Source organism: Haemorhous mexicanus, chromosome 5 (assembly GCF_027477595.1).
Source record: "Haemorhous mexicanus isolate bHaeMex1 chromosome 5, bHaeMex1.pri, whole genome shotgun sequence".
NCBI lineage: Eukaryota > Metazoa > Chordata > Aves > Passeriformes > Fringillidae > Haemorhous > Haemorhous mexicanus.
Window position 1 is genome coordinate 45,241,549 of NC_082345.1, and position 72,089 is coordinate 45,313,637.

Consider the following 72,089-nt stretch of genomic DNA (forward strand, 5'->3'; position numbering starts at 1 on the left):
CATCCTCTTTCCTATGCTATTAAAATCATCATCAAAAACTTCTGTTTCAACACAAAATTCAAAAGCACTTGCTCAAAATTTTACATCATTGGTATTACAAGTTATAACTTCAACCCAACTCCCAATTCGATGTTTTAAAGATCTTATGTGGACATGTATATTTATCTATCTGTGGATGATAGAATGTGCATGCCCATATGCCTGCATAGGACAGTTTAAAAACTGGTGACATTGTGCTACTTATTTGAAATAAAGTCTGAAATAAAGCCTGAAATAAAGTCTGGTGTATAAATATCTGTTTGATACCAGAGGAGTGCCAATATTTTATTCTGGACCAAAAATACACACAGGACAATACCAGTAGCAAGATGTTTAATTTCAATATTAAATATATTCCCTCTCTCCTCCAAGGAAGTTTGTTTTTGGAGTGTTTTTTGTTGGGTTTTATTTTGGGTTTTGTTTTTTTTTTTTTTGTAACAAAGTAAAATATTTGAAGGTAGTAGTAGAAACACAATTTCCAAATGCTGTTTTGGAAGAGTTTTGCACGGTGAGGTTGAAAGACATTAAAGACATTTATTATCCTCAGAATAAGATACGGATTTAGAGAGGATATAAAAATCAGTAAGTGTGGCTGTTGGATATGTGTCTTAAATTACTTCTTTTTTTGCTATTCTATGTATTACTCTAATATATGAGAGCTGTGATTATTTTCTGACATGAAATTGGTATACTGTTATTATTATTTAAATTTAATAATTGGATTTTGCTAAAGTCCTTGAGAATTTTTATTTCTAACTTGAATGAGGTCATCTCTTCATCTTTTACTATTCTATCTAAGATACATCTGATCTACAGAGCTATTGTGAGTAGTACCCTTTCTTCATATTCTGTTTATATAAACTGGAATCTACAGGTTCTTTACCTGAATATTAGGAATATTTTGCCATATTACACCAATTATATAAAACCTTAGTTCATTAAATTTTTTCCAAATAAAGTAACATTACCAAAGCCACTATCCAAGAAATCATTGACAAAGGTAAAAATCATGTTTTCTAATTTCATTAATTAAACTTCAGGTTTGGGAAAGACCCACTTTTAGAGGTATAACTTTCTTTTACTAACAATTAATACTTCCACAGTCTTTTTCATCTACAGTTTCATCTACAACTCATCCACAAAGCAGTACAGCCCAAGCTCACATCCTTACCCCTTCATCACTAAAGCATTCTGCCTCCCAAGAACCAACTGGCATATAAGAAGATAGCTTTTATTGATTTTTTTACTACATAATTTTGCTTTAAAGAAAAAAAAAAAGAAAAGAATAAGAAGAAGAAACAATTATAATGAGGGAATGGCCAGGCACTCTAAGGTAGGGAAGAACTCAGAAATAGTTCCAGTAAACTCAATGAATACTTATAATGCACTTTTATTAGGAGTATAAAAATGGATGTAAATATTGTGTCAGAAATGGGCTAAGCACAGACTAAAAACAATACAAATTGTGTTTTTATGTGTGTTGAGCTATGGGGTTTGGGATCAAGTAACACAGCTCAAATGAAATTATTTATACTCCGCCTTTATGTGTCTAAACCCCTGTACAAGGCAGATAATAGTACATTATTAAAATTATTCATCATTTATGCTAGTTATCTCAATAGTAAATTACTGGCAAATCTTCCAGATAATCTTTTAAAGATATTCTTGAAAGAAGAGATTTTAATATGTCTGAACAAATACACATTTGGCCCTAAGAGTATTTTTTTTATTTGTAACTTTCTTGATGCCGTGAAGAAATAAAAATCGGTGTGAGTATATAAACACTGGGGACAGGAAATTTACTCATCCAGTTACTTAATCAACAAAATATGATCAGAAAATACTACTAACAGGGACTAAGTCCTTGCCAGTTTATTGAGCTTTTATTTAATTAAAACACTATGTGCATAAACAAGGAAGCTTTAAGGTCTGTAAAGAAGGTAATTAATGTAAAGCAGACAGTGGATGAAGACTTGATTCCTAAGATTTTGTCATGTCATTTAGAATATACAAAAACATATCTCTCCACATTTTCTGTGAACCTCTCCTCTCCCTTCATCACAATGCTCATCTTCATCTTTTTCCATCAGCACCACTACAGCACCCTCAGTGCAATACCTTCAGTGCAATACCTGTCACCCATCCAAACTTAGGTACTTCTGGTATTCTCAGTTCTCTCCTCCTGCACATTTGGGGAGCATGGGAAATGGATAGGATGGATTCATGGACAGTCACACTGGCAGCATGGATCCCTAAGCCATATTCCAGAGTAAACCAGCTTGGATGGTGCTTCCCTCTCAATATTTTACCCTTATCCCTTACCACAGAACAGATGTTAACAGCTGTACCTCAGAGTTCTCTCAGATCATATTCCACCAGCAGCATCCTTAACATCCCCAGGCTCCCAGCTGAGCCACTCCTGAAAACTCAGGCCTCAAAGTTTGTTGTGTGCTTCTTGCAAACCTGATGGTGCAACCCTTTTCTTGTCCATTTAGACTCACAAATATCTTTCAAATAAGCATGTCACACTAAAATCTGGTGTTAACTGCAATACCCTGCTATTCAACATATTAACAAGGGAAAAGACTGGAGTAGAAAAGGGGATGAAATTGCATGACATCATAATGGCATTAATTTTTCCACTTTCTCACCAATTTGTTACACAACTTAAAGCTTGAATAAGCAGGGACATCCTGAGAGCTGTGTGGGTGCTCTGTGCAGCTATTCAGGGTATGTCTAAAAAATCTAGCTAAGGCCAGTTTTAGCAGATCCACAATGTGTGAGCAGACGGTCTCTGCAATACCTACACAGTGGTCAACATGTTCAGAAAGCAAATGCCTACCCAAGAGCAGTCAGTTGGACTAATTAAGCATGCAAAATATAGGTGACCTGGGCACAGACAGCTGTCATTTGTCCTGTTTCTGTTTGAGGGCACTCAGAAATCCCCAAGAAAAGGGCTAATGCTGATAGGAGACTAGGAGGTGAGACATAAAAGCAGTCAGCTACTGCCAAAATCAGCAACATTAGCAGATGTGTATTCTCTCATCTGCTTCTGAGGCAACCTGGGTAGGATCATTGTAAAGTTACAGGCAGGACACTATAAAATTGCACTGCAGTAATTACTGTACAGTACAAAGTTCTGTGACTGGTCATTGTCTCAAGCTACCAGGGCTCCTGCTTTAGAGGAAAAGTAGATACTAGAATCATTGCTATCAGTTCTGTTCTGTGGCAAAATTACTGCATAGCATCCAGCTAAAGATCTTCATGCCTGTCTAAGAGAGGAAATTATTACGTTTTTCAAAAGTATTTGTCTTACAATCTTCATCCTTATTATCCCTCTTTCTCAGATTGATTTTATCATTTGATTTGGTGTTCACTCCTAGACAGGTCTTAGTAGCAACTGCCTGGCACAATATGGCCATAAAATATTTCTCAGCATTTGCTCTTTTTAAGTTAAGCATTAAGATGATTATATTTTTTTTTTCAGGAGCAAAACCTGTATAGCAAACTCCAAAATAGTGGTATACATGGCATAGGTATTTATGTGCATGCATGTATGTCCTCCAAGCAAGTGACACATATTGAAATGTATTAGAGCTCACATAAAATAACATACTAAAATTATAATATCTATGTTTTAAAGCATGCAAACTGCATGCTTGTCTCAATAGTTTAGAAACAGATGGAGCGTTGTGTTTAGCACATTTCTTTAGAGTTTCTATATCTGCCTAATGGGAATTCCATTACCTGCACCAGCTGCACAGGTGACCTCTTTGACTTCCACTTGCTAGGCTCTGAATATATAAGACAGTGCTGGCATGTTTTTAACATAAAGTATATGCAAATATGGACATATTTGACATGTTGCTGTAGTGCCTATTTAAAATGTATGCCATCTGGTTTAACCCTTGCACCCATAATCACAAATTCTTTGTGCAATAAAATGTTTCTATGTCTTTCTCTTGATTAATCTACTTTACTTTTTTGCATAATCAGAATCAATTAAGATTCCTTTTCACCTATGAGTCTTTTTTGTTTCTTTTCACTGGGAAATGATATTTCTGTACTCCTAAAGGTGAATTTTTCAGGCACTGAATATCTAATTCTCTCTCTAGTTGCAAAAGCTCAGGAAGATCTTGAAAGCCTTCCACATTAGGAATCTTATTACACGAGAAATAAGATACATTTCTTGTTTTCATATAAATACAACACAGAACATTCCTTCTTCTGTTTCTGTCTCATTTATTTGAAAATGTTAAAGTGAATGTGTCCCCTTTACAGTGTTTCAAAGATATCTTAAGGCTCATATTGAAAAATTTCCTGCAGTTGTGTTAGTCTGTAGTCATTTTCTAGCTGAGAGCAAGTACACACTTGAGATATTTACTCTGTTACACAAAAGACAAATGCTTCTTTCCTAGGCGTATGAATAACCTGAGATCGTATACGAGGACTGATTTTAAGAAACATAAAGTCAGGCAATTTCCTTTGATTTCAGGTGTTGACATGAGTATGGTTTTGAAGGAAGATAGATGGCTCCAGTGAAGTTATGGTTGATTGATAAGAGTATAGGTGCATAAAAAGGTAGTGTTCCACAGCAAATCATAGAATCATGGAATGGCTTGGGTTGGAAAAGACCTTAGAGATTACCTAGTTCCAGCCCTCTGGCATAAGCAGGGACACCTTGCATTAAGTCAGGTTGCTCACAAAGTCCTATCCAGTCTGTCATTCAACACTTCCAGGGATGGTACATGACATCTTCAGGCAATCTGTTCCAGTGACCAGCCCACAGTAAAAAACCCTGTCCTTCCACTTGAAGCTGGTCTGTGGACTGGCTTCTGACAGTTTAGCAGGCTACAGAAATAAGGAGACAAACTTCTTTACTTCCTTGGATTGTGCCTGTGGTCTTTTTCCATTTCCAGCAATTACTCTGTTCCAGATTTTGTCAACAAGCAAAGGGAAAACATATCTTGTATGAAAGTCATGAATTTGCTAAAAACTACAACAGTGTAATCCAAGAAAAAATTTCCAGTCTAGATCTAATTATTGCTTTTTTAATGGGGAAAAATCTCTGTTGTAATAACAGTAACAAGATTAATAAATATTAGTAATCAAGTCATATGCTTGATTTCTTCCCCTTTTCCTAGTGTTACATATGCCCTCTCCTCACTCATGCAGATCCTGCAGTCGGTGGCTTCTGCCTGGTAGCAGTGATGGGTAATATGATTAGTGTCAGTATCTGGAGTATTTCACCAGTAGGAATATGATGTTAATATTGGTGGTATCTTCTTTCTCAGTAAGTGATGTACCTGAGAACATCTTTATATGTTTGCTAACATGCTTTTACCTTTTCTTTTTTTCTCCAATGATCTGAAGCTCCACATTAAAATCAAATTAACTATATACAGTGTCTTTTACCTAATGTACTATTTTATCTGTTTTCTTTGTTATCCCTAAAAAATGGGGATACCCCTCAAAGCAGTTCCAGATGTTGCTTCCTTTACTTGACCACTGGTGAGTTGCTCACAGCCCTGTGTCATAAGCAGCCCCAGTGTCAGCCTGTGCCCATTTATAGTCACATCTGCCCTCTTCTGTTCTGCATTCTGCGTTTCAAATTCTTGATGCCTTTGCTATCTTACCAGGCTGGTATTTCTGTATACTACATATTCATGGTAGCCATAAATGTATCATTCTACCTGGAACAACTGCTTATTGTTGATATCTTAATAAAACTATGATTTAATACTTTACAATGTTAAAGGAAAGTAGAATGAATTAGTGGCAACCATCAAGTCGATAGAAAAATTCAAAAGTGTTAAAGTCAACCCAAGTAAAACAACAACAGTTCAGAGGGGGGAGGCCTGATGCACCTCTGTTCTGGGCCTTGCAAACTCATTTCAAAGTCTGTAGCCAGACACAAACAATGCCAATACTGTATTGCAGGTCTACAAACCCACAAAGTGTATGTTTTGTAACTACACTGTATCTCATGAGAACCCCCCAGAACTTATTTTCACTTTGTGAGGTGGTGGTTGCTTCTGAGCACTCTGCATTGTATCAAATTCCCCTACTGAATTGTTTTCTGGCAAATTTTCAGAGTCTGGCTTTTTACAGAGCTCTTCTGATCAGTGTGCAGAACACATCCTGACCTAACACACCAGTTGCTGCCTGGAGTCCTCTTCTGTCTCAGATATGAGACAGCGAGAGACCTGCCTCCCTGCTGCTGCATCAACTGGGACTAGAAATTTGCACAGTAAAGGGAAGACACACAGTACAGGCAACCTTGGTAAAGAATTAAAAAGAAAGGCAGAAATAGGACAGAAAATGGAATTAAGCAGGTTTTAGGAACGGGATAGTGAGAAGAACAGGAGGTGTCAAAGAGCATGAGCTCTCAGGAGAGAAAGAGACATGATCAGCAAGAAAGCTCAGTGTCTATTCCATGTGAGGCAGAGAACTCACAAGTGTAAAATTAGCAACATGCTCACCTTCAGCTTCACAAACTGCATCACTGTGAGAAGTATAGAGATAATTCAAATACCAGATGAGTAACAATCTTCATTAAATTGCTAGATGACATGTAAGATATGTCACCTAAACTAAATGCAAAAAGCTCTACAGATCCACCCAACACCTGAAATGTGATAAATTTCTTCTGTCTAGCATTAAGCCACGCTCTATATTACTCAGCACTGGTTAATTATAAAAAAATATTTACTTTCAATCTTAAAACAGTTGGGCACTTAAAATTCTAATCTAAATTTACACAGATCAAGTAATTACTTATGAAAAGTGTTCTACAGGAGTTGCAAAAAACATTTACGGTTTACAATGGTCCAACAAATGCAAAAAGTGGCTATGCTTGCAGACCATGAAAAAGAAGCCCAAAACCTAAGATTGTTACGATGAATTTGAAATATTGAAAGAAAGTCAATCTTTAACCTAAAATCATCTAGACAGGTGATTGCACCATTTTTGTTAAAAGTCTAGATATAGGAAAAGGTTTCTAGATTCTGAAGTCTGATATCTAAAAATGAAACAATAATTATTTGATTTACTTTGAAAAATACTTTTTTATTTTCCATCAAAAACCAGTGAAACGTGCAAGAATTTATCTGCCTTTAAAAGTCACTTTGAGCAACAGCAGTGATCCCTTCTTAGATGGAGAACACTGAAGCTACCTGTAAATCAAATTGCATTTTCCACAGATGACAAGGCAGCTCAGTGTAATGGAACCCAGGTGTTAGACTAATTTCTAATTTAGCCATAAATGAAGAAAAGAAAAATATAATCCTCAATGCAAGTTGTTGTGATATTACAGAATCCATCATAATGAAGAAATGCCCCCACTTTGCACAAAGGTTAACTGTACAAATGGTATTGCATCAACAGAAATGTTAATGAGTTTGTGTGGCAGCGGGTAAGCGGGAGCTGGCAGAAGGAAGCTGTTGTGGTAGGCAGATAATTACAATGGAAGTCATGTCTTTGGTAATGACTGGGATTCACATCACATATCTTTTCAGTCACAAGACAATTTTGCTAGCTCTGTTTATGGTAATCTATGGGATTATTTGACAGCAAGGTGACACTTTGACTTTGGAACAAATTTCTTTCACAGACAGCACAATTACTAATATTGTGACATTCAATTAGACATATCACTGATGTATAATTTTGATTTTAGAAATTAGACAAACATAAGGTATATTTTTCATTAGTACATGGAGTTCTTTTAGTTCTCAATTTGTTTTTCATCATGCTATTGCTTTGATCTTACTAATGTGTAGGTGTTGGGGGAAATTCAAAAGCTGTGAGTTTTTAATCATTCAGATGCAGGACCAGTAAAGAAAAAGGAGAAATTATGCGAACGTACAATTGTCTTAAAGAGAAGGAAAACAGATTTCCAGGCAATGTTTATCTATTTATTATAAACTCTACTACATAACAGCAAATCTGTAATGTGCTTTTCAGGAGGGAATTCTGACAATAGCTACACATGCTTTATCATATTGTAGGCCAAATCCCCAGCTAAACTATTTACCTCAATCTCACAAAACAGTTAAAATAGGAAAATATTTAGGTGAAGAATCAAATCTCTGTGGTCCATTCTTCCCTTTATGGAAAGAATGTGAAATTACAGGGAAAGGGAAACACTGACAACAAATGTGGTGAGTATGTCCTGAAGTCTCACCCTGTCCTTGGTCTATGGCAGAAAGCAGGGTGTCACCCTGAGTATTTCATTGCAAGATCAGAGAATACAGTACCCCACCAATACTTGCACCTAAGTGTTCTATACTCACAAGTAATAAAATATGTACTTTGGTAAGCAGAAAGCAGTTTTCTGTTTGAAATTCTTCAATAAATGGTTTGTGCAAATGAAGTTTGGCTTCTGGGATGCAATGTCTAGTCACCTCAAGCACCTTTTATTGCTTCAGTTCTCTGAGTAGCTCACCTAATTTAACACAAGTGCCTCATCTAAAATCTCTCTTGCTTCATAAAATTCTACCTTCACAAATACAGCATTGTAAATATTAAATCTATGGGGAAAAAGAAAACAAGAAAGGAGGATACAATGAGGAGTATGAATATAACAGAAGCAAAACTTTGGTTAGAAGACAAAAGCATTTTGGTAAATACATTGCCTTACTATAAGCATGGCTCTTGCCCTACCAGCGATCTCCCTTCTGCCCTTGATGTAGGTTTTACATTTTAAAGTCATGATCTGCCTTCTTTGTAGCTCTGAATCTGTTTGAAATATTTGTTATCATAAGTTAGGGGATCTAAGTATTAATCAGAGAACAGTTATAAGGAACAATAGTCACTCTACATCATTCCTCTATTGAACTTAGGTGCAAACTTTTATGCAGAATTTGGATTAGAAGAGTTAGCTCAGGTAACATGATGTGGAAAAAACCAATTTGCCATCAGTATCCTATTATTTCCACTTCTGCTGAGAAATTTGTGACTTGAATGAACAAAACCTAGGACCTTAATAGGATGCTGCCAGAATTTTTTAGACTAGTCATGTTTTTCTCTCTCCATGGAGACAAGTCACAGTCATAATCATCTTACATTTGTAGTTTTCATGCCAAAGAATGCACAAATGCTTCAAAACTTGGCTAATTACACACATGAATCTTACCATTCACCACTGAATACCAGTAGCCTCTGTTGTGAAAGGTTTTTAACAATAAACTGTAAAGTTCACTTCAGTGCAAGATATGGCTGCTATAAAGTAGGAAGAGTCTCAGCAGGCAGACAATAACACTTTAAATGGAAATGCAAAGACACCACTGAAGTTAACGTACTACTTAGGAAGTGTGTCACATCGATTTAATGACCTTCCTTTTGTGTTCTGAGAGGACCATACATGCAATAGCTCACTGAGCAAGTTCAAGTGCACTTGATGCCCTTGGAGTACTGTTCTCCAAGGTGCTGAGTACTGTGGTTCACAAGGCAACAAATGCTAAGTCTGTAAAAATGACAGGATTAAATGTAAGTAAGTTCTTAAGTGCTTTACTGATTAGAACTTCCAGAGCTGCATAAAAGAGTCTGTGTCCCTGAGAGTCTGACATTCACATCTTGAAAGGAAGATTCCTGAAGGAGAGAAATAGAGGCAGTGAAAAGGTTTGGGTTTTTTCACTGGCACAGTTTACAAGGCCAGAAATAAGTAATTTAGTCCTTTCTCTCACCCATTCCTTTGGAGTTTTCTTTATAAGGCTACAGCTTAAGAGGACAAGGGTTCTGTTAAAAAAACAAACAAACCAAACAAAACCAAACAAACAAAACCCCATGAAACAAACAAACAGCAACAAACAAACATAACAAAAACAGAACAAACGAACAAAGAAAAACAGCACCAAAACTCCCACTTGAAACATATCAGAAGAAATTGAGACAAAACCTCGATCTCCAAAAGGCTTCTACATGGCTGTTAACATAACTATAGAGATGCTGGTTTCCACAGACATCTCCAGTGATGCTACAAAGATTGCACAAGAGGGAAGTTTACTCTAAGCACTACTTTATGAATTTCTCAGGTGGAAGCAAATATGCCTAAAGATGGATAGCTGCCACAGCCACTGCTGCTGAAGGAAATGGAAACAGCAGTTTGATGAGACTCTCAGGAGATAAGGAGCACGTCCAAGAATCTTGAAGAAGTAAGAAATAGGGTCATCACAGGTAAGGGTGATTTTGAATAGGAAAATCTGTTATCCTAGTGTTTTCCTAAAGTTCATCCACAGGTTCTTCAGTCACCCTCAGACGACATGGGATCACCTACTCTCAGACACCCAATCTCTGGGACCAGATCTTGCCTTTTCTGTCAGCATTCAGACTGGAGTTAGATTGCTTACATTAACCATGTCATGTGTCTCAAAAAATGTCTACAAAGGCCAATGTGCCAAGACAAAAAAGTAACTAAACTAATACTAATATTTCCTAAACATAATACTTTCCAAGACGAAATCTAAAAGAAATGTTAAAGAAAGTGTTAAAATTGATTTTTTTCCCCTCCATGTTAAGACTGAAGCACTGCACATCCAGTAGATACCTTACTTCATGGTGATATATGCAGTGTAGAAATTACATGCTCAGTCTTCACTGAATGGGGTTAGCAGATTTCTAGAAAATATCTTCAGAAAAGTGCATTTTCCATGAGATAGGCATTTGAAAAGGCCTGTGAACAGTAAGATTTCTAAAAGCCTAACTGCATCAAAGACTCAGCTATCCAAGGTTCATTGACTGAATTCAGGAAGGCTTCCTGATCCCATGTGTCTGAAACACAGAGCATCTCTTTGTTTCTGAGCAGAAATCTTAAAGGTTTGAATCTAGATTTGTCACCTCCTGGGGAATATTATGTCAGAGTATGGGTTTTGCAAAGAGAAGGAAGGGGATACCCTTGGTATCTTTTCTTTGCATGGAATAAGTAGAAATATGCAGGAACCAGAAAGAGTTGACATAATATCCAGTCCACTTCAGTTAGTGGCTGGCAGAAAAATTCACTCTACTGGAGGAATCCAAAGAGCAGGAAAGGACTGTTATATTAAAGTTGTCCTTTTAAGTCTGCTTTTACTCAGTAGTCAGAAAATACATCAAGATGGAAATATGTACCTGTGACCTTCTTTTCTTGTATTCCCAGTCCTACAGGTAATTAGTCTCCTACTCCTCGCACCAGAAGGTCTAAGGCAGAAGGCGTGAAACCTGAGGGTAATATATATTCTGTGATACCAAGGAATGCTCCAGTTCCCATGAATGAATATTCAGCCTTGACAGAAATTCAATTCAGTATCAGCATGAGGTCTGACAGGTAATCCCTATCCCCTGCCATGGTTCCTATGGTAAAGAAATATATTCCCCAATGGTTTCCCAAGTGCATTCCAGCAAAGTGTCAAATCAAGAGACTAAAATGTGGTGAGACACCAGCTGGCACCAACAACAGTTTGGCATGGATGCAGGAAGTGCGGGGGCAGCTGAGGAGCAGAGGAGGACAGTAGCAGGAGCTGGGGCACAGGAGGAGTGGGAGAGACACAGTCAAGATGCCTACAGGTATCCAGGTTTATTCATGGGCATATGACCAGAGGTGAGAAGGAAGCTCTGTAAAACAGGACCTGGGGAAGGAGATTCAACTACTCACTCACATTCTGATCCTGGGGGCTCCCTGGGAACTCTCAGCTGGCTCCCACCAGACCAGATTGAAGCTATCAGAGTAAAATCCAGTGCTGTGGCATTAGGAGCTAGAAATTAAAAGAGGATACTTGGAAAGAATACCCCTTTTTCTCACACATGTAACAGCAGATTCATTCCCCAGCTAAAATTTCACTTAACCTCTCCCTTGTGTAGGTTGGAGATGCACAGCAGGACAAGGAGGAGGTAACTAGTAATGAAAGGCAAAGAAGAAAAGCCATCCTTTACTCGCACATGCAAAGTGTGGTGGTGCATCTCCCCATCTCCAGGCCTCAATATGTTCTGAGAAATGCTTGCCAAGCCTCAGCCCTGACCAACAGCACCTGGGCTGGGCAACTGTTGAGCTTATTAAAAATACCATCTGCTCCCAGGAACTCGTGCTGCCTAATGAGCTCCTCCCCTCATTTTTTAACAACCTTGGAAGCTTTTTTTTGCCTGAATAACAACTCAAGTGGAACAATATTTTTGTTCTCATACACTCAAAGAAAGTTTCCGATCTGAAGTGCAGCCAATATGAAACATTGCTACGACTGAAGCAGATTGTCTTGCAGCCCTGTAAACAGTGGTTTAAAATGAGACCCTTTGAGCTGTCCTGTCACACCAGCCTGTGACCAGCAACCTCCCTCTGAGGAGAGCACCCCTCAGAGCCAGCAAACTCTCAGGTTTGCTGTACTGGCATCTGAAAAGGCATCTGAAGCGAGTATTCCACTACCTTCAAGGACAAATTTTCATAGTTACCTTGTACAGACTCTTTATGTCTGTGTGCATGCAAGCATGCATATCAAATGTGGGAGAAATGCTGCTCTCCTTGATTCTTAAGTACCTTAGATTTGTAAGGAAGTTAGGCCTGTAAGTAAATTACTGTTGTGATATAGTAAATCCTATATGAATTCTTTGCCAAATTGTTTAAATTATGAAATAAATTAGGTGAAATGTTGTTAAGTTTAAGTACTATCAAATTTAAATGCTGTTAAGTGCTATTGGGCCCTTAGGGTTTGGATTGATTGGCTCTGGATTTTTTTTGTTGCTTTTCCTCAGTGTGCCTTAACCATCTAGTAAGTAGTAGATTAAACCTTGCCAACAAATTTTGTCATGCTGCCACTTTTATATTAAACCTGTTCTTATTGATGCCTTTGTTGGCAATTCTTTAATCAATCTTTAAACACTCTTTCATGATACAGATGCATAGGAATAATTTGAGTAGGAAAGAGGAACAGGTGTAATGTGTTCATGGAGAAGTAATTCCCTCAAACAAGGAGAAAACAGCAGGACAAAAAATGGAGATGAAAGAAAATCGTTCATCCGTAAAACATTCTGGGAATGGGAAAGGTGCCCCTAAGGGCTCCACTTTGCACTTGGAAGGAGTGAGGAGAATTGACCAAAGTGCCTGGATAGTGGAGGCATCCTGTTGGCCCTGGAGCCAGCCTGCTGCCCCGCTGCTACACAGCCTGCCTTGTTTAAGGCTGTTTCCCCAGCGGATCTCTGTGAGTGGAGAACGTGTGTGTAAAACCAGCAAGCACTTCAGAACTTTTTGCTTAGAATGGGGGCTCAAACCAAGATGTCTCTTCATTATTGGTTCCTTACTCAGCAGCACAGAGTGCTTTGTGTGTGCCCTTCTTCTTTTCCCTACTTTCATCTTCTTCTCCTTTTTCCTCCTTTCATCTTTTTCTTGAGAAAAGGGAAAGTAATGGTTTAATTCTCTCCTAAATTCTGAATTATTTTCCCATTAAAGAGCTACAACTACAACAATACCAAAAAACCCTAAAAAAATAAACAAAAAAACCAACAAAAAACCAAAATCAAACAAACAAAAAACCCCACCCAAACTAACCAACCAACCAAACAACCAAAAAAAAACAAGTAAATCTTTGTTTTCTAGTTTTGTTTTTAATCAGGCATACAGGCAGGCTAAAGGATGAATGTTTATTAGGTAATTTGGGTGGATTTCCATACCACAATAACCCCTTGATGCTGAATTCTTCAAATCTATCAAGCAAGACTCCCTGACCATGCCCTGAGAATTTCTGAACTTTTCCGTATTTCAGAGTTGGATTTTTCTGTTTACTGTTGATTTTTGTTATTTTCACTTATAATTAAAAAACTACAATCAATATATGAAGGCTCCTGTGGTAACGACATACATCCATGCAATTAAGAGCTAGGTGCTACAGACTTTAAAAGAATTCTGCCAAGCAGCTATTCAGTGAGGTGTGTCACAGCTAGCACTTCCTCTCTAGCAGAAACAAAATAATTGAAGGCTCTTTATTAAACTACTCTTCTATGTAAAATTATGTGTCTTTACTATTTGGACAATGATGCTCTTCTCTTTTGGTCAAACTTGAAAATCTGCCAGATTTAAGAGAAAAAGTTATAATATTCTGAAAATTCAGGCATGAGAAATAAGGAATTAAGCTAATGTAATTTCATAATTGTGATTACCATTGATGGGTCTTCACAACTTAACATTCTGGCCTGCCAAATGCATCCCAGCATTTATCTAAGTGTCCCTGTGAACACAATCACACTCCAAAACAGCACAGATGGCAAAAGTATTTCCATACGTTTTGAAGTGTTCTTCTAAAGGAAGCAAATGTTCTTCAGAAACACAAAAAAAATAAAAAAGTAATTGAAATATGGTTTAATTTTGAACCTCTTTTAATATTAAAGCTATTCAAGTTTGATTAAAACAGAAATTTTAACCAAGAGTGAACTGCTCACTGAAGAACAGCTGTGTATAGTCTGCAGCTGATTTTCCACAGCAGCATGCTGTTCCACAGTCCTTCAGCTCCCTCTAGCTGCTTATTCGACTCACAAATTTTTCATATTTGCATGGAGTTTTTACTCGGTTTTTTTAACCTCTGTTTCGATGAGAATAAAGCATGCAGGTTAAAATTGCACCTGAAGCAATGAGATGATTGCTCAAATTGATAAACAGTGTGTGCAAAGTTCCATGTAATTATTGTCCCTCCTTTTTTTGGGGAATGAGAAGAAGCCCATTAGACCATCCTGATTTTGCTTTCTGGTGACTTGCTGTGCATATATTCTGCCATTATAATTTGACTTGGTATAACTGAAAAGCATCCATTGCTTAAACTGACTTTTAATGGATATGCAATTTTATTACATAGAATCAAAGAATCATTTGGGCTGGAAAGATCATGGAGTCTGACTGTTAACGCAACAATGCAAAGTCCACCACTAAACGTGTCTTCTAAATACTTTGAGGGATGGTGACTCAGCCATTGCCCTGGACAGCCTGTTCCAATGCTTGACAACCATTTCCATGAAGAAGTGTCTCCTAATATCCAATCCAAACCTCTCCTGGCACAACCTGAGGTTGTTTCCTCTTGTCCTGTCACTTGTTTGGAAAAAAAGACCAAGCCCCACCTGGCTACAACCTGCTTTCAGGTAGTCATAGAGAGAGATAAAGTTTCCCCAGGCCCCCTTTTCTTCAAGATAAAGAACCCAAATTTCTTTAACTGCTTTTTATATGACTTGTGCTCTAGATGCTTCATCAGCCCTATTTCCCTTTTCTGAACATGCTACAGCACTTGAAGTGAGTGGCTCAAAACTGAGCACAGGATTCAAGGTGTGGCCTCATGTCGCAGTGAGGGAAGCTCGGTGACACCTCAATGTGAGAATCAGCAAGCTTCGTTTATTGATTAGAGCATCAGACATTTAAGCACAACATGTAATAAGCTCATGCATATTCTGTAAGCTAAGCAGTCAATTGGTTATTCTTACTTCTTCATTCTTTACAACTTACATCTCCCTTTTCTCATGCTCTGCTCTCGGCTACATCATCTTGTTATCAGACTACAGCTATACCCAAGGCCACTGCGGCCTTGCAGGTGCAGGGCTTCAGATCAGCTGGGCCAGTACTTTTCCAATTCTCAGCTATCCAGAGCATGTCTATGTGACCTTTGTCATGTAACCAATTCCCAACAGCCTCACCAGTGCTGAGTATAAGGGGATGATCATCGCCCAGGGCCTGCTGGCCTATTTCTGATACACTCCAGGATGCCATTGACCTTCTTGGCCACCTGGGCACACACTGGCCCATGTTCAGACAGCTGTCAACCAACAGCCACAGGGGCATCTTTCCAGACACTCTCGTCCCAGCCTGTAGGGCTGCACAGGGTTGTTGTGACCCACGAACAGGACCAGGCTCTTCACCTTGATGAACCTCATACCATTAATCTCAACCCATCAATCCAGCCTGATCAGATCCCTCTGCAGAGCCTTCCAATCCTGGAGTAAATCAACACTGCCGCCCAGCTTGGTGTCATCTGCAAACTTGCTGAGGGTGCACTTGATCCCCTCATCCAGATCATCAAAAAAGATATTACACAGGACTGGCCCCAATACTGAACCTTGGAATGACCCACAGCCAACTGGATGCAGCACATTCACACAACTCTCTGGGTCCAGCCACCCAGCCAGTTTTTAACTCACTGAACAGTGCACCTATCCAAGCCAAGAGCCGCCAGTTTCTCCAGGAGAATGTTGTGAGACAGTGTCAAAGGCTTTACCAAAGACCAGATAGACTGCATCCACTAGGTCACCTTTTCACAGAAGATCAGGTTGGTCAAGAAGGACCCGCCTTTCACAAACCATGCTGGCTGGGCCTGACCCCTGTTTGTCCTGTATGTGCCACATTATGGCACTCAAGATTCCCCACCCCAAAGGCAAGGCCAACAGGCCTCTAGCTCCCTGGATCCTTTCGACCCTACTTGTAACTGGACATCACATTTGCTAACCTCCAGTCAACTGTGGCCCTCCCATTAGGCCATGACTGCTGATAAATGATGGAAGGTAGCTCAGTGAGCACTTCTGCCTGCTCCCTCAGTATCCATGGTTGGATTCCAATCAGTCCCAGGGACTTGTGGCTAAGTGGTATAGCAGGTCACTGACTGTTTCCCCTTGGATTCATTCTGTTCCCTGCCCCTGTCTCCCAGGTCAGAGGGCTGGATTCTCAGAGAACAACTGCTCTTACTACTAAAGACTGAGGCAAAAAAGGCATTGAGTACCTCAGCCTTTTTCTCACTGTTACTGTGTTTCCCTCCCATCCAATTAAGCATCAAGAATCTCCTGAGCCCTCCTTTTGTCACAAAGGTATCGACTGAAACACTTTTATTGGCTATTTTACGCAATAGCCAGATTAAGTTCTAGCTGGGCTTTGGCCCTTCTAATTTGCTCACTGCAAAACCTCATGATTTCCTTGTAGTCCTCCTGAGAGGTCTGGCCCTTCCTTCCAATTCTTCTGTTTTCCCTGAGTTCCAGCCAAAGCTCTCTGTTCAGTCAGTCTGGCCTGCTCCAGCCCCTTCACAATTTCCTTCTTGAAGATGTCCAGCATTCTTGGACTCCTTTGCCCTTCAGGACTTCCACCCAAGGTACCTTGCCAACCAAGCTCCTAAACAGGATGAAGTCTGCCCTCTGGAAGTCCAAGGTAGCAGTTCTGCTGAGTCCCCTCTTCTCCAAGAATTGCACAAAATCAAACATTTTGTGATTACCGTGACCAACATGGTCTCTAACTGTTTCACAGTGATATACTATGAAACATAGTACATGTTAAGAAACACTATGAAACATACTGTATGTTAAGAATTGTGTCTTTCTAAAGGTCAATGTCCTCTTTATTAGCAATATTTCCTGTATGTCTGGAATACTATCTTTCCAAGATTTTCATAATGTTCACCTATCAAAAATGTTAAAGAAAAAAAAAAGCAGCTTGTATACTTGCATTTTCTAGTTTTTATTGCTATATTTTTCATTTCTAAGTAGACTTCATAAAGCTTATCCCAGAGAGAAGACAAATGTATATACTCCAACTATGTATTGGTCAAAATACAATATAAATGCAAACACACACACATTCAGTAAAGCAGAACTTTGGTTAACAAGGTATAATGCAGGGAAGGCATTATCTGCCAGAATATATGTCAGAACTATAAAAAACCCAGCATCATATATCATACTGACTAAAACAGTGACTTGAAGAACAGTAAAGGTTAAGGGAGTATTAACACATACTATTATGCTGATTTCAAGGCATCTCTGATCCTCAGAGGATTTTGGAAACTGCAGGTTTATAGAGACTACATGGACAATGGGAAGCCCAGAATTCAATGTGTAATTTTCTCCATAGGTATCTAGGTTATTATACCCATTTTTTTCTATTCAGATATTCAGCCCTGAGGTTATGTCAGTCACTGATGAATTACCCCAGAAAAACAATATTATAAAATCTCCATTTGAAATTCTGTAAAACTACTGAAAGCACAGGTTTGAAGAATCTTAGTCAAGACCTAACTTCTTCCAGTACAAGAAGGATGACTTTTTGAGGGATCTACATCAATGCTTAGCTCCAGAAGCAATGGTTCCTGTAGGTATGAATTATGCTACACCTGGAAATAAATGCAACCCACACATAGTCCAACACAAACAGAATTCAGGCAATTCAGGCTTGATCATCTCTCTCAGGCACTTTGTGTGTGTTCTGCTTTGTCCTTTGTGAGAACTGTGCCTAGGTTTTAATCTTCTCTAAGTGATGCTGCTGATCAGGAAAAGGCAACACACTGCTGTCATCTTCAGGCACCTTGTTTCTGAGTGACACCTTAGAAGCAGGACCAGTGGGCTGGAGACTTATCACATGACTGAATACTTCCCAGGAGGAAACTACAGAATGATTGTCAGATCCAAAACGTTGTAAGCATGTGAAATAAATAGGTGGAGTGCAGGAGTCCAAGTCTGCAGTCAAATAAGGGCCCTGTCAAAGGCTGCCAGATTCTGGAGGTACTTGGGATTACCTCCCCCTTTCAGCTGCAGCATGTCAGGCTCTTGAAATTGGTGCATTTCCCTTCCTGAGAAGTTCAGTGCCTCACTGCAGCTCAAGTCTCACCAGTCTGCTGCCTCACTACAGTCAAATTATGTATTGCCTGAAAAAGCTTCATACATTGACAGTCCTGTTGTCACAAAACATTCTGGAACACAGAACAGGAGAAGGCAACACTGATCACCATATCTGGTCCTCCAATACCAAAGACAATGAGGACATGAGCAGCATGTTCAGGGCATAAAGGACTCAAGTCACAAAAGCTTTCCCACCACTGGAAATGATAACCACCCAAGAATTGCAAGAGGTGCTCAAAAGCAAACGTGGCAATCACTAAATTTTGGGTTTAGCTGTAGTTCAGGTGCCCATCTTTTAAAATAAAGTGATGAAGATTATCAAGTTCATTACTGTGTATTGAAGACAGGGAAAATGTAAAGATTTTATGGAAAGATTTATTCAGTGACAACAAAATTTTCAGAAATCAATCCTAGTCAGTCAGAATGAAAAAATTAAAAGCACATTGAATTGTATTTGACAAGTCATTTGGTATACTAAATTATCTTTCTGGAATAACAGGTGAGCAATCACCATTTTTAGTCTTGTTCATTTACCACGTTTACTTCCCTGGAAGTTGGCTCACAAAAAATGTCTAAAAAATTAATTGGTAAGTTTGATAGAGTTGCCCTTTCCACAAGCACTGTGGGCACAGACTATAACTCCAGATGTTACTGAACAATCAGGCATTAATGTGATTTCCTGCGTGGCTTTTCCCCGGCCCCGCTTACAAATTAGCAGTATAGCGATCTCTGTTCTGAAAGTCTCTGTAAGCACGTTTTGCATCTGCCTTGCTGTGTGGGATTCTTCCAAAAGGTTCCAGATCATTGAAGCAGGCATCAAAAACTTCATCCACAGCTTTTTCTGCTGTTTCTTTGCTAACTTTTCTAACAGCCAGAATGGAACGAATTGCTCTGTCTCGTACACAAGTCTAAAGTGAAAAAAAAAAAAACCAAACCTGTCATTATTAAGAGTAATTTTTTTCCAGATTTTGTCAAGTATTAACTCCTATTATACAGGCAACAATTTTGTATGAAAGAAGAGTCAAGGAGTGCCTGTAGTAAGCATTAAAGTACATTTTAATGTACGTAATTCCATCCTGTGCAAACAATGTGCTTGCTTAAGTTTTCCATGTACACATAAACCATTAAATAATTAAAAGACATTGCTTAGAACAGGAATTAAAATACAATTTGGCATTTTTTGTAGGTATTGTTTGTAAAACTTGACCTGGACACAAAAAAAAAGTCAGAAAAAAATAGACACAAATACCAGTTAGGTTCTTTACAAACTGAAATGCTGTAAAACAATGGAATGACTTCTCTACTGGCCTTAATTTTGATAGTTCTCTTCATGGCAACTTTTTCTTACAGTTTGTTTGCCAAAAGACCAAAAAAATATGTAAACATCATCTACAAGCTAACTGCCATTCTAAAATGAGCAACTACTTAGGTTTCAATCTGTAGACTTCATTACTATTCACAAAAATAATTCCTACAAGACTTAATACACATGATTACTTAGAAATCTTCTCATTTTGCTTCCTTCAGTTTTCAGTAACTTTTGAAGAGTGTCAACCACTTAAAGTGGATAAGGTATTTCCACTACATTTCCTGCAAGCCCTGCTTTTAGATTGGTTTTATTAGCCATCCATTGTCAGTGGTAATGCTTTAAAATATGACTAAATGTTCAGGGATTTCACTCCAATAAAAATAACAAGGTGGGAAAAAAAATTAACATGGATCATTAAGGGTTAGTTAAGAGGAAACAGCAACTCCATGGCATCTATTTCTTTTTCTAAAGTTTTCAGCTATGAAAACTCAGAAGGCAAAGACCAAGAAGGTAACATAACAAATTATTAGATTTTAATAGCCACAGTTTGTACCTGATGGTGCCCTTTCAATCCAAATTTAAACCTGGCTATTTCATTCATCAAAGTACAGTCTCCACTGAGATTAGCAGCTCGAATCTATTGAGAAAAATAAAAAATCACAAGATCAGAGAAACACATGAAAATAAAAGTCAAAGAAATTGCAGCAAACATTTTTCTTCAGTACATTTCTGGTGACTGTTGGTAGGGGATATTCCCGAGGCACTGCTCAGCCTCAATGAACTACCACAACCTTCAGGTTTCTCCAGGACCTACCTCTCACACATCCCTAAAATTTAAATAAATGAGCAGTAGAGATTATATGTATGTATGTAGATGAACTGCTAGAAGAACATGGAAAATAATATTCTCCTCAATCTATATCAGAATCTGTTACAGCAGTCAGGAAGAAAGGCAGATACCTTTCAAAGACTACAGATGCAATACCAGAAGAGCAGTAACTTTTTTGTTTTGCAAAAAGCTACATAAAGCATGTATGCTTTAGCTTAACTGTCTTTTCCTGTACACTAGAATTTCTTTTGTCTGCTAAATATTTTACACCCTACACAGTCTGTTAGGAAACGTAAATAAATCCTGATTTCCTATAATTAAGTACCAGAGTGAAAATAAATGCATGGAAAATATGAAAAAGAATTAAAAATGCCATCAACAAAATAAGCAAATACCATAAAATTAAGTAATCAAAAGACCTGAAGAGAACAAATAATCCTGACAAGAGCAAGAATATGCACAATCTTGAATAATTAGCATATAACAATTAATAAAGTATATTTTATATATATATATATATATATGTGTATATATATATATATATGAGAGATAAAATATATTACAGTTAATAATTAAGAGTTATTGCATTGAGTTTACAGGTCAAAATGCTGACAGTGAGGGGCCTCCCAGGGTGGCTTCTGTGAGACTGGAGAAGTGGCTGAGCCTATGTCAGAAAGAGACTGTTTTAACTGGTTTTAAAACAAATCCACCATTACTGGTGCTGGCTGTATCTCTGTGATGATGCATTCAAGAAAGAATTAAAAAACCTACAGGGCAGCTGTGAGACAGAGGAGTGATGAAATGTGAGGGAAACAGCCCCACAGTCACTGAGGAAGGATGGGGAGGAGGCGCTGCAGGCATCAGAGAAGATCATGGAGACAGAGGTTGTCTCCCTGCAGTCTGTGAAGGAACACAGTAACGCAGATATCTACACTGCAGTCCAAGGAAGACATCATGACATGAGATACAAACATGCCCTGAAGAAAGCAGCAACCCATAGAGAGCCCATGCAGGAGAACATTTTCTGTCAGGTACTGTGGGCCTTGGGGGACCAATGCTGGAGCAGTCCATTCTTGAAAGAGTGTATGCTGTGGAAAGAACTCAAGTTGGAGCAGGTCTTGAAGAAAAGCAGCCCAAGGGAAAGACTCATGTTGCAGCAGCTCATCAAGGACTGCATTTCATGAGAAGGGCCTCAAGCTGGACTAGGGAAAGAGTCCAGCAAGGATACAGGAGCAGCAGAGACAAAGTGTTATGAACTGACCATAGCTCACATTCCCTGGCTACCTGTGCCACTTGGCAGGGAAGGAGACAGAAGAATCAGAAATGAAAGAGTGAAGCTGAACCTGGGATAAACTTTTCTGTGACAAAATGATATGGATTACATCAGAAATCAAATAAAAGCATCCAGATTCATACACATAACACCTGTGTCACATTCACAAGAGGAATCCCTCCCAGCATGTGCTCCATTTAATTTCACCTCCAAAAGTGTCAAGTATTAAGGCCTTTAATACTCAAATGTCCTCTGAAACCACAGAATCATAGAATGGTTTGGGTTATAAGAGGCCTTAAAGATGATCAAGTTCTTATCTCCCTGCCATGGGCAGGGACACCTTCCATTACACCAGGTTGCTCAGAACCTCATCCAAAGGTGATGGATTCACAACTACAGTGTACTAGCAGCAATACCACAATTACTCAAAATATGAATGTTACAGGAAAAGACAACTCTGTTGTTAAACAAAAAAACCTCAGCAAAACCAAGGTTACTGGGATAACCACCCAACATACCATTACTTGCATGGAATAAAAAGAACTCTATAAGCAATTGATTAATGTGCAAATGTGTTTTCACTTCTAACAACTCTCTTATTTGTCAATAACCACTTCTTACACTCTCAGTGATCACATTCTACCTAGTATGACATTAATTTACTAGTATTTGTGAAAACTAAGTATTTGTTTTCCGAACAAAACTATTTAGGTTGACCTGACAGAAAGGACAAAATGTATTAACAGGATTAAAACAAATTAATTGTGTGTAACACAAAGTAACCCTAATATATGGCAATAATGAATAAAATTACAACATTAGAAGGATTTTAACTTACCTCTGAACATGCTAAGTGTTTGACATTTTTAAACCAATCAACATGTGCGCGGCAGTGATCAAATGCATGAATCAATTCATGTGTGACCACCCGGTTCATATGGGATTGTTGGCGAATGTTGTTCTGACACAGAACAATCTGCAGAAAAAGAGATATAGGTAATCTTTTTACTAAGTTTCAACACTTCCCTTACTTCTCAGAGACACCACTGACAGCATTTAGGGTCCTTAGATTGGTGTTTTTCAACATTAACAGCCTTATCATACTGAAGTGTACTAGTTCCAATGCCATGGAACATCTTTCATTTTCTTGTTTTCATGATTAACTTAGGTATCAGTATTGGTAGATTTAATCCTAGCAACAAAGCGCTAAAAAAAACCTGCAGTCATTTGAAAGGGTACCATGTGTAGCACCTACCTGAGATGTGGCAGCATCAAAACCTCCACTAACACAGCCATCACAGTTTTCACAAGAAAAGTGCCGGTCATTGAAGACAGTGCTGAAAGGTCCAAACAAACAAAGTCACAGAAAAGAATTTGAAAAACTTCAGTCACTACTTATCACAGTGACATTACTACACAGAACAAGACAAATTAGTTTACATACCAACCAGATTGCTTCAGAGCCTCAAGGAGAAGTCGAGCATGTGGATCTAGAAAAACATTGCTGCAATCAATTTCTCTAGACAAAAGTTTTGAAAATCATCTATAAACAAAATATAAAAACAGTCAAGGAAAAAATCAAATAAGAAAAACTCTATACATGCAAATTTATACTTTGCAGTATTTAATCTTATTGCAATACAACTGGACACAATTTATACTTTGCAGTATTTAATCTTATTGCAATACAATCAGACTATGTGATATAGAATGATAGAACAGTTTGAGCTGGAACGGAGCTTAAACTAGTCCCAATCCTCCTGCCTTGGGCAAGGACATGCTCCACTCGACCAGGCTCCTCAGAGCCCTAACTGAGCCTTGGAACACGCCCAGATGGTGCAACCACAGCTTCTCTGGGCAACTGTCCCAGTGCCTCACCACCCTCACAGTAAAAAAATTTCTTCTGTATATCTAGCCTAAATTTGCCCTGTTGCAGTTTGAACTCGTTATTTCTTTTCCTATCACTGCAATTCTGGATGAGGAGTCTCTGTCTGGTTTCCACATTTGCTCCTTCAGACACTGGAAAGGTTGCTCTGAGGTCTCCATGCAGCCTTCTCTTCTGCAGGCTGAACAGCCCCAACTTTCTCAGCCTGTCTTTGTAGGGGAGGTGCTCCAGCCCCCTTACCAACTTCATAGCCCTGTTCTAGACTCACTCCAACAACTTCATCTTCTTCTTATGTTGGGAGTGCTAGACCTGGCTGCAGTACTATGGGCAGGGTCCCAGGAGAGCAGAGCAGAGGGGGAGAATGACCTCCCTTGACCCATTTGCCATGGTCTTTTTGATGTAGCCCAGAATACAGAGTAAAAGCTGTTCAGGAATCAAGTCATTCTTGACACTACTTTATTACCAATAAACATAAATAGAGCGGCCTATAGTGACCATCGTTTGCTGTCAGCACTCACCATCCACATCAAAAAGCGCAAGGGCCACGAACGCACAGACACTGACAAATCATGTTAATTTCTCAGGAAAAAACAAAAAGTACAGGAGAACCTTTTTATAAGAAAAAAGCCTCTCTCAGCAACTTTCGAAATCGTATTTTGTCTTAACCAAAACCAGCGTGTTCCTAAATCAGCAGCCACCGGCTCGGGCCCAGTCCGGCCGCCGCGGGGGTGCCGCGGCAGGAGGGCAGGGCCCTGCCCGGGACCCGCGGCACAAGGTCACCGCCACAAGCGGCCGCGGACGGCCCGGGTTCCGCCCGGCCCCTCTCTGCGCCGCGACCGGCCCGCGGGAGGGCGGGGGAGCGCTTACTCGTTTCCAGGGTCAGCCTCAGCATCAGCTGGCACTTATTGTGAAAGGTGAAGAGGCTGCGGACCAGGAAGCTCTGCGGCTTCTTATTGCGGTCCGGGAACAGCCGGTAGCCGAAATCATCCTCCTCCTCCTCCGCCCCTTTCTTCTCTGCTGCCGGCGGCGAATCCGCCTCCCCGTGCCCCATGTCCGGCCGTGCCGTCCCGCGCCTGCCGGGCGCCGCGGAGCCCAGGGCCGCTCCAATCGCCGGCTGCGCTCCCGGCACGTGGGAGGGGGCCGCGCGCGCAGGCGCAGTTGGCTCCCGGCGCCCGGGGCCGCGCTGCAGCCTGGGAGCGGGCCGGGCAGCGCGGGCGGCGGCGCGGGAGGAGCCGCGGCACGGCGCAGGTGAGGCCGCGGCGGGACGGGGCGAGCGCGGTGCGCGATGCTCGGGCGGCGCCGTCGCGCAGCCGCATCCCCACCTCTGTGGTCCACGGGCGGCTTGGCTGCGTGGGGTGGCGAGGCGAGGGGGAGCACACCCTGATGGAGTCAAGGCCTCGCTTGTAGCTTGCGGGCGGTGCGGAGGCGGTGTTGGGGCTCGGAGGGGCTGCTCTGCCTCGGGGCCTCCTGTGGCGTGGCCTCGGGACCTGCTCCAGGGCGGGCCCGTGCTGCCGGCCAGGCCGCCGGCGTGATGCGGCCGCTCCAGGGCAATCGCTGGGCGCAGCAGCCTTCAGGTGTTGGGAGCGTTCGGCGTTGGGAGGCGAATAAAAGTGCCCTGAAGGGTGTAAGGGCTGCGCCGCAGAGGCTGCTGTCAGTGCGTGGATTAAAGTCGTTGCTAAGTTGTGTGCGGCTTGTGGGTAACGGAGCAATGTGACTTTATACACTTTAGCAGGATGCTTTAGAGTGGCAGAGAACAAACAGCCAGGTTTCATGTTAGATTTTCGCCTGCGTGAGAATACTGTTCTAGTCAGGTATAGGAAAAAGAAAAATTCATTAGATTACAAATTATTTTGTTCTACTTGCCTAGAAATGCTGGGCTATGTGGAATATTTGATGTGTCCATGCCCAAGTTGCACGAAATTAACAGACTGAATATTAAACTGGTAGTTCGGCATGAGACAACAATTGAAGGTGGAAAAAACATAGTAAGCTCCTTAAGTGGAAACGTGATGAAAGCTATGTATTGTTGGCTTCACTGAAAGTTTATTTCTGTTTTGTTTCAAATAGACCTAATACATTGATCAGAATGTCACCACCTGTGCATGAACTAGGGCGAAACAAACTGCTGCAGCAGGGCATCTACTCAGCTGCTTATTCCTGAGCATGTAAAAGCATCTCTGCTTTGGTAGCATTAGTTCAGTAGTAGTCACGCAGTGTGTTTTTCCATCTCTTTGCGACCCTTGTTTGCAATTATGGATGGCACATTGTACCACAGAAATCATTAGCTTTTTTTGGCTCATAAGTTTTTATGTTGTTGTCCTACTAGGTTGTTGCACAGGTGTGAAAAATAACATTAAATAAAGCATGTCAAATAGCCTAGACCTTTTTCTTCCTTAAAAGCTTTATGTGTAGTATCTCTTCAAAGACCTTATTTATATTTCCGGGAGGCTTGTAACAGATCCAGAAGCTTGCCATCAAGAGGTTGTAGTTAGCAACCATTCATAACTCTCTTTGTCTAAGTTTGTATTTAGCTTATCATGAGTTACTTAATCATGATTGTTTTCAAAACATGTTTGCTTCATCGTTTCCAATTTTTGTGCTACAAACTGTACACGTGTGGGGTTTCTTTTTTTTCTGAATTGTAACCAAAATTTTTTAAGGTTATTTTTTAATTGTGACTTGATATTTTTGTGATAATAAAACTTCTTTCACTTGAGACAACAAAATCTATGAAGAAAATCAAGCGTTAATAATTATTAAATAGTGTTTTAGGGACTTGATTGCAGTTTCAGGATTACCATTGACTAGTTAGGTGCATTACCTTATATTTAGTTAGGAAAACGTGAACTGCTTTTTGTTATTATATACTTTGTTTTTTCTGAATAGTATGGATTCCTTTCATTTTTTCAAAGACATTTAAACTGTATTTCTTCTTAGTCTCTTGGTGTTCAATGTTCCTACTATGCTATTGGGAAATCTGACTGGCATGTAAGTTAGACTTGTTAATTTTGAAGTAGATAGCTTCCTTCACTACATACTTCCAACTTCTTTTTAGAAGGCTTTTTTCCTTGAATTTTGGGAGATTATGATGAGTGCACCAAGTAAAGCGATAGAACTGCAGCTGCAAGTGAAGCAAAATGCTGAAGAGCTGCAAGATTTTATGAGAGAATTGGAGAGCTGGGAAAAAGATATTAAAGAAGTGGATTCTGAACTCAGGAGACAGAGTGGGGTCCCGGAAGAGGTAAGAAAACACAAGACCAGTGTCAGCTCAGCTATTCATACTGTGATAGTGTTTATGATAATTATGTTTTGCGTTAGCAAAATTACATTTTTTGACTTAAAATATCTTAATAGAAGGCATAAACTAATCCATGATGTGTTCTTCACCTGAAGTAAATGAGAGATTCCTCTGTAAACTGCACCACCAGCAGAGCTGTGGGCCAGGAGCCCCTGAAGGTGATGAGGCCAGTAAATTTTTATCGGTTCTGGGTAGAGCTATGAGAATATTTCTGTTTGCAGCATCAGAATTGGTAATTTGCTGCTGACATTTAGTATATTGAAGTGATTCTTCAGTGATACTCTGAAGAGAGTTGTCTTCTAAAACTCAGTTTTATATCATACATGTAATATTTACTATTAAGTGTTTAAAGATTTATGCTTGTAATTCTTAGTGGTTTTGTAGAGCTCATGAGAACAGCTTGCTGGATGGATTTCTAAAATAAAACTAGCCACTAGATAGATATTCTGTCTACATACAGATGCTCTAGATTCTTCAGGGCAAGTGATTTCCACACATCTGTTTTATAATAAGTTACTTAACTCTGTTTAGAATTTGCCACCAATTCGAAACAAGGCTTTTAAGAAAAAGAAGAAAAGCAAAAATAAAGTCCCTTCAAAGATAACCTCTGTGGAAAACAAGAAAAACAAGATCAAGTCTTATGATTATGAAGCATGGGGAAAACTTGATGTGGTGAGTCTTAAGTTTTGCTTTGTTGACAGAGTCTTGTCCCCAGCTGATTCTGTGTTAAATAAAATTTTGTTACAGTGCTGAGAATTCAGTCCACTAGTCAGTATCTTACTGTGCTGGTTACTGTATGAACATAGGGTAGCTTTCTCCCAAAAAGATTACAAATTTAATATTTGGAATATTGATAAATACTTGGTTTTTTTATTGACTATGCTTTCATCCAGCAGATTGAATTTTAGTTTAAGGGGGAAAGAAACCTGTTTTAACAATAAGCCTATTAAAGGTCATAATTATAGTAAAATATAAGAGTAAGCACAACTGTCAGTATTGGAGGACACATAAATAAAATCTTACTTGTATTATTTTGCACTGTTAAATTATAATAAAGACAACAATTTGGTTTTTTGTTTCTGATTTCAGGATAAAATACTTGAAGAACTTGATAAAGAAGATAGTACTCATGATTCTGTATCTCCAGAATCCGACTCTGAAGAAGATGGAATTCATGTAGATGCTGAAAAGGCTCTTGCAGAGAAGGAAAAGGTTATAGAATTATAGATGTTTATTATTGATAAAGAAGAAATATATGTATAGGAGTATTTGCAATTTTCTTTTAAAAGATCATCTACTGAGACCACACATCTGGTAAAAGAATTGCCTATTTGGAAGTCTTTCTGTCTGTTTCCTTGCCCATAACTTGAAAATAGAAAATTCTTACTGCATTTCTATTCCTTCTCATTGTCAGTAGCAGCAAGCTTGGCAGATTCTAATTAATGTATACCTGTGATGACAAATGATGGTGATGTTTTGCTTTGAGAAGTTGCATGGCTGTTTAGAATTGCTATATAGAGCAAACCGGTTTTTACCTTGACACAGCATCTGAATGCCCCAAACTAAATCTGCAAGACCTTAAAAATACTCCCTTTGTGAGGCCAGTACATCTGGGAATGGTGGATGAACATCGTTGCTTTAATATTGGCAAGTTCATACCACTTCAGTTTTACCTGATAGGGTAGGATATAGAAAGAGATCTATCTCAGGCTTCGTTGCCATAAGAAGGAGGCTAAGTTGTGTAGCAGGTTCTATTTTTGATAAACTTCTCTGTTTGTAAGCAATCACCTAACCCATCTGTCAGTCAATATTGACTTCAGTAGTTCTAGCTTTGGATTGGGTTTTTTTGGGGTGAGTTGTTTGTTTGTTTTAAATTTTCTGCGTGGGTGATATTTGTGTTGTATTCCTGGTGCTGTGAGAATTCCTTCATGTTTAATCTGCAGTCTGCACTGAGAAGCTGAGGTATCTTTGGCCATTATTATCTTGGCTGTAGTGAGTTCCTTGACAGTGTGTGAGGAAAAATTTGTGTCCTAGAGAAGGCAGAAATGAAAATGTTGACTTGGAAAGCAAAGATGCCAAACCTAGTTACTGAAGACTTAAAAACCCCTCATTTTGCAATTTAAGTAGCAATGTATATGCTTGTTGCATGTTTCTAGAAATTATCTAGAGATACTGAAAATGAATATTTTGTAGATCTCTGTTATAGAATATATAATTAAAATTATTTAATATGCTGCACTTCGAATATAATATTTAGCATATATCATAGTAAAGCAGTATTTCATGAGAAATGTTGAACAAAAATATTTAAGCATTTCTAGAATACTTTGATTTTTTTAGGGTTTTTAATTAGCAATGTAGCTGCAAATGTACACTAACTTGCTGAAAATGCTTTTTTCTATTCACAGGGTAATAGCTACTTTAAACAAGGAAACTTTGATGAAGCTATAAAGTGCTATACTAGAGGGATGCATTCTGATCCGTACAATCCAGTATTGCCCACAAACAGAGCATCAGCTTTTTATAGAATGAAAAAGTAAGACTTGCATTGTTAAATCTGTAAATTTTTGTACTTCACACACTACCTTCAATACCTTCAGATTTTTGGTCTAGTTTTAATTCTTGATTTATGCATCATGCTGTGTTGTTGCAACCTGCCTTCTGATTTCAAAGTAAAATAGGAATCACCAGGAGGAGTAATCTGGTCTCCTTCATCAGTTTTTCCTTGGCTTGCACACAGGCAGTTCACCATCTTCTGTGTTAACAGTGTAAGATTTGAAGAAAAAAGAGGAAGTTAAATTATCTTTCACATTCAGTGAGCTCTGTTTCTAAGGCTTTCATTTGTTTTGGGTGAAGAAAGGATACAGGGCGGTTGGTTATTCTTTCTGTGGCAGTAGAGTTTCTTTACTGCTGTTTTTCTTTCTTATTTTAACAATGTTCGGAATCAAGAAATCTGTAAGTACTTGGCTTGTGCCCCTTCTGAAGCATGTAAAATGCTCATGTTATCAAGAACCTGGTGAGGCTCAGAGTAAGATGAACTGCTGAAATTTTGGGATTTGTAACCTAGATGTGTCCAAACTACTCATTCTTTTTTTTGATAGGTTTTCTGTTGCGGAATCGGACTGCAATTTAGCACTTGCTTTAGATAAAAATTACTTAAAGGCTTATGCAAGAAGAGGGGCTGCTCGCTTTGCTTTGAAAAATCTTCAAGGTGCTAAGGAAGGTGAGTCTTTTAAAAATTCTTGTCTTAAAGTACAAACTTGTGTGATCTGCTTTTTTGGTGTAGGAATTTAATTTTCGTTTCCTATAAACAAAGAAATTACGTACCATGTTGCATAGTCTTCTGGCAAGGTAAAATTCATGTGGCAAATCCAGATTATAGTGGTAGATGTTAGTAGTTCTTGAATAATTCAGCTTTAACTGTTGCAGAATGATGTATTCCTTGAAATATGTCAGGCTTCTTGGGTAGTTACAAAAAAGGTTTATCTCAAAAATGCTCTGCTTACTGGTCTGTACTTCCTACCTGAAACATACTTTTCTGTTCTTCTTAAAGATTATGAAAAAGTTCTGGAGCTGGATGCAAACAATTTTGAAGCAAAAAATGAACTGAAGAAAATTGATCAGGTAAAAAGATTAATAGACCCTAACATAAATTAATACACCCTGTTCAGTTTATATCTGTGTCAATTTTTATAACAAGAGCTGATTCAATAAATTCTCACTTGGTTTTTCTGGCATCTGAAGTTCACCAAGGTCAAAATCTTTAATGGAGTTTCTTTTGGAGAAACTGACACATATGCAAATAGCAGCGTAATATTGGATCCCAGACTAAGACTGCATGTGTGCACCATCTGGTGTCTTTTGGACTTTTTGTTGTTGGTTGGTGTATTTTTCTAATTTTTCCCAATTTTCTACTTCCTATGTTAATATTTTTTTTAATCATGCTTAGTAGTTTGGTATAAGGAAGCACAGCACACGAGAGAACTTCTGTGTTCTCTTGGCCATAAAACTGCATTGCTAACCTGCTTGTAGTCCCTGTTTGCTGTGGTCAACCAAACCAGAAAGTTGTTCTAAGAACAGAATAAAACACTCTAGTGCAAGTTAGATCCTTTTCATGACAGGGAGAATATTAATTATGATGACCTTTGTAAATATAAGCTTGGCTGTCACTTCTGTATGAATTTACTTACACCTCTTCAATTGTGTTTTTGACAGTGCTTGAAAAATTTATTTTCAGAATGAAGATGCAAAGTCTCCAGTAATTGAAGAAATAAATTATATGTGAATTGGACTGTATAGAAAGGTTCCATGAGTCATTTCATGCTGTGCTTCAGAAGTTGCATACTTTTTATTTACCAAGCATTATTCTGACCTGCAGTCCCTCAAAGAAATACATTTTCAAGAAACAAATTATTTTTAAATTGTCTCTTCAGTTTGTATTAATGTACAACATAGGCACTTCTGTTTAAAAGCTTGGCAGATTTTCTTATCTTAAAAGTTTAGAAATTACTGTAATTTATGTTCTGAAAATTTTTAAGTGGGGAAATACTTACTGAAGGGAAAAATTATGTTTTTACAGGCTCTGTCATTAAAAGAAAAGTCAGAACCGAAAGAGTTTGAAGATGCAGTCAGAACAGGATTAACAGATGAAGAGAAGCAGCGCATTGAAGACCAGCAGCTCAAGCAGAAGGCAATTGCAGAAAAAGATCTGGTAGGTCACAGGTTCCAGTGGAACAGGAGAAACCTAGCAGAGAAAAAGGTGGTGTTGTGTTGTTAGTTATGCAGATGTATAAATTAAACCCAATACTGCCTTGAGCTTCATACATGGAACGGCCTTGATGTTACCTTAAGTGTTTCCCATTTTGCCTCTAGGAAGGTGAGTGGGACAGTGGGTTCTGTTTGGATTTGTCTGGAGGAATACTTACAGCCCAGATTGTATATGCAAAATTTCAAATACATGGTAAGACAAGTAGAAATTAAACTGCACTTAACAAAGATTCCATTTCTCCATTATTATAAGCATCTTGACGCTTACTTGTCCAAGGGGAGTTGTGGACTATTTCTTGTTTTCAAACCTCTGCTTACATGATGAATAGTAGTTATAAAAAGGACTTTGGGGGTGCAGGCAACAATGACAGTAAAAATGTATTTCTGGATGCATAATCTTGACTCACAGTTGGCTTATTGATTTCTCCCTCTCACCATTTTTCAATAAATAAATAGCATTACCAACTAATAATTTTTCTGCTCATTTACCTAGCTATGTATCTCCTAACTTGTTATCATTATTCAGGTTTGCTATACTGGTTGTAAGAAGTAATTAGTCAGATAAGAATGAAAGTATGCATTGAGGAACAAGAGTTTGACTAGATCTCAGAAGAGAAATTTCAGTCCAGTGCAATAGTTCATTGGCAATAGAGCTGACTCGCTGCAGGCTTGTTCCTGGTGACATGGATCAAGTCTGAACTGTGGCCTTTCTGGTTTTTTGTCAGTCAGTAGAGCAGTAGCAGAGATGTGCAGTTTCAAAGCAGTATTGAGAAGCAAAAGGTAATGTTAGCTCCCCAGAAACAAACAAAAATGTAATGTAATTTTCTTGTTATGGAGCATTAATTAGAAAACAGCAACAGCATTTGGACCCAAGCAATATTAGAGGATAAGTTTTATGGAGCAGGATAAATATGAATTTGTCAAGTGCATCTTGAAAGGGGAATTTTAAGCATTCAGCTTATGTTTAAATTCATGAGGTACAGGGTAGGTTATCCTGCACATCAAGCGTAAAGTTAAATAACAAGCTGTAGCCTTCAAGTCTGTGTTTGATCTATGCACGTAGCAAAGTTTTTTTTTATCCTTGAAGTGTTAGAAAGTATTAAGATAATTTTTGTGTTCTGCCTCCAAACTTAGATAGGAAGAAATACACTGTGACTGTCTGCTCTGATGTGGGTGTTCTTTGCAGTTCATCTTCATAATGTCGTCACCCTCTCTGCAAAAAAGGATGGGAAAACGTTAATTGCTGTGGATTTTCTCAATGCTGGTGGTTTTTGGTTTTTTTTTTGTTTGGACCTAAATATTCCAGGGTAACGGTTATTTCAAAGAAGGAAAGTATGAGGCTGCAATAGAATGTTACACCCGTGGTATCGCAGCAGATGGCACCAATGCACTACTGCCAGCTAACAGAGCCATGGCCTACCTAAAGATTGAGAAGTAAGTGGAATTGCACATGCTCTATTGTTTGTTGTAAATCAGGAGGAATAATGATCCAGCAGATTTTCAGTCAAGTTGAGTTATTGTCATTCCTTCTCATTTTTGTTAGAATTCAGTATAGAATAAATCACATTGGAAGCGGTGAAGGAGAGGGAACAAATCTCAATGTGGGATCTCAAAATGCAATTTGTAGGAAGCAAGTTTTGAGAGAATAAAATAGCACCAGTATGAAAGAATGGTTTTTGAAGTTGAATTTTCATTCTTTTATGTGTGCAAAATCCAGATATTCACCTTTCTGAAAGGAACTGCCCAAAGCTTTGTCTTTGACTATGAAACCCAGTCCACTATTAAACATTGCTCTGTAAAAAAGTGAATTAGAACTTCTGACTTTGGAGCGAATGAATAAAAGCTTTTTCTGGAAACTTTTACATTTTAAAATGTTTTTTAACTTCACTGATAGAGACATGTATGTATTGCGTGTTTATTTTTAATTAGGTTTTATCCAAATAACCCAGAAACTTTCCAGCAAATTAGATAAGTTCCATATGGCCAGTTTTTAGGTGTGAACTTCGTTTGACTCTGTGATGGTGTGGTAATTTAAAACTTGTAAGCCAGCAGCACAAGGAGCAGAGGGTTGTGTTGGTCATCTGTTTTAACATGACATGGCTGAGTATCTCTAGAGACAGATTGATCTCAAATTAGGATAAGATAGGTTGCATGGGTAGTATTTCTGACACAACACTTGTAATTTAAAGGACATCAGAATGCAAATAATCTTCTGTGAGATTCAGAGGAAGTGATACTTTAATTGAATGACCAAGCAAGCAAATTAATTCCCTATGATGAATCTTGTATCATGAGTCTTTACATTTGAAAGAGGACCAAACATAAAATGCAACAAAAGCCCATTGGTATTCTTACAAACTGCTAGTGCTGATGACAACAGCAAATAAAAACTAATTTGCATAAATTTAATGATAGTTTGAGCATGGAGAAGAGGAATGAATGAAAATATTTTATTAAGCACATAGTGGAATCGTGATCTAATGTAACAGTATAAATGGGATGAGGAAATTTAATCTTTAAATTAAGCAAATGACACTAATGCAAGGATATTCTGAGTCCTCATTCTGAAATAGTTAAGGACAAGTCACAGAATTCCAAATGTAGAAAAATTTATTCTCATGCATACTTGCTTCTCCTCTCTGGTACATTTTCTTTGTTTGTAATGGTATTTCTGGTTTTCAAAAGTACAGAGCCATGGTACTGCCATTGATTTTAAGGCTGTTGTTGAATTTTTAAAGTGGACTCTGCTCTTCAATGTCTCTGCAAGCTTTAATGTGGTTTCTTTTTCTTTACAGAGGATGTGAATTTTTGTAATGCTAAAAAGAGTCAGCATTCTGTTATGAGATACCAAAAGACACAGTTTAAATTTCAGGGTGCCGAGAAACCATATTTTATGGGAGTTTTTTAATTCACATTTTAGCTCAGTGATATGTTTATATATGTAGGTAATAAAGATCTGCCTTTATATTTTAATTTGTTTGGGCAGCTCTATCATTTCACTTGAAGCTACCTCTTGAAATTGATGATTAATTTTGTACTACACTTTTTCTGAGGTACAAAGAGGCAGAAGATGACTGCACACAAGCTCTGCTCCTAGATGCTTCCTATTCCAAAGCTTTTGCCAGAAGAGGAGCTGCCAGAGTTGCTCTTGGGAAGCTAAAAGAAGCTATTCAAGGTATGATTTTGAATTAGCCTAAATGTGGTAAGTAAGAGATCAATATAAGGACATCCTGATCTTTTTTTGTTCTGATTTACTGAGATTATCAATGCAGAAGTTAAGAATTAAGCAGTTTCTCTTGGATTTCACTGAATTTGTATAAAAACTCTTGTGTTGGTGCCCACATAATGGGAAGACAGTTTTGTGTGAAAGTACAGTTGTTGCTGTTTATGATAAGTGGTAAGAAACAGTTTGGAAAGTTCATTTAAAAGTAGGTCATGATATAGGCATTAGGATGACTTAAAAGGGGACATTGAGGTAGATTGGGAACTGACTGAACAACAGATCCTGGAGGGTCTTAATCAGTGACACAGGGTCTAGTTGGAGGCCTGTTGCTAGTGGTGTCTCTCAAGGTTCAGTACTGGGCCCATTGTGGTTTAACTTGTTCATCAGTGACTTGATGAAAGGGCAGATGGCTCCTCAGCAAGTTAAGTGATGATACATAGCTTGGAGGAGTGGCTGATACCCCAGGGTGCTGAAAGCCTTCCAGAAGGACCTTGAGAGATTGGAGAGATGGGCAGAGAGGTGTCTTCAGAAATCCAAAAGGCAAATTTAGCGTCCTGCACCTGGGGAAGAACAGCCTCTGCATCGGCACAGACTGAGGCTGACCTGCTGGGAGAAGGACCTGGTGGACAAAAAGCTGTCTTCTAAGCCAGCAGTGCCCTTGTGGCTAGAAGACCAACGGAATCCTGGGCTGCATTAGGAAGAGCACTGCCAGCAGGTCCAGGGAGGTGATCCTGCTCCTCCACTCAGCCCTGCTGAGGCACATCTGGAGCACTGTGCCCAGTTCTGGGCTCCTCAGTGCAAGAGAGACATGGAGCTCCTGGAGTGGGTCCCACAGAGGGTGACAAAGATGATCAGGGGAATGGAAGGAACATCTCTCTTATGAGGAAAGGCTGAGGGAGCTGCTCAGTCTTGCGAAGAGATGACTGAGGGATGGCCTCACCAATGTCTGTCAGTGTCTGAAGGGAAGGTGACAAAAGGATGGAGCCAGGCTCTGCTCGGTGGTTCCAAGCAATGGGACAAGAGGCAACAGGTGGAAACTGATGCACGGGGAGCTCTACCTGAATAGGAGGAAGAACTTCTTACTGTGCAGGTGATCAAGCACTGGAACAGATTGCCCAGAGAGGTTGTGGAGGCTCCCTCAGTGGAGATGCTCTTGTCTGGATGCCATCCTGTGCATTGCACTCCAGGATGTGTTTGTTTGAGTAGGGAGGTTGAACCATGTGACCCACTGGTGGGTGGTTGCTTCCTGCCTTGGCCATTCTGTCACTTACCTGCCTTTGATTATTTTTAGAGCTACGAAAGGAAAATAGAAGGTTAAAAATCTGCCACGTTTACATTGTAATTTGAAATATCTACAGTTTCTGTGTTGTTTTTCACTCAGATTTTGAAGCTGTTCTGAAGCTGGAACCTGGAAATAAACAAGCAATAAACGAACTCACAAAAATAAGGAATGTATGTATGCTTATTTGGGTATAGTGGGGTTTTGTTTGTTTAGGAGCTTTTTGTAAGGCTATAGTACTGGGAGGTTTTTGTTCTTTAGATGATTTTTAACATGCCTTGTATTTATTCATGAAACACCTGATCTTTTGGAACACTTGGCATTTTTTTCAGGAATTAGCTGAGAAAGAGCAGCAGACTCACCAAGAATATCCTGCAGTATTGATAAAAGAAGCAGAAATCAAAAATATAGTGAAAATGATTGATAATCCATTACAGATTAAATCAACAGTAAGTTGTTACATGAATTGCTTTCTATAATGGTGGGAGAAGTAGAGTTTGGAGTTAAAATCTGATTTCTATATTGTAGACTAACCCCTGATAGATAGCCTTGCCTGTGGAAAGCCAAAAATATATAAATTTTCTCTTGTGATATTTTTCAAGAACATAAGCATGCATGGAAATGCTAATGTTCCCAGCAGTGGTGGGGTAAGCATTCAGCCTGCAGTACCACCCTCAGCAAACATGGTGTATACATACATTTATAATGTGGAATAGGCAGGCAGCCCCAAAACCCTAGCTTGTGCCCATGGGTAACACTGCAGTTGAGAGTAAATAGAGGGAGTTGAGAACCTCTGGGTAAACTTTCCTTCATTTCTACTGCTGTTTACAGTTTTTACAGCAGCCATAGTGGTTAAAAGACAAGCTGCCTACTTGTGCCATATGCTGCTGTCACATAGGGCTGCTTTCCAGAGAGCTTTGAGCATGCATTTACATCCATGTAAACTGCAGGACAGCTGGATATTGGTTTTCAATAAGCAGTGTATTTGGACTATGAATTATCAGTGGTTATAGTCAGATGAATGAGTTATAGATGAAAAATGTAATACCAGGTTTCTGTATGTACTAGGCTTCCTCTTTTAGTACATTTAATCTTTATACATTCATCAGTGAGTTGTGTAAATACAAAGAGTGCTCATACTTTCTGTGTGTATGCACTCATGCTATTTGAAAACCTTTGTTTATCCTCATAAGTAATGTAATTCAGATGGATAGTTTTAATGGAAAACGTGTGATTATTTTGGTCCTTTGGGAGAGAGGAGTATTATGTCCTCTCTATAACTAGAAACATCATTTCTTTAAACCTAAATGAATATATTGTGAAGTAGCTGAAATACTGTAAACAGTTATATTTTTTAAGTGTTCATTTTGGCCGATAAATTAAGGGAAGATGCTTGGTTGGTTGTATTCCTCTTGTTATTTTAAGGTAGAATTAGTATAGATGAAACATCAGTGCTTTTAGTATTGCCATTTCCGAGAAGTCTGAAATGTTGAGTGTGTTTAAGCACGTGCATTTGCATCAGTATTTCTAGAGCAATATATACTATGTTCATGTTCAGGAAATGAACTTCTAAAGTAAGAAGTGATGAGAGGTTTTTTTCCTAAGACCTGTGGTGGTGGTACTAGGTGATGGTCAAAAATAATAGGGATCATACAGAGATTAAAGAAGCTGAAGCATTTTAGCATATGGTGGAGTTAATTACCTTAGGATGTATGTAGTTTGATCAGTCAGCAGGGTTGAGTTACAGATATTTATTATATCAAAATTTTAAGTTGCGGGCCAAGGCCTGAGTTACTGGATATTTTTTTGTTTTGCTAAATTACAAAGCTTTACCACATAATAGGACAAAGCATATGATAGATCTTGCCTATTCAACCTTAGTGTGAAAAAAGTATACATTTTCAATTATTACTGGGAAAACAGACTGCATATGGAGATCCTCTTGGGTAAGGATATACTGGTTTATGAGGGTAAAGCAATAAAATTATCATACCAGGCTTCATGTAGATTTTTATGGTTTCCTGGTTTTGCCATTTAACTTTATGTAAAGTGTCTTCTCTGTGCACCACTGCAGAGGTAACTGGTTATCATACAATTATTTGAAGTTACACACAGCTGTGTCTGGAGTCTGTTTAAACCCTTATGTTGAGTCCACTTGTGACCTGAGGTCTGTGCTCTGTTTAGAAGCCATTGCGAAGAATAGATATTGAGGAAGTTGATGATGATGCATCAGATGGTGACTTGCCCAGCACTACTTTAGTCAATAACTGGAGGAATTCAGTGAGTGTTAAAGCAGCAGAAGCTCTAGATCAGGATGATCTGTTGACTACAGTTGATATTCCAAAAGCAAAGCACTTGAAAATAGAAGAAATCAGTGATACATCAGTATTACAGTAAGTATAATCATTCTGATCCTCTTTTTAAAAGTAAATGTAATTGAAATATAACCTTTATTTCCAGATGTCTGCATGTGGTGAGGTATTGAAGATAATTTGGAGAATCCGAATTGAAAAAGAAGTGTTGAAAGAAATGTGCAGTTCTTGCACATGTGCCTTTTTGACCACTCAGTGGTTCAGACAAATATGGTCTATTTAGTGTCAGGTGGAAAACTCAGAATTACATTGCAAATATAAAGGCATTCATATTTTCCTGCATGCTGTACTCTTTTTTGCTTGGGCATTCCATCTTCCCTAGCTGTTTTTACAACTTTCATTTGTTGTTTTAGAAGACATTTTGAACAGAGTTCAAGCATTCTTTGTGCCCCACTTGTGTGAGAGGAGGAGATGAGTGTCACCACCCTTTCCTCTGCTGAGGCAGGTGGTAGCTTCAGATGTGCTCAGTTTCTAAGTCACACTGTTAGGCAAACTGAAGTCTGTCTTGCTGAAACTAGGCTGAAGTACAGAAGCTTTATCCTTGCTCAGTCTTAGAACTCGCTGTCTGCTGCATCGGCACTGCCTCGTTCTGTTGATATAAACAATCCTTATCAAAGAACTTCTGTGAGAAACACTGGCCCCACACACCTTTTCTAGCTCAGTTAGATGGATTTACTGTGAAGTGTTGAAGAAAAAAGTATATTCTTAGCCATTTCTTAATTTCTAAAAAATCAGTGTACTTAAATGACAAATTATAGGACAAAAAAAAGATACGCTGCTATCAGTGTTGTTGAAACTAGTTTATCCATTTGATGTTGTTACTGCTTTGCATTACGAAATTGCAGAAAATTTTTTTGTGTTTTGGCTGGTATGTATGGGAGAAACCTCCTATAACATGCAGTTATTTCCAGGAACAAAGTAGAAAGAGGCTGAGTAAATTTAAGTATTTGCAGATGTGGGTTTTTTTAGAAAATGTGAATCAAATATAAAGCTTGTATAATTTGAAGGAATTTTTAAATATCTGCTTAAACTAAAACACACTCTTTTTCTAAAAAGTTTTCAGTATTTTAGCTTTTAATGAATAGAGGGATCTCCAATTAGATCTCACTGTAGAACTTCCTTAAAAGTTTATTTGAGTATGTGTTTCAAAATACCTTTGCAGGCTGCCTGTAAATGCGAAAGGAGTTTCATCAACATTGCATCCATCTTTTCCTGTAAGCAAAGAGAGAGAAAAAGAAATCAGAAGGTCATTTATGTCTGCTTCTCCAGTTCCTCCCATTCCTGCAAATTCTTTTCAGCTTGAATCTGACTTCAGGAAGTTGAAAGACTGCCCTGAAAACATGTACTTGTACCTGAAGGTATGAAACATAAGAGTATCAACAGTGTTTGAACAGTTTCTCCAACATCAGTTGTATTTTTTTGTCTAAAATTAACTTTTAAAATTTTTCTATAGCAAATAGAGCCCTCTCTTTATGCAAAGCTGTTTCAGAAGTCCTTAGATCCAGACTTGTTTAACCAGATCCTGAAAATTCTACATGACTTCTATATTGAGTAAGTTTAACTCCTTCTTTGTTTTACATTGCTTATTGCTGTTTTGAAAGGTTTGGGGTTTTTGTAGTGGGGGAGGTTGTATTTTTAGTTTGTGTTTGGGGGTTTTTTATGTTCTCTCTAGTCCCAGCTTCGGGCTTACAAAATTGTTTCCAGCACACAGCATTACATGAGCATAATGAAATCATTGGAATTACTCAGTAGTTGCCTCTTAAGAAGTGAAACTCCTCATGAAAAAACGGGTAGAAAAGTGAAAACAAAAACTTTTACTGGGTGTTGTTGAACTGTGCTTTGCTAAAGAGCAGCAGAAACTTGCATTAATTTGTATGAAATAACTTTTGTTCCTATTATTGTGTGTGTATTCTGAGAGCACATAGAATTGCACAATTATCATCTGTTTTAACTTTCTAAAGCTGAGAAATGCAGAGGGTTTCGGTTTTATGCCACACTTACTGTGATGCATTCAGACTTAATTATCTGCTAGCATTTTACAGTTGCCTGTAGCAAATGTGTACTGGAGACTGAGGTTCTGATAAGACAGGACCTGACAAGTTATTTTTGAAATTTCTATCCATGCTACCATTTGAGTCCTAAAGTTCATTTTGTCTGTCAGAGGCACTGTACTGCTTTTCTGAATTACACTCTTTGAGAAGCACACACTCAATGTTTTTTGGTGTTGTTTTGTGGAGATAAGCAAGCATAAATCAATGTTTACCTTTCCCTTTTATTTGTTTAAAAAGTAAAATATCCATTAAATGGGTGAAAAATGCTGTCTTAGAGATACAGTCCTGCATTTGGTGATACAACATAAAAAGGCTAGGAAGCTGAAATTGTTTGCTGTAAGGTAAGAGTCCTGTCTCCCTCCAAAAGAAATGTGAAATTATGAAAGAAAAATACTATTTCTTAATATTTGTAAGGAAGGCAGTGCCTGTTTACTGTTGACCAAAAAATGCAAAATTAACACAATCTAGGAATTTTCTGTATGGATGAAAATTAAGGCAGCTGTAATTGGCTCAGCTTTTCAGTGAGCTTCCTATGGCCACAGGTGCTGCTTTCTTTCACACTACATGGTACATACAAAAATAGTGATATTATGACCAGGTGTAAGCTTTAAATCATGCAGTAGGTATTCTGTACATGACCAGCAGTCAGTTTACATCAGTCTGGGTTTTTGTATTTCTTCACTCTTGCTCAGTAGAACAATAATACCTACATAAAGGTTTCTGGATATTGACTTCTTGCTTTGTGAATGGACAAATGAAAAGACAAAGATAGCAAATATGAAAGAGCTGGGAATTTTATTTGTCCTTTTATTTCTTGTTCCCGAATTCTTCAATATTTCTTGCAGCTACTGAGTATTTCTAATCAACAGTGGTTATTTTTATGTTTGTAATAATCTTCTTCAGGAAAGAGGAGCCATCACTCATCCTTGAAATCCTCCAGAGGCTCTCTGAATTAAAAAGATTTGATATGGCAGTAATGTTTATGTCAGGTTCAGAAAAAAAAAGTAAGTAATTTGGAAGTGTCTTTGTAAGCATACTTTGTGTTACTGTAGAATCTGGCAAAAAATATGTAAAACTTAGCATTATTCTTGTAATAATCACTTTAGGTGTCTAGCTTTTTATTCTTTTAGAAGTTAATATGAATGTCATGTAATTTTTCTTAATCCTTTGACTCTTTATTTATTGTTTAGACTAGAAAACTACAGCTAAATCCTCTTATTTTTTTAATCAGTAATACCACTGCATTTTATTCTGATAAAATAAGCTTTGCCGGCTTGTCAGTTTGTAGCTGGTAATGTTATAAATTTATGAATTTGTATGAAATCCTACATCTGAGATCCAAGGTATCGAGATTATACAGTTTCCACAATTTACAACTATTTCTTGACAAATCCTGACTTTTCTGTTGGCAAAAGAATGAAAACAGAATCTCTAAAGCACTCAGCCTAGTTGTCTGTCCTCTTCTGGAGGCATGAGTCATTTTAGTTTGCAATTTGTGTTGACATTGGCTTGAATTCATGGTTTATAAAAGTGGGTTTTGTCTCAGATTTTTTCTTTATTTAGTGCACTAGACAGACTATGTAATAGTGAGACTCACATTTCTCTGGCTCGATGTAAATTTAAATTCACTATCTACAGCTGAATTTCACTAATTACCATTATGCTTAAAAAATTTTGAAATGTGAATCTCCTTAAAGTAACTTGAATTACTGAAGTGCAGTGCCTCTTATGAATGGCATCCATGCCTGTTCCTGATGCAAGCTTTATCTGCTATTGGCATTAATGTTTGTCTTTTGCATGTAGTGGCATAGTGTCAAGTTAGTAAAGAAACTAAAAGCTCTCTGTTGCCTGAATTATACATCTGCTTAAGTTATATATATATAGTTATAATATTAGGCAGCTCCTGGCCATTGAAACAAAGTGGGAGTTTTGCTTTGCTACTGGTTTTCATCCTCCCAGTAGTTCAGAAATGTTTTTGTATTTCAGCTGTATAATCTGTATGCCCCTTACTCTCACCAAGGAGAGAATTGGACTAATTTACTTAAAGAGTGTGTGTTACAAAAATAAGAATTCATGTTGGGATTTTTGTTTTCAGTTACACAGGTATTATTCAATCACGTGAACCACATGGGATTAAAAGATGCTTCTGTGGAAGAATTGGAGAAGAAATACGGCATTTTCTCTTAGCAAGATGGCTGATGTAAATGTCCAGATTTGCACTTTTTTCATGTGAAAATTAGCTAAGAAGGCTGTAAAGACCGTAATTTTGTTGCTTTTTATAAGTAATGAAACTCTTAACCTTGGGTTAGCCAAACGGCAAGTGCCTGAAGAGGTCATTATTTAGTTTTGGAGTACACTTGTTTTCCAGTACCTGAAACAATATGGATCTACATTTTCTTCAGTGGAATGTGTTTGCCTGAAAAACAGTTGGGCAGGTTGACATTCAGGATTTGGACTGTAGATAGAGATCTCTATTAAAAGGAAAAAAATATTTATAAACATGTCTTTGTTTATCAAACGCTGTATATTAGAATTATGCATGGGGTTTTTATTTTAGAAAATAAACTGAATGTTGAATTGAAGATATTATATTTTTAAGGATTTTTTTTTGTTAAGGTGTCTAAATCACTTTTGTAAAGAGCCATCACATCAGAACTTCTGCTGTGCAAAGTGAATCTGAAGTATGATGACAAGAAAATTCCAGAATTTTTACTTGAGTTTATCTAATAGTGAAGTTTTAGCATTGGTAGCTGAGAACCTCTGAAGCTGTTCCTGTGGACCTCAACTGTAATTGCAGAATAGAAGGAAGACAAATACTGTAGCATTAAACAAAAAGAATAAAGAAAAACTCTGTCTTCTTTCTAGAGTACTTTTAAAACAATCTGGTGAAAATTAATCCTTGTGGGTCAATTGTTCCTGACTGGGTAAACCCCTTAAGATGACTCTGGAGGCTAAGCAAAATACTTCAACAGTACAAGGCAAAAGCATGAAATTAACTGAAATTCTTAGATACGATTGAGCCTGAGGCATGATAAATTACTTGTACTGCTCTCATGACCAGGAGGAAATAGCAGCACTTGTCAAGTATACTGTAACTGTAGTATCCAAGTGGTGGTGTAAGCTTATCTGCTGCTTCTTCCATCCTGCCAGTTTGCTTTCATCCTGATTCAGCCCTTGTGCTGTGCTGGTGCTTTTCTGAAAGTTTTGGTTTGGTAGTTAGGCTTTTTTCAGAGAAATTATTAAAAAGATATAACATTCAAAAAGACTTCAAAGTCCCAACATGGATTAGTAGGAAAAGGTGTAAATGTTGTTTTCTATGCAGTCAGTATTAGAAAAATAATTTTAAAACATTTGCAGCTATGTTATGTCCTAGTTCAGATATAATCCAGTTAAAGAAAAAAAAAGAAAAAAAAAAAAAACCAAAAAACTGAGCTGCATCCTCAGGCCTGGTAGCTATTGGCAGAATTTACTTAAGTGCTGGACCCCTAAGGTAGCTTCAAATTAGCCGTGGACCTGAGCACTAGAGCAGACTGTGCTTACCTACAGTAAGAATTGTTACTGCTGGGTGTGTCCCAAGTTACTGATAACAGGCTATTTATTCCCCTTATTGTAAAGCACTTTGGTTAAGGTATTGGTGATACTGCTGTAACTAGTAAATGGTAGGGGATGGAGTAGTTTCCTGATAATTTTACAGGTACAGATTTTGTAGATACAGTGTACCTTCCTGTGGACTGTTACAAGTTGTTCAGTGTACAGCAGAGGTGTTTGCTTGACTACATTATACTAGTAAACCATTTGGTGCATTTTCAAAGGGTGGTTTTTGAAAACAGGTGATTGAAATAGGGACCTTCAAAAGTAAAAGCTAGATCATGCAGAAGGATTTGAAACTGTAAGCCAAGAGTCACCTATAACTCCACTGTGCTGTGCTCTTAAAGAAGATAAGCTGTCATTGTTGGGTTTTGTCCAAACTGCTGCTTTTACAGATTTCTGTTCATGATTTGTGCATGTTGAGGAGGGCTGATGAAGTTTTCCAATCACGTAGGACTTGGTGAGGTGGATGAGTAGAGCTGATTTTATGTTGCTGTTGAACTTAGGCTGCCAAGATTAATCTTGCAGATGATATACTACTGTAGATTTTGCTTTCATTTTTAAATGCAATGCCTGAAGTTACTTTTCAGGGCATAGAAGACAGTGCAAGATGGAGAGCAGAGTGCAGTTGTTCAGGGAACTGTCAGCTCCACCTTCTCCAGGAGATGGCAGTGTTTTTCCCTGTTAAATTGTTAAAGACTGCCAAATTTCTGAATGGTAGGATTTGATAAAACATGGAGAAGATTCACAGATGCAAAGCAAGTGAAAAATCCTTTTTGGGGAGAGAAGTGGATTTTTCTTTTTTTTTTTTTAGTCCAACACACTCTACAGTGGTTTTAACCCTATTGTGTTGGAGAAAAAAAAGGTTACATAGATTGTGTGAAGCAGTTAAACTGTGAAATCCTTCAGAGGCCTTGGCTGTGTTACAGCATTCAAGGTGTCAAAAATATGAGATTGTGTTTGCTGCAGTGATGAATTCAGGCTTGAGTTTTGAATTATTCTTTTACTTACCAGTATTAAATTATGTTTTTCTAGATAACTTTTTAGTTCATCAAGATAAGTTTTAAATTTGGATATTGTCCCTCAGATCTCCAAGACAGTCAAACTCCATATTGTCTTTTGATTCCATAACCCAAGTTGTTAGAATATTGAGGGAACTTATCCTAGGACTTACTTCTGTAGAACATCCTTACAGCTTTCCCTTTTGACAGTAGACTGTGATTTTATTTTCTTTTTTTGCTTTCCAGCAACACTGGGTAGCTCTGCATTCATAAAGTAATTTTTTAATCTGAGCTGTGTTTTTCTTGCTTATAAGGATGTCTGGTGACAATCACACATCAAGATAAAGATACTTGACTTACTGCTTTTTCATTACACTGCTCTCAAAAATAAGGTTTTAACATAACTTGTACATGGCAATACTTGTGTCAGTCACTGTGGAAAGCATAAGTGAATATAGTTTGAGTACTTGTTCCCAAAGATTTTTTAGGATTTTTTTCTAAAATTAATGATTGTGTCACTGCTCAAGAAGTTCTTGCTGCTTTTCTTCTTTCTTATCGTTTTATTTAAAAATAGTAATTTCAGCTTGCCAATTCTCATACCATCAACTACTGTTGCTTTTGAAGCTACTTTTAAAATAATTTTATTTATATAAATTTTTATATCATTTTAATAACTTTAATATTAGTATAAGGTTAACATACCAGTTTTTGATATTTAGAGTATAAGTCTTCGGTGTCCAGAGAACCTGTGAATATCACTTTCAGGAAACATAGGTTCTAGCTCATTATTCTCCTTTACTAGGCAGATTTCTTTCTTTGTCAGTGATATGAATGCAATTGCTTGTAGGTGCCATCCCTAGGGAATACTGAAATGGAAACAGATACTGAACAGCTCATTACCAGTGTCATCAGCTGTCACTTGTTTTCTTCCATCTTCCATGACTAACATTTCCATTGTTCAGGGTGGTTTTTTGTTTTATTGCTGGTACACTTGACAGTGCAGTCTCTTCTTACTCCTGTCAGCTACTGCTTATTTTGTTTTCCTCTCATGGTTCTATGTTTTCTAGTTACTGCTTCTTAATAATTATTAAACAATCTGTCCTCATTTCTATTACTTACATGCTTTTCTCTTTTGAGGTCATTGAAGAGCTCTTTGTTGTTCAGGATGATCCTTTTTCACACTTGCTGTCCTTTCTTTCCATTGTCATAATTTGAGCTTGTTATCTTGATATTATTTGGTAGCTGCCAACTCTGGTGTACCCTTTTCAGGCCTTTTCATTTTTCTCCCATTAAACCTTAATGGGTGATGTTACAGCAGAGGAAGTAGAGAGAAGATGAAGGAAATGAAGTTTTTTTTAAGTTGTGTTCAGGTGCTGTGGTATCTAGGCAGCTTGGGATTGCTCTGCTGTCAATGTTAGAATCCAAGAGTTTAGTGTTAAATATATATCCTTTTTTCTCTGTGTCCCATGTAGGGGCAGCTGTGAGGCACAAGTCTGTGCCAGTCTCTTCTGCCACTAGGTTTTGTTTGTTTGTTTTCAGTAAATCCACGCTTTTCTAGGAATAGCAAGAAGGACCTTAATGATAGCCTAGGGCTGCACATTTATTGTCTCTTACTTCTCCCCAGGTAAGATTCACCCTGTAGCTTTTCTTTTGGAGCAGCTGTCAAGCCACTCTTTCTCACGTCTTAGAGAGCAGTTAGTGTTTTGAATTGCATTTTATCTTTGCTATTTTTGCCATGATGCTTTTTTGACTTCCTTAAGGTATATTTCTAAGGGTTATGTTATTCAGAGGACACTATTGCCCTGCAAAATCCTTTGTTAGTGATTATCCTTCAGAGAGCAGAAACTAGCCTGACCTCTAAGGGATGCACTCTAAACTAGAATCTGGTCTTCATGCAAGTCTATCAAATGACCAGGAATTGCATTAGTGATTAATCTGACTTGATTTTCTTTGCTGGTTAGACTGAGGGAAGGTACAGCTTTTATTTTAAAAGGGGGAAGTGTATTTTTCACCGTTGTGTCTTCTCCTAAGCATGAAGTTCAGACTGATTGAAATAGTGAAGTTCATGGGTTTCATGCATCTGTCACTTTTTCTTTGTACCATTTCATTTAAATCATTTGTATCAGATCTTTCTTGTTACATCTGTCACTATCTGCTGATTCCCTGTCTGAATGTCTTCATTTTCACTGTGCCCTTTCTGTTCAAGACATTATATTCTTCACTGCCTCCCCTTTCCTATCATTAGTTGCAAGCAACTCAGCTTCTGAAAGTGTCATTAGAAGGCCCCTTCTAATTTTTAAATATTTCTGCTCAAATCTCTTTTTTTCTGAAGGCTTCTTCTAATAACCTTGCTTCTTCAGGCTCCATTTTGTAAAAGTATTCCACTCTAAAGTCTGACTTTATAAACTGAAGCAAATACAGCATAAAACCCAAACAAAAATTCCTTTTTTCTTTTGCTTTCTATTCAAGTGATTGCTGAGTTCAATTGTGGTTGAATACTTCAAAGTTTCTTGCTTTCTTAATAATAGCAGAAAGTAGTGCTTTCTTCAAGCACTACTTGTGAAGTTTAAGATTACAGCATAAAAGATAGACTTACTTGGGACAAGGAACCAAACCTATCTGGTTTTTAAAGCAAGAAATGTACCACGAAGCATGAATAGTGTTACATTAACCAACAACTGAATATACAAAAGTCTTCCTTGTCCTGATGCCTGATAAGATAGATTAATGCTCTGTATACACTATTTAAGTCCTGCTTTGTGGCCCCCTATTTAGACAGGTCTTCCACAATGAGCTGGGCATCAGATCAGTCTAAGTGAGGAGATCCACAGAAACCCCTGTGAGAGACTGAAATGTTACTGGTTCATGGCTCAAACAAGTGGCCAGTTGCAAGGGTGCTTAGCTGAGGCCAAGTTTGGATCCCCCAACCAAAGGGGAGGAGGAAAGGGTTTTGTGTGTGGTGGGGAAACCTGACCTACAACGGACCAAGAGGGTGCTACCCATCACCAGAGAATGGTGACCAGACAAACCAACTTCTGTTGAGCAGCAAGCTGGATTTTGAGCCAGATAAGGGAAACGACTGATGGGAAAAAGTGATGTGAGAGGCAGCTGTCACATCTTAATAAGTGTCATAAAACCATCAAAGACCCTTGAAGTGCCCCCAGACACGCTTCTGGGGCCTTCTACCAGAGGATGATCTACAGTGTTGAAACAGAAAGTGGTTTTTAATGAATTGCTATCACTTCAGGAAGAATCAGTAAACACCTTGCTGACTTGAGAAAAATGTCCTCCAGAGCCTTCACTGGAAAGTGAAAAAGCTGCTAACTCTTTCTAAAATAGCCCAAAGTTCAGATGTTTAGACTAAAAAGTAATGAGCTACTGCTGTACACTGGAGCCTGTGTATAGCACCATGTAGCATGTGAGGCTTGAGGAGTATTCAATTCTGTCCTTAATGTTCAAATTTCTTTGCTTTTTGTGATTGGATTCTGGTGGCTGTGAAAATTAGCCAGGCTATTACAGGTTACATCATACTAAATGCAGTATTTAAATGAAAGTGTGTGGGTTTTTTTTCAAAAGATGGGTAAAAACATTACACAGGACACCACCTGAGCTGAGAGGGGCAAGATGATGGACATCTCTCTGAGCTCTAATGGAGAGAGGTCCATCATCTGACACATCACATCATCTGGGACGCAGATGTAGACTCCCCCATGTAATCCAAGATCTCAGTGACTGGCAGCTAAAGGAGAAGTGAATTTCCCTTTCACAAGACTCAAGATCAGCATATTTTTTCAAGCTTTCAGAATTTCAGTCTCTACTTCAGTAAAATCTAAAAACTGATTAATGTTTTTAACATAGGATTTGCTGAAGCTATGAACAGGAGCAAAAACTCCACTAACCCTTTTTTAGTAACTTCCATTAGCTTTCCTCTCAGAATTACATTTTGTCCTAGTCTTTGTCCTTTTGTGCTTGTGCCTTCCACATACTGGGTTTATGTGAAGCCAGCTGTACTGAGGACAGATTCCTGCAGTCAGTGCTCCCATTACTGGACTTTATCAGGACAGCTCTGCTGCTTCAGACATAAAGAAATTTGGCTCAATAAGAATGCCCTCATGCTGCATATAAAACAGCCAGGCTCTGACTGTACTCCTACCTGGTTTGAGCTGGTAGAGACAAGAAGCCATGGTACCACACATCCAGAGCTCCAGTCTCAACTCCTTTCATAAGGCTCCTTCCTCCAACTGCAGTAATGCCAATGCAAAATATCACGGGGATCAGCTGCTCAGAGGCTGATGAGGGGGATTGTTTGTTCCTGTTCAGCTACCTGGGGTTACAATACATGGCACTTCATCTTCAGACCTCAGGCTTGGAAAGGTTGATAAAGGATGTTTGTTTATCATTCCCAGTTGCCTCATGCATAAAACAGAGTTTGTTCTGGCCTTCATTACTTTCCCCTGCTAATTCCCTGTGCTGATAATTTGCCATCCTTCAGCCTGCCTGTGCTCTCTTGTCACTGCCAGTTCCTGACTGAATACAATATGTGTTCATCAGAGCAAGGAGGATGTTTTGAATGGGTGAAATTAAATCAGAATAATAGACCAAAGAGTATTTTCCGGCACCTCAATGCATTCAATATCCTTGTGTACAAGATTCCCCCACGAACAGTAATGTACACTGACAAATCTCAGAACTTAACAAGACAGATATTTCCAAACTGATGAGCATCTGTTGGGACATTGCCAAAGACGTGACAATTAAATGTCTATGTGCCTCTAAAACTCAGGAAAAGGCAGCTGCATTATGGACCCTATGGGAGCAATGCTGTGTCCAGTTTTACAGTTTTATTACAGGCCACAGGCACACTTGGACTAATCAGTCCTTGGGAAAAGAAGGGAAAGTGAGCAGTGAAGTATGTGATGAGACCAAGCCACCCATCATTATATTCCATGATTTTAGGGAATTGCCTCATTTTGAGAATTGTCCCACTTTTGTGCATAGCCTCATGTCTTAGGCAAGTTCCTCCCTGGAAATCATTTGTCCTGTAAGTTCAAGACCTGGATTTTTTTTTTGTCACCATAGCTCTACTGTGTGCTATCACTGCTACATTAGAAGCAGATTTTCACCTGTGCAGTTTATCATAGAATCACAGTCTGAGTTGGAAAGATCAGAAGGATCATGAACTCAGCTCTTAAGCAGATTGCCAATAAGGGGATTGAGCCCAAGACCCTGGTGTTGTTAGCATCAAGCTCTGACCAGCTCAGGTGGAACATCTGAGGCTTTCAGAGATAATTAGGAGACTTGCCCAAGTACAGAGATTAAATTCTCCTCACTGGCAGGAGAAGGTAAAAATGTTTTCTTCTGATGTGGCAGGCAGCTCTGGGTCTGCAGGAGACTCAGGGAAAAGGGAGGTACACTGAACTTCTCAGTGGAGGAGGGTTCTGGCCTCTGAGAATCAGAAGGAAAAACCTTAGAGCAACTTTGGGCTCATGTTACAGCTAAGAAGACTACTCATTGCAGATTGTATTTAACAAAATTTGCATAATACACCCTTTTTCCTTCCTAATTATACAGCTGGCATAATGATTCAAGAAAATCTGTGGACTATTTGTGAAGTGAACTTTGTAAAGGGAAAGCTATATTTGATTTGTTTAATTTATTTGACAAGCTGAATCTGACCCATCTTGGGAGAAAGGAAATGCTATGAGAGAAAGAGAGCACAAGCCTTTATCTTATTCTTCAGAATTATTTCTGGCAGTGAAGAAAACCTTTGGCTCTTCAATTATTTCAGTCCCATACTGGCATTTCTTTCCTATCACCCAGTCCTGGATCATCTGACTTGTCATATAGGATCATGGTTCCTTTTTCCTCTTCCATCTAATGCTAAAAATTAGAATCTTGAGTCCCCTCCCTACTTAACAGCCTACCAGCAAAACAGTATTGTGACAGTAAATTTTGAAACTTCACAGAATTACCTAAAATCCAGACAAGGTACAAATCTTGGCTAGGGTACAAACTGGAAATTGTTTTTCCAGGGGTAACATGTCTTCGGGCATGGCTGTTGGTATTAAAGAGCAGCACAAGAGGGTTAGGCATGTAGGGAGGGTGTGAATGCCAGGATAAACAGATAGAAAGAGACAGGAGTGTCCAACTGTTGGCTCAAGGGAGGATTTTCTTCCCTGAAATGACTCACTGGCTCTATTCAAATTGAGAGAGCCTGAGCTTTCTGCTCTGACAGAAAGAGAAAAGTTTGCCACAGCTGCTTGTTCTTTCTGCCCTGATCTATCCCAGAATCTTTAAGAAGCCACATTAGCTGATGCAGATTTCTTCTGGTCACTGATTTGTTCTCTCAATGTAAAGTGTGTTGATTTATGGATAAATAGAATGTGTTGGCTGAACTGAGCCTACTGATCATGTTTGAACACAGTCATGGAAACAATGTTTCTTCTTAAAAGAATAGAAGTAGAATGGCAAAGTCAAGCACTTGGCCCAAATTCCCAGTAATGCCCAAAGTGATACTTGGCTCTATAACAGTCCATTTGTATGTTTTTCATATGATAGTATAATCTTTAATTACATGCTTCACCAAATTTCTTACCTTCTAGCAGCCACCTTTAGAATGTATTTATCTTACAAACATGGATGGTTTGTTTAAAACACTAGCTTTTTTCCAGGGAGATTTTTGGTGCCAGAACTTAACCATCAAGAGGTCAGCTCTCTGCAGCACAGTTGTTCAAAAACATCTAGCTGAGCTGTAGCCACAGGGAGCAAAATAAAATGAAACTAGTGGTCCTTCCTCAGCTGGATTTTATAAGTTTCTTGATAGCATAGGTGACATACTATCAAGAAACTTCTAAAACCCAGCCATGCACAGTTGCCCTGTTCTCCCCATTTAAGTACTCCTCTGTTTCCTGGCACCAGAGAATCACTGTTCTGACAGACAGACAGACAGACAGACAGACAGATATGCACACAGTTATGTGTGTGTGTGCCAGTTCAGCTGGACCACATGCCAATGTGTATTTGCTTTATGTTAGACTGGAAATGAAAAATCATTTTAAAATCTACAACATCAATATATTTTTTTATTAATTTTTGAGTGCCTTGCTCCAATAGACCTTCACTGTTTTTTGGTTATTTTAATTTAATTTTTGTTGTTCTTACTGGTCTAATCTTCCTTCCTACTTTTCTTTTATTCATAAGTACTAATTAACTGTGCCTATGAGCCGTAGCGCTTTTCTAATGAACAAGCCATGAGCTTTGTGAAAGCACCTTAAAAGACATGGGAAAAAAACACTTCCAGCTGGGCCAAATGCAGCACATCTCCTTGTGTCAGCCAGGTGGAGAGCAGCTCCATTGAGTAGCCCTTTGGAGAGTTGCCAGAGCCGTGCAATTAAAATCAAGCCTGGAAGCAGCCAGAGCAGTGATGCTCAGACACGGCAGCCACGGGTGAGCCCCTGCTAGGAAAACACAGGGGAGACTGTGCCAGGAGGAGAGGGGCTTCCTGGGGGCCTCCTGAGGCTGTGCCTACTCTGACTTGTGACATGGCCCTCCAAACTCCCCTAAAAATTCACCACATTTAAGAAAAAAGAAAAACGTCTGAGGACAGAGTAGAGGGAAAATGTTTCAGGGAAGAGCCAGCTCAGCAGGAAGATGTGCAGCTAGTGTAATTGGAGGTACATGAGAGGTTCATGCAGCTTCACAGGAAAGGCACTGTAAATGGAGAGGAAGGATCAGTCCTTTCTGGAAAAAGGCAAAATGGGAGAAAAGGGTTGATTTGATGCCTCTACGATAACAGAAAAGGAGATGTATCTGTATCTCCATCCCTTCTTTTTCAGGCAGATACAAAAACAAAATAGTTCTTCAGTGCTTTTATGTTCTGCAACGTAATGGGCAAAAGAGAGCACTGCGAAAAAATAATCTAATTCACATAATTTCCTTATTTTTTATGCATTTTCAGTGAAAGATCCCACACTGAACTCTTTACAGAGTTAACATAAAAGGAACAGGAAAGAAAGAATAGAAATGGACCTCCATTTGGAGAAATTAAAATCTTTGAATATAATACCAAATGAATTTGTTGTTGTGAGTCATTGTGTAGCAGAGACAAAAAAAGAGAAAAGGATGTTTGATTTGCAGAAGTCCCTACTTAATTTGCAGAAGTCCCTGCTTTTCATTCAAGGCAAATGAAGCACATGCAGGTCCATTGCACGGAGGAGTTTTCTTCAACTGGCTTTGGCTATTATGCACTTCCTTTAGACCAGACATGCCACAAGAATGAATGTTATGGAAAATAGGCAAAGGATGATGGAAAGCTGCAAGAATAAAGCTGCACGGGGCTGAAAAATGCCTTTCCCAAATTTCTGCACTTCTTGCACATTGTCCATGGAACAGAGCCTGGAAGAAAGCCATAAACAGCATTTCTCAGGCTGTGCTTGCTCTTCTGTATGGAGAGCGTCTTATGCAGCAGTGAGAACAGAAGGCAAGGGATGGTGGGGGATAAAAGAAGGATCAGGACCCTCTCTTTGGCAGTCAGACCAGTGTCCAACCTTTTCTACACCCCACAACTTGCTGAAATCACAGCAATTCTTCCTGTGCAGAGGTGAGTTTGTGAAACACTGAATGAAAACCCTGCATTCAGGCACAGCGCTGTGTCACCCATTCCCCTCACCAGCTGAGGGTTTCCAATAGCATATGCAACACACATATTTTCCTTCTGGCTTTAACATCACTTTTCCTCAGTTAAAGACACCATATGAAAACATGACAAATATGAATATTTCATGATTCTTTGGTGCTTCTTTGGACTTCACACTACAGTCTTTTTCATGACACAATGAAAAACAAGGTTAGAGCAACACTGATTTTTTCTCACAATGCTCTTTTATGTGTGAACATTAGTGGAAGAAAAGCAAAGCAATGAATAGCTTTATAGAAAAGCTTCCACCAAAGGGAAATTAAAAAAGGAAGATGAGATTAAGTGTGTGTAATCATACCAAGTGCATTGTGACTCTCTATTTGATTGTTATGCTGTGCTGGAAAAGCCAACATTAAACCTGGTGTAGAAAATAAACACAGAGAGGAATGTCCAGTCAGAACAACCTGACTGCCAGCCTCATAATTACATTTGTAGCTTGTAACTTTTTTCTAAATCTTCTTCAAGAAATAGATAAAAAGATAAATAGAATAAATTAAAATTTCAAATAAAAGCTGATCTTGAGAAAAAAGAAAAAAGCACCAGCAGAAAAACTGGCATAATGAAAACAGCAATAAAACCAATGAAACAGGCTGAGCACAGTACAGTGTGCCCAAAAGCCCAGACTCTGAATGCAAATTAAGGTAAAAATAAAGTCTGGCATTTTCCTTTTCAAACTGTTCTACACTCTTGACTTGTACAACTTGCATTCATGAGAACAACTCTTGCTATTTCACATTCTCATTTAAGAGGGCTTTTTATCTTGAGGTATTGAAATTCCTGCTGGAGTATCTCAAGCTGTTTAATAATTCTGTGGTTTAATTATTGAAGTGATTGCAGTTTACATCCAGCAAGTCCAGCAGCATGCTGGAGATTCGAAGGGTAAGATCTATGTATGTTCTCAGCAGTAGAAGAAATACAAACAGTTCTCAGTCTTGTTGGGTTTTCCACATAAAATAATTATGGGAAGAGAGGCTTTTTGGAGGTTGAGCAACACAAGGAGGATTTAGAACCCAAATTACTGTAGCAGACCTTCTCTTCTAACCTATCAGGTAAAATATCTTCAGCACATCAATTTCAATGCTGAATTTTTAGTCAGCTGAAGTTCCTGACAGTGGATACATCTGACCACCTAAACCCAGAGAGGACAGAGCTGGACAACCCCTAACAGACACTGAAACCAGTGTGGGATATATCTTCCCTACCAACAGGGCTTAATCCTTTAGTTCAACCATACCTCAAGAGAAAATTTGGTGCCCCTACACACTCCCTAAGATCACAGTGGATGAACATCAGAGGGAAAAATCCTGTTTCAAAGACTTTTCTCATCCTTACAGCACAAGCCAGTGCCCTAGAATATCCTGGGCAGGATATTCTGAAAATTCAGCTTTGAATGACCTGGATAAATGTCTGCTTTGAAAAAAATATGGAAGAATATGGTAGAATACAAACATACAAAGCTTGACCTCTCTTCAGCTACTGGGAAGAAGTTTTATAACTGCATAAATACTGGATTGATTGCTACAGGAGCAATATCCAGCAGGTGGGACACATATCTTGTGTAAAATTCCATGCTAGAACTGAGGAAAACAAAACATGGTGATATTTGCAGAACATTTCCTTAATATTAGTTGTACTTGTAGCAGTCAGTCTTGGTGTACGTATTGGCCTTTTGACTTAAGTATGTATCACCATCTTTCCCTTTCATCTCACTCCTTTCTACTGTGAAAATAAAACCCAGATTCAGGGGAAAAGGAACATGCAACTGGTTCCAGGCAGACCTCCAATCTGGATGGTCAAATATCAGATTACTAGGTGTGGTGGTCTTCTGCTGGAAAACCTGTTAAATAATTTTCTTACAGAAATCACTGAGGTCTCCATTTGCATTGTAGCATGAAGTTCGCATTCTCAGGGTAGATTTCGCCATCTATCTCTGGAAAAAGGAAGGGAGGAAGGGAGGAAGGGAGGAAGGGAGGAAGGAAGGAAGGAAGTGGCAGAAGGAAGTGGCAGAAGGAAGGAAGTGGAGGAAGGAAGGAAGTGGCGGAAGGAAGGAAGTGGCGGAAGGAAGTGGCGGAAGGAAGTGGCGGAAGGAAGGAAGGAAGGAAGGAAGGAAGGAAGGAAGGAAGGAAGGAAGGAAGGAAGGAAGGAAGGAAGGAAGGAAGGAAGGAAGGAAGGAAGGAAGGAAGGAAGGAGATTGATGAAAAACTGAAAGATGTTGAAGAGAAAGAGTATGAGTTGTCCAATGTGTTTGTAGGCGCAGTAGGAATCCATGCATAGACATAAACTATCAGAGAGAGAAAATACCTCAGCATCTAAGCCATGTTCAATGCGTGGGAGAGCCTCAATATAGCTCAAATATAGCACAGTGAGCAGATGTCTTTACTACCACAAGTGTACTTAGACCTCCCTGCATTTACAGCAACAACAGAAAATCACAGTCTCTTTCATTCAAAAATTACAGCAAAAATCTATGTTGCCAGTCACCTTTTATATCAGGCTATGAGGCTACAACACTCACCTACAGGAAGCAATCTGCACTGAAGGCAAAAAGAAACAGGAGAAATTAATGGAGGGAAGATGAAATTTCAATTTTTCCTCTTGAAGCCAGATTTCCTTATGTGGAGAATGCAAAATTCCTCGTAGCCAAACTCAGGAGGTGTAGTCTGAATGGTAAAGCCACAATAAGTGGATGGGCCTCAAAAGCAGATATAACTCACTTGAACTCATCAAGTGAGTTATATCTGCTGAAAGGGTGATTAAGCATTGGAAAAGGATGCCCATTGGAAAAGAAGTGGTGAAGTGACCGTCCTGGAGGTACTCAAGGAATGACTGGATGTGGCACTTAGTGCTATGGTTTAGTTTACCTGGCGGTGTTCTGTCTAAGGTTGGACTTGATTGTCTCTGAGTTCTTTTCCAGCCATAATAATTCTATGATTGTATGATTCTATGTCAAATTTCTGGAAAGTATTGCTTCACATCTACCCCTCTGGCTTTGAAAAACTCTCCAGAGTCAGAGATGATAAATACATAGCAGCAACAAAACAAGGTAGCAGGAGAAGCAACTATCCCTCCAAGCAGCTTTCCTCTCAAACATCATAGGAGAAGTTGTTTACAGTGAACGGTTTACTTCAACTTTTGTTGAAAATATTATCTAAAATCTCACTGATTATGGCTACTGTGGACTGTATTGGGCTTTTTCACTTTGCCTTCAATGCTTTGGACCCTGGATAGACAAACTTAATGGAAAAAGTTTCAAATAAAACCCATGGGTGATTTAGTATACAAAACTACTATCAATGAACTCTTTAGAACAGGACTAACATGAATTCTTTATGATGATGTCTCTTAAAACTATTTTATTTCCTATTTTAAAGCTGAATTTCTGGAAAACAATATTGAGGTATGAAATGTTCCCATTTATGATGATTCTAGAGTAATACAATAAGAATTTTCTGGCAGATTTACTGGTTTTAATTAGAATCAAAAGTGCAGACAAAAGTCATAGTTATAAGAAAATGTTATATTTTCATTAATATTTTAATAGAGACATCTGAGGCAGTCATTCTAATATTTGATCTCAAATGTAAGTGGAACAAAAATATTGATTTAAATACAAAGTATTAAGTATATGAACCAGGTACTGCCTTGAGGAAATAAACTGGTGTGGAACAGCAGCAAAAAAAAGAACAAATTTTGATCTTTTTATTAGATTGTTGGCAACAAATATATGAAATTCTGGCTGCCTGAAGTCAGGTCTCAGACAATTTTTTTTGTAATGTAAATAAAAATATGTGATCAAAATAGCATTTCCTGAATGGATGCTAAAATTGCTTCATCTTTGTAATTAATCTCATAGTCATACAATGCAGTTTGCATTGAAAAATAAAATCACATACAAATGTATCGAGGCAAGAATACATCCCTCCTAATTAAAATGCATGCTCTGTTCCATGTTTATCCATTGTGAAGAGAGGAGAATGGTTCTAAACAGCCCTGGTAGAAAAAACACCCAGCCTCTTTTTCCCCTTGACCACCATCACTTGTCACACCTCTAAAAATGCATATAGGATTGTGGGTGAAATTTAGTCTTCAACTGAGTATGAAAAGGAATCAGAGGACTTTCACTTACTGCTACATAAATTGGATTTCTAATCTCTATTTACATGTGATAAACAATATATAAATTCAGGATTAGTTTTATCTATTTTTTTGCACTATAAGGGGAATTTCAAGACCTTTTTAAAGAAGCCAGTCACCAGGCACATGTGTACTTTCCAAAAGTGCTACCTTGACTCCTGAAGCTGTGTGAGTACAGCATTCTGACCAAGGGAGTTGGAGGCAGTTGCCAAATTTTTCTCAGCAAGTCTGACTGTAGGCTTGAGTGTCTATCTCTGTTTTGTGCACCATCACATAACCATGCCCATCATCACACCTGGCTGGAGTTGCTTCTCAGTTTCCTCCCACGGCTGCGCCTCATTCCAGTAAATCTCAGCCACTGAGGCTGCAGCTGTGTGCCTCAGAACTGCTCTTGTTTTTCCTATCACCCCATGAGACATCCCATATACAGGAAACTTGATTTATCTTTCCTGTCTCTGTATCAAGACCAATAATTACATTCAGACAGAGCAGATGACAGCATCTGGATGTGCTCTGGAGATGGCAGGAGAGGGAGAACTGCCTGCTCTTTGGTTGTGGCTTCGAAATTCCAGTTCATTACTAAAATGACTTCCTAAGTTCTAACAGTACTTAAGCTCTTGCTGGAGTACAGCTTAACTTACAGATATTTTTTATTAGGGTAGGTTCGTGAACTCTTAAGTACCTGTTATTTTCATGTCCCCAAAGTGTTTATTGGTGATTTTTAAACTCTCTTGGCAAGCTTGGAGGGCTTCACAGCACTCTACAGTGTTTTCATACAAGGTTTTTTTCACGACAATATTTTAATATTTAATATATGGATTTACTTGTCAGGGAGCATGGAATCACAGAATCATTTATGTCGAAAAAGACCATTGAGATAACTAGGTTTATTGTATGAGAATATAAGATGAGAAACTAGGTAAGGTATAAAGTTTAAAGCATATTTGATTGCATTCAATCTTAAAAGCCCCAGGACTAGCGTGAGACCTATCTTTTAAACACCTCTCAGTTCACAACCTGCACAGCTGACATATATCATGGGACAGTATGCCTTTAATCTAAATTGTGTTGAGCTTGTCCCCACACTAAGAGCCATCACTGTGTCTCTTCAGGTGGGGCTAGCTCCCAGCACCACCTCTTGGTGTCCTTGCCCACACACAGCTGCAGGGTAGGACAGCAGACCGGGTGTTAGCAGAGACCAGGCAAACACCAAAAATGTGTAGCACTGGCTCTGCATCCCAGACCATCACCCTCACCAGCAAGAACAGCCAGCTGGCTTGGGCACAGCCTTCTAACTCAAATCTGACTGCACAGTGCCACACTGGTGTGGGTATGGGTGTGGATTGTTTGTGTTGAGCTGGGCTGGGGCTGGCTGGGGTGTTTCTGAGTAGCTGCTCCTGGATTCAGGAGATGGTCCATAGCAGCAGCTCTGCTCAGGAGAGAGCTCAGTTTGGGGTGCTCCTGGCAAGTGGAAATAGAAGTTGTTACAAGCAACTTATCCATTATCACCCATGACTTGTTTGGCTCCTTTCTGTATCTTTCTTGGGGGCACTGCAAAAGCCAAAGTTGTGTTTACATAGCTGTGTTCCTCCTTGGCAGTCTCCTTAATCTTTTGGAAATGAAGTGTGGCACAAAAATCACACACTGCAGGCAAAGGTCTAGTAACCCTGACTCTGCCTATACATAAAAAAGTAGTATAACAAAAATTTAGTTTTCAGTCTCTCGTTTTGAAAAATAGTACTGGAAAGACACACTGGAAAGGCATTTTGTTTTAATTAAATGACATGCCATCAGTCAACTCAGAAAAAGACAGTCTTTCACTGGGATTTTCTTCTAGCATCAGAAAAGCTACAGGGTTTTTTGCACTCAGGATTTGTTGTTCAGTGCCTTGCAAAGGGTTGGTAGGGATCCTCAGGAACCACAGAAAAGACCAAGAAAACCGTTTTTGTCCTCACTCCTTATCCTCCCATTTGAAGGTTTGGTTTCCTCACCATGAGCCTCATTCAGGCTTGGATGCTTACAGCAGTTTTCCCACAGGCATGCCAAAGACAAGCACACAATCTTCTATGGATGGAGCGTAGAGAACAAGCTAGAATCTATCCTCTGGCCTGGAAGGTATGGATTGAAAATAATTTCTCATAATTTTCAGGTCAATATCCTACTTGTTGTCTAACTGTTATCTCCTCCTCCCATTTAATAAAGCTTCAATTACTCTGAAATGAGATGCAGTTAACAGAAGAGATGAGGAGCCTGCTTCTCTGCCCTGTTTGTCAGGGTGGTTCATAGTTCAGTGGTCAGATGAGATATGGAAACTGAATTTCCTCAGAGGAAAAAGGGAGTAGTCTAGGGATTTCATGTAATGTGAGACTCCTCTCAATTCAGAAAAATTGAGTAAAAGAATAAAAGGAAAAAAAATAATAAAAAAAAGAAGATAAGGTCATCTTTGCGTGCTTCCCACCCTGGCTGAAGCTTTTTTCCAGTCAGATGATTCATTACCCCCCAACCAGACCTGAAACTGAATATATTTGTTCAAGTCTTCTTCACAAGAGCAAATTTCTCACTAAGACATCTCCATATGCTTAGTGCTGTAACATAGTAATTATTAAAAAATCTCACTGAAGAAAAGTCATTCATAAGAGTATTTTTAGAAGAGCATCCTGCTGTCCTCATGGTATCCTCAATTATTTTGGGTCTGAGGACTTTGAGACAGGCTAAGAACCCTCTGCTTTTTGACAGAAGAGTTCTGCTTAATTAAACATAATTTGGAAGCACAGACACAGATAAAATGATATAAAAATAAACTAGACCACAAAACAAGAAAGTAAGCTCATATTTGTCACCAGATCTGATTTTTACCTCTTACCCTTCACGAATACATAGCTTACCCATTTGAAGTGTTTTTGCCTTTCTGTTATAGGTGATGCTATCAGATCACTTCATGAGTAATTTTCACATAACAGAGTAAAATAAACAGCTCCCAAAACATATCAGAGACACGTTCCCTGTATATAATTTTCATGTCAAAATTCTTGTAAAAATAAATTGTGAAGGGAGCCTTACAGAAATTATTCTGAAATATTTTCCTGTTAAAACTGAAACCTTACTTCTTTACACTATCTGCAAGATTAGTATTTTTTCTAGATGGAGAATCAGCAACATTGACCAAAAAACCCTAAGCAACTTCATAGACATTTCTTTGACTTTTTGAAAATTATTTTCAGTCCTCATATTGCAACTTCTTTAGCATACTATTGAAGGAGTAAATGTCATTCCTGAGTTATTCCCCACAACTCACAATTTTTAATGGTCTCAGTGGGAGCAGGTTTGCTCTCAAGTAATGTATTGCTGTGCCAACACAAAATATATTTGGATGTCAGTCTTGTAAAATGTGAGAAATGAAGCCAGAAAACTTGAATGTGCTACCAAACTTCTTCTAGTCAGATCACCAGACCTGACAAACTGTTGAACGAATGTCACCAACATTTGTGGTACCCCTGTGAGTATCAATAGGGTGGAGAGCTTATTTCTAAAGGACTTCAGATGATGCTGGGAGGCTTCAAGGTGTCCAGGAGCTATTAGACTTAGTAACCTTTCAGCAGAACCATCTCATCACATGCAGAGCAGGTCCTGAAGTTCCGCAGCCTACGGGATGGCATGTTCACACAGCCCATGAGGAGCTCTGCTTTGGCTGGGTGGGCTGACAGCTGGGACCCACACACACCGTTCACTTGTTGCCATAGAGGTGGCGTGGCCACGAGAGGGGCTGGTGAGTAAAGAGGCACAGTACACATCGTTTTAACCTGCTTCAGTAGGTGCAAATCACCGCCCACACTCACAGAGTGAGGGGAAAAGAAGAAAAATAGCAGTGAGATCCCTAATTATTTCCCATCTGGTAGGAAATGCCTGGCACGGAGGAAACCCTCCATCACTCCAGTGCAACTTGCTGGTAGCTCCTACAGTGAGTTAAATCATCATGCAGGTTGGACTGAATTTATTCTGGTATATCGTGACATAAACGACTGAAAAAGGCAATCAAGAGACATTACATAATAGAGGGATTGATCTAATGGAAGTTTCTTTTTCTGAAATTGTGGTTATTAATTCTTGTACTCCCACGATATATATCAGATATGCAAGATAGGCTCATTCAAAATCCCAGTTCTATGCAGCCAAAGATATGCTCTTCTCCTGTGATTTATTTTAGCTGCTTTGTCTCAGTATTAAACAAGATTCTTGTTTAAAACTGTTGGAGCAAGTGAAGATAAAGAGAATGCCAGTTTTTCCCCTAATAAGCTGTCATTACCTCAAAAATTATAAATGTTGGGCTATTGCTTTCATGCAACATGAGATACTGTAACATAGATATTATTTAATTAGGTAGTATTTAAATCTTCCTCTGCCTTCTATAAGTGCATTTGTCAGGTTGCAATTTACAAACTCTATTTATTGTAAAGTCAGTTCATTGCAGTTCACTGAACTCTTTAAAGAAATGGAGTCACTCTTCTGAAACTTTCCTGCTTTACAAGGTATTTGTCTTTATTCATGAAGCCTGCAGATACCCAGGTAATTTTATTTTTAAACCTTCAAGCTCTTAAAATGAGTCATTTCATACACCCTCTTCTCTCTCATGTAACACATATTAGCTTCTTAAGGGAATAATCCTGAAAATATCTCCTTAAATCACCCAGAATATGTTTCTCACATTTGTTTATGCCAATGTTGTCAGAATTGAATTTTTAATGTGGGATATGTGTCTAGTCTCAACATGACTAAGAAGTAGCACATATTTCCATAGCCACGAGATACATAAGGTATTTCCTCTTTGACATAAAAAAAAACATGCCTGAGAAATGAATGCCATGAAATATCAAATGCAAACTCACAGACCTAAAAGTTAGATGGCTACACTTTTTTTTTTTAAAGAGTAAGTTACATTAGGTAGTAATGAGAAATTACCCTTGAGCTGACAGCTGCTAGTCAGTACAAAACTAATATTTGTTTGCCTTTTTATATTTTTCCAAGAAAAGAGAAAGAGGCCCTATCTTCTGGACCCTTAAAAATAGCAGTTGTTATATGAGTTGGTTTCACAATAATACTTCTGTTGTTAGAACTCCAAACAGGGACTTCTAGCACTGAAAGGAAAAGAAATATACTTTCCATCTACTTTTCTTCGTGGCTGGGTAGTGTAATCAAGTATACCATTTCTAAAGTGGGATGGTTTTTGTTTTTGTTTGGTTCAGGGTTTTTGTTCATTTTTTGTTTGGGGTTTTTTGGGGGGGGGTTTTCTTTTATTTTGTGGTGGTGGTCGTATTTTTGTTGTTGCTGTTGTTGGTTTTTATTGGTTTTTTTTTTTCCCTTTATGGGTTTTGTTCTGTCCTTTGAGAACTGTATACCTCTTCATGTGAAAATAAAACAAGATTCACTTTGCTGTGTTTGAGTGATGGTGAAGGATAAGAAATGTCCATTTATATTGAGTAGAATTCAGAAGCTTAAATGGGAGCTGGGCAGAGCCTATCACTTTAAAACTCCACATGTATACCAGGGGTGGAAGTTATGGTTATGTTGCTACAGTATAGTCTGGAGCAAACTGTTGTTTGCCATGCAGCCAGATGATACTGGAATGTGACCACTAAATTCACTGCCTCCCCAGTAGCCTGCCTACTGACAGACTGCCATTGCCAGCTCCATCTGAGGGTGTCCTGGGACAATATATGTCACCATGTCTACTCCAAACCCCTGCTTGGGGCACTGTCCAACAGCGCTTCCTCCCTGCTGATATTTTACTAAAGCAGATTTTTAGGTGTAGTCCTACAGACCCAAGCTGCAGGGCTGGCCCTAAGCCCTTCCCGCGGTAATTCTGCCCAACTGCCTGAAACCAGCACAGCATCTTACTGGAAATTCTACTAGGTGATAGGGTGGGAAAATGTCAAGTAACAAAACTTGTTGTCAGACCTCTTTGTTTTCTATTCTTTTTGCAAATGAGTCTTATCTCTTGACAAAATATCACCTATCCTGTCCAATATGCATAAGAAACACACAACAGACGAAGGATGGGTTGTGTCTGGAAAAGTTATTTCTGCCACAGAAATAGTAGGATTTGGAGACCCACGACTTGTTCAGAAACTATTTCTTTTCACTTTTTATATTTCCTATCTCAGTCCACAATTCCAGTTGCTAGCAAAAGAGGCATCAAGGATATTTCACAGAAAAAAAGATTGACTTTCAATTTCTATTTCTTTTGTGGTCTACAAACAATATGTTTCATTTAAAAGAAGCTTATTTTTACTTGAGCTCCTTGAATTGCATAAACTGCTTTCTTTTAAAGGAAACTACAAACACTTTTGATCACAAAAGGTAGTTATTTGTGTGGAGATCAATATAAACACAAAAGTTCCATTTTGAGAGGCACAGGTTACAGCCATTGTTGGACAACTACTGTAAGCAATTTGGCCAAGTGCAGAAAATGTTTTTACAGCTTTACTGAAGAGGTGATGCCATGTGACACTGAGGGAGCACTTCTGAAGATTAGCAGATGTGAGAATTAGCTATTTTAAAAAGTGTGACAGATTATGACCTGGCAAAATGCACTGGACAAACAGTTTGCTTGTCCAACAATACAACAGACATCAAAATTTGAGTTCTCTCAAAATTTGAGTTCTCTCAATTTGAGTTCTCTCTTCCTTAATCCATAGGAAAAAATTAGAGTCAAAATATTTTATTGAATGCTTTTGATACTGCATTTAAAAAATCATGCTTAATTAAATATAATTAGATACAACCATGAAAAATTCAAAAGGTATTTTGATTAATCTACCGTGGACAACTAATTTTCGAAGTGATCATCATTTTTCAAGGAGTAGGGAGAAAAGATTTATATATACATATTATATATATATATATATATATATATATATATATATATAAACAAAAGAGAAGAAACCTCTTTATGTTAAAGGATTGATCTTCTGTTTTGCAATTGATTAAAATGAAAATAAAATTTTACAATACTGGGATTGATAATGAGCCTAAGTCTGTCACCCATAGTCATGCTATTTCCCACAATAAAGAAGGAGAACAACATGTGGTACTTAATCAACACCTACCTTGTTTTGTTCATGCAAATCTGCATTTACTCAGATCTATGGCAAAAATAATTAAAAATCACATCCTGGGATATATTTGTAATATCACCTACTTTAACTTAAGTGTAAAGAAACATATAATTTTTATTTATGTATATTTTTAATATATCCATGTACTTATTTATCATACAGTCTTAATTAGAGTTCCTTAAACATGAAAGAATTAGGATCTTTTGACCGTGAATGCAAGTTGCAAAATAAAGCAAGAGGGTAAATAAATTAGTATTTAGATAAACTTCTTGATTAAATGAATCTTGCTAAAAGCACCAGATGCAAAAAAGACAAAAGACTAATTGTCAGCTTCAGTGATGCTAATCGAGTGATTGACTTGCTGATTACAATGAACCACTGCAGTTAGACTTCTGTGAGAATTGTTTACTCTTGAATTATTCTCACATGTTGAAAATGCTGTTTGGTGGGATCTTTTATATGCAGTTATTTTGTCTATATAGAACACGTTTGCCCCAGGAAAACATCTCTGATTGTAAATTGGGATTTTTGTAGTATGCAAGTATTTTTTCTATAGGCAATATTGACTAGACTAATATTGGTGGGTTTTATTTTTAAAACTCTACACAATGTCTAATTTGTCTACATTTGTCATAATTTTTGATCCATGAGCTTCTTGTAATTGCCACTGAATGTCATTTGCAATCTCATAGAAATTTATAAATAATAAATGAAAAATCAGAAGCTCTTCAGCTAGTGGAAGTTGAGAAATGTTCAAGACATAGCAGAGGTTCACCAAATGACATATGACTGAATACTCATAACAGAAAAACCCTCTAATTAGACCTAGCTGAGCTGGGGGAATATAATCAACAACCTCCCATTGCTAACAATACTTAATTTGAAAGACCTTCCAAATATATGACTCTGTCATGTCATGCATTTAATTTATGTAATTGGAACAGCAAAAAATATGAATAATTAGCAAAAGACTTTCTGGATGCGGCTGTCATACTCTTAATGGTACGAAAAAAAAATGAAGAGCCATGAATATTTTCAGTAATTGGAAAACAGCATGCCTTTGCTTGCAGATTTTGCCTTGTCTTCTGTGTTGGTGCTGTGCAATACCTAGGAGTACTCCTGAAGAGAAAGAGAGGGGAAGACAGCTGCTTTACTGCCTCTGTGCTTCTGAAATCCATTTTGTCATGTCTTTGTGTATGAGGATTGTTGTGCTCTGTTAATCTCATACTGGCAGGTGTCTCCTGTGTAAGAGCTAGATGGATGATCAGGGGGAGACTGAAGTGTCTAAGACCCAGTCAAAACAGTAGCAAACTGATTTGACATTTTCTCCTGCCGCATTTTTGCACCTACATTCACAAGTTTTCCTAGCTCTCCAACCTAAATTACCGAGCCAATACTGGGTCTCATAGCTTTAGTCCTTCTTATGCACATCTGGGGAGAGAAAAATTTTTGAACCAAACATTTTTGAGGAGCAGTCAATCATAATAAAGTAGAGGCAAGGAGTAATGACAGAAACCTGAAGCAACCTACTATCCCAATAATGTTCGTCTTCTCTTTGTATACATCCTTTCAAGTGATGAGCTAGATTTGATGGACTTAGCTCAAGATTTCACTTTGCACTTTGCACCTCTCTCTTGGGTAGCTTTGCTCAGGCTCAAAGGATGCCAAAGAAGCCAGCTAAAGAGTGTGCAAAGAGACCCAGCAAGCAAGATGTGCAAAAATTCAGAGTGCATTTTCTCACTGGAGAAAGCTGGGATTACTTGTTTTATAAGGACAAAAGTGCTGGTGCATTTTCTTTTTCAGGTTAATCACAGGGCTTTGTGACAGTCATGGAAGACTGCTCGAGGTGGATCCAAAATAACACCTTCCCTTACCACCTACTCAGCATTTGTTTACTGTGTGCTGTGCATAGGAGTAGAGAATAAACACATATTAAGTTAGCATTTTAATGACTCTGTGATCTCTAACAGACAGAAAGCAAAGGAATCCATCACTGTCTTTGCATGTGGTTCACAAATGTGCCAAATAGAAACACTCTGGAGTCATCAAAATGTTCTTTCCTTTTTATGTAGCTGAATGAGCTGAGGTAATTTCCTCAAAATGTCGACATGTGAAATTTTCAATATTATGCAAAAATGTTTATTTAATAGCCACGCTATTCATCACTCACAAAAGGGTCTGATGAGTTTACTGACATGCATAGAAAGATTTCCAATTTCTTCCAAGGGCTAAGCATTATTATTGCTAAATTAATGACTACTTTGAGGAAATGACTACCAATGACAACTGGAGAATTTCTGAAGCTGACGTCTGTTCTTGACAGAAATCAATTACTTGTAAGGCAATTATAGTAAATAAAAAATCCTGCATTCGGAAAATGGAGGTATTGTTAGCTTGATGTGGCCCACACAACTGGAACATTTGATTCAAGGAAGTAATACACAATAAATTACCCTTCTGTGAAGCCATTGTTACCACGTGTACAGTTTCTACCGTGCTAATCAATTGCTAAGGAATTAAGTGAAAAATACTGGGCTTTTCACAAAGGAATACCTTCATCAGTATTCCAGCAAAGACTTTCTGAAAATAACTAGGTAGGTCTGAATCAAAGCCTAACTATGAATATCACCAAATTTTGGCTGAAGATATTTTGCTTCTCCTCTGGGAACAAGCACGTCTGTCTTTGCATTTCGGAGCTGTCTTCTCTGTCTTCATGTTAGTTTAATAAGCTTCTACAAGCTGAAGATAAAATGGGTTGCAGAGCTGTCTCATCAAGAAGCAACCTTGATCAATTTAGTTCATTAAGACCACATCAAACTTTCATTATTGCTTTTCTCAGACTCTAGATATTAAGGGAGCATGTGGAATTGTTTCAACATTAACTCTGAGATTAAAAAATAATGCTGTAAATCAATGAAATGAATCCACAGAAATATAACATCTTTCATCATCTGGAGCCTGAAGTGAGGTTTCTAGATTCCTTGAGCTATCAAGCAGATAAAATCAGGGGGCTAAGAATGGTTGTCAATATATTCTTTACAAAACATTGCAAGACTCCTATCTAGTTTTATGTGAGACTTTTCATTTGATTTTTTGATGTTAGCTTGATTCTTCCCTGCAGAGCATTTTTATTCCAGATTGTGCAGAACCTGACCACAGAGAAATAACAGCCAGAGAAACAGAATAATTTAGATCTAGAAGTAACAGAGCTGTGGCCAAGCAGTTAAATTGCATTACCCAGTGTGTGCTGTGCATCAAGAACTGGGCCTAGCAAAAGTGAGTCTTAGAAAAAACATTAGACTAGACAGTTAACTTTTATATGGCTAAATTTAAGGTAGAATTTATCACAACTTGGATATCAACTCCAAAATTTCAATCCCATGTCAGACACTAGATTGAAAAAAGCAGTCCTCAGTGTCCTGCCTAAAGACACTGGGAACCTCTCCTTGTGCCCAGAAGCTCACTGGACATTTTGAGGGTGTGACAGCTCCCACTGAGCAAATGAGGCACCCAGTTTCCATCTAGTTTTACATGTGACCTAAAACTGATGCCATGGAAGGTCCAGTTCAGTGCGAAAGAGTAAGTGCCAGGCGATCATGTTACAGGGTCTGTCTTTCCAAAATACTGCAGTTCCACTAATGACCCAAACAAAATGTAACAGTTTCCAGTTCCACTTGTTATTTTACAAGACTTTTATTTATGGGAAATAAATGTCAAGTTTTGTCAAGTGAAGGCTGAAAAGCACTTGTCAGTGACAGAGTATGCTTTGTATTATTTTATGTTATCAGTGTAATAAAGAAATAGGAAAAGTTGAAGCAGTAAGCATGTGGTGGCTGCTAGATGTATTAATGGGAGAGCAAATAGATGCAGATGCAGCCTGTTTCTAGAAACACCTCTCTGGCAGTGCTACACCAGTGAGTCATGAGTAGGTGTGAAAATCTGAAACCCCAATATGGAGAATACTTAGACTTTACCACAGTGTTTCAGAAAATGCCCTACATTTTCCTTCACAAGCTAATGAACACTCTGTATCACTGTAATTTCTCTTCCTTGGTCCACAGTGTAGCTGCATCCAGCTCCTGCTTCAAAGGGATTTTGCCATCAGCCAATTCTCTGATCCTTGCAGGGGATGGACGAAAGATCTTTGCACTGTTTGTGTTTAATTTTGGAGCAGAGGGGTTCCTGCTGAACTTGTCTTGTCACTAAATCAGAGACGTAATGTGAATTGTCTGGGGAGAATTTGCTCTGGACATTGTGAAAGCCTGGGATTAGCCTTGCAGGCTTTTGGGACTCTGCTTAATTTAATTTTGATTGTGTTTCATATTCAGGCAAAATATTGGAGCAAAGGCAACCCATCTGTAAGACTCAAGGCTTATTTGGCTGTTTTGATCTCAGTTTACACCATTGGGCTCACTTGATTTTCCCTCACAACAAAAATCAGCCAAGTCCTGCTCAGACACAGCCCTTGGTCAGGATGAAAGTTGTGAAACTAAAAAGATCCCCACTAGACCCATCCTGAGTTTCTGTTTCTCTCTATCCTACATTTTTTGATAGCTTTGGCAGCCTTGTCTTCCTAATGACCTCATCTCTTCTTTCATCTTGATAAAGGGATTTGCATTTGCTTTCTCTCTCTCCCACTGGTGCACACAGTAGCCCACCTACCCTGTTTGCTGCTGTAGGAGCCTCCTGTGCTTCCTCCTGTCCTGGGTGCTCAGCCTTAGGGCAGCCCCTGCCCATCCAGCCCCTGTTCTCCAGAGCTTCTCCTCCATCCACTTTTCTTGCATATCCCTCAATTTGACAGTCTCACTTAGAGCCCAACCATCCCAAAACTGGGCTCCACAACCATCTGTTCATGTCTGTCCCCAGTCCCTCCATTTTCTCACCCTTATATTTTGCCAGTCACCAAGAGATGGGACATCCTGTCATCCGAGGAGGAGAGGAGACTTGTGGGGCAGGTGTGATGAACCCGCCAGAGCTGTCCTCTACTTGCACCTCAGACTGTGGGTGGCACACACAGTAATTTCCTTCATAGGTGGGTGGCCATGGGCACATCCCCCTCTCCATGGACTCAAGAGCCTTCTGTGGCAGAAGGCAGACCACGACAGACTTGTACCCCAAGTGCTACAGGTCACTGCCACTCTTCCAACTGCTCCAGATCCTCTTGCTGAGACTTTGGCTGCACATCTTCTCACCTCTTTCTTCCTCTGCCAGAGGCCCAACCAACACAATCCATCTTCTCATCCTGGATCTGTCTATGTTGTCCATTCCTGCCACCTGGAGGAGGAAACACAATGCAGAAGAGGGTTTCCTAAAAAAAATTCTTCTCCCTCGCTTGTCATGCCTTCAAGCATTACTATGTCCCCAGCTCCATGGATGCCTTCCAGGACAAGTGGGTGTTTTCAGATGAGTTTTGCTGAGTATCACTCACCAGCTCCTCTGACACCCCTGTCTGAGGCCCCAGCCCTCACACTCCTGTTTTTTTCATTCATTGTCCCTGTTAGCACCTATCTGCCCTTTCTGTGTTTCATTTTGCATTGTTCTTTCCCTCACAGCATCACCTACGGGACTTATACAGCTTTTTGTTCACTACTTTCACCTAGATCCAAACTCCCATTTTACTTCTACTACTGCAAACACGCCTTTGTTGGCATTTCTACTTGTCTTCAACAGAACAGGCCATTCCAGGGAATTCAGAAAAAAATGAGAAATAATTTAATCCCGGAGTTCTGGGATTACGTAATTGCAATTATGTAACTGCAATAACAGACACCACTAAAATAAGACAAAAGCCTCCACAAACAAGTCTGCAGGAAAATCCTTTGTCTGTGCATGACTGGTTTGAGCAGGAACATGCACCTTTGTAGTTTTAGTGAATGTTTCTTTTAATTTAATTTCATAAAGAAGCATAACTGGCTTTAATATAACACAGTGTTGCACAAATGATGTTAAATGTAGTGAATTTACTGAAGCTGACTTAATCTGTATTTTTAATAAGCACAAAAAATCTCTAACATCACATTCTTATTATAATTAATATTTTAAAATGGAAGTTTCACACAGTTCAGATAAAATAAATCATTCTAATTTCTCCCCTTCTTTTTTCTTCCTTTTTCCTGTTTAATAGTCATATATTTGAACTATTAAGTAGGCTAGATAAAACTTATAATAAAATTTAGGAATCTATTATGAAATAAAAGAAAATAATTGCACGTATTACATTGTCTTTTAAAAATATTATCCCATCTTTCATATTCAGTAAATTCTTGACTCTACAGTACCTTATCAACTGTTCAAGGTTAATTAAATTAGTTTAAATTCTTGTTTTGTTCTTTTATAATACTTCAGATCCAAAAGGTCTAGAAATTTCTGAAGTACTACACCTCAACAGCTAGGAAAGTAAGTAAGCATACTCCATGAATTTCTGATCTTTTGACCTATTCTTTTTGAGTTGCAATTTCCATTTTGATGAATTAGAATCACATTTGAATTGCATCTTTTTCTCCTTTAAAATCTCATCTGTTCTGAGTCCTCACATCTTGTACTTCTGCCATCTCTGACTTTTGAACTTCCCTTCATGACATTTTACTTTTCAGAAATTCTGAAAATAAAGATGCAAAAACACATGTGTGACTTGAATGCTAAC

General features: G+C 38.6%; 2 protein-coding genes across 3 annotated transcripts; one reads left to right on the forward strand and one right to left on the reverse strand.

The window, feature by feature from the left end:
- Nucleotides 1–18,985: 18,985 nt before the first annotated feature.
- ATP23 (ATP23 metallopeptidase and ATP synthase assembly factor homolog) lies at nucleotides 18,986–25,055 on the reverse strand. Of its 2 annotated transcripts, none has more exons than XM_059847015.1 (6): nucleotides 24,794–25,055; nucleotides 23,486–23,531; nucleotides 23,297–23,378; nucleotides 22,880–23,017; nucleotides 20,493–20,576; nucleotides 18,986–19,538 (listed from the first exon to the last, which is right to left on the reverse strand). In XM_059847015.1, the coding sequence occupies exons 1-6, from the start codon at nucleotides 24,975–24,977 to the stop codon at nucleotides 19,335–19,337; spliced, it is 738 nt and encodes a 245-aa protein (XP_059702998.1). In that variant the 5' UTR covers nucleotides 24,978–25,055; the 3' UTR covers nucleotides 18,986–19,334. The 2 variants fall into 2 exon arrangements, with proteins under 2 accessions (XP_059702998.1, XP_059702999.1); XM_059847016.1 differs by having other exon boundaries at nucleotides 23,486–23,584; nucleotides 24,794–24,933.
- A 42-nt stretch (nucleotides 25,056–25,097) lies between these two features.
- RPAP3 (RNA polymerase II associated protein 3) lies at nucleotides 25,098–43,498 on the forward strand. Its single transcript, XM_059847017.1, has 17 exons — nucleotides 25,098–25,174; nucleotides 26,982–27,167; nucleotides 27,756–27,896; nucleotides 28,314–28,436; nucleotides 29,633–29,760; nucleotides 30,326–30,447; nucleotides 30,778–30,848; nucleotides 31,804–31,935; nucleotides 33,298–33,425; nucleotides 35,045–35,166; nucleotides 36,596–36,666; nucleotides 36,826–36,942; nucleotides 38,678–38,886; nucleotides 40,028–40,223; nucleotides 40,319–40,416; nucleotides 41,820–41,920; nucleotides 43,012–43,498. Exons 2-17 carry the CDS (start codon nucleotides 27,012–27,014, stop codon nucleotides 43,101–43,103), a joined length of 2,007 nt encoding a protein of 668 aa, XP_059703000.1. The 5' UTR covers nucleotides 25,098–25,174; nucleotides 26,982–27,011; the 3' UTR covers nucleotides 43,104–43,498.
- Nucleotides 43,499–72,089: the final 28,591 nt, after the last annotated feature.

Bases quoted from the DNA above. Each gene is read 5' to 3' on its own strand.
- ATP23 (XM_059847015.1), bottom strand. From the start codon at position 24,977: ATGGGGCACGGGGAGGCGGATTCGCCGCCGGCAGCAGAGAAGAAAGGG. The intron at 23,532-24,793 runs GTAAGCGCTCCC...ATGTTTTTCTAG, and splicing joins GAGGCTGACCCTGGAAACGA to ATCCACATGCTCGACTTCTC. The intron at 19,539-20,492 runs GTACAAACTGTG...TTTTCACTTTAG, and splicing joins GATTGAAAGGGCACCATCAG to ACTTGTGTACGAGACAGAGC.
- RPAP3 (XM_059847017.1), top strand. From the start codon at position 27,012: ATGATGAGTGCACCAAGTAAAGCGATAGAACTGCAGCTGCAAGTGAAG. The intron at 27,168-27,755 runs GTAAGAAAACAC...AACTCTGTTTAG, and splicing joins AGAGTGGGGTCCCGGAAGAG to AATTTGCCACCAATTCGAAA. The intron at 30,448-30,777 runs GTGAGTCTTTTA...TTCTTCTTAAAG, and splicing joins TCTTCAAGGTGCTAAGGAAG to ATTATGAAAAAGTTCTGGAG.